Genomic DNA, 64,691 nt, shown 5'->3' on the forward strand with positions numbered 1-64,691 from the left:
TCTTATTTAAAACTGATTACAGGAATCGGTGGGCATTTTTCATTGTTCACCGAATACAAACAATTTGCCCTCTTCTTCTAGTGCCAAAACATAAAATAAGTGATTATATAAAAAGAGAAAATTAAGAAACGGAACTTCGAACAATCCAATGTCAAATAAATATTTGTACGTCAAACCCGATATATGTGTTGTATTTTCAGTGCCTTTTAGATTATTAGAAGATATTTATGCATATGCATTCAACGTAAAATACAGGTCATGTAGTACTATTATACGCTGCACATTATGAACGTCTTTTTGTATTGGGAGTCTTTTCTTTTTTACTTTTTTTATACCAAACGTTATGACATTTAGACAACCTTTAAGCGGAAAATCAATTTGCATACATCAATAATGAGGAGGTATTTCAATTCCTATTACAAGAGATAAACTTGAATTGTTATGTTATAGATTTAATTACTTTCAATAACAATAACATTGATTTTAGATCTGACGCGGGTTGGATTGAACCATGTCGTTTCTGGTTGTAGCTACCTTCATCGCAGTGGCTTGCTTTCATGTAAGTACTTATTGTACAAAGTAAAAGTACTAAACCTCTGTAATATAAATTATTGTGTCCTTCGCAAAAATCTGATCAGGTTTATTTTGTAGAAAGGATTTTTTATCTATACATTCTAGTCTTTCTTGCGATATTATTACAATCATTTTTAGTCTAGAAAACCCAATGTACAGTCTAAATTTAGTTCAAATTGACACTTTTGTTAAGATCATCTAAAGTACTAAATGAAATTTGTGGGGTAATTGAATGATTTTATTATTATTTTATATACTTGCATAAGGGCGTACGCATCCAAAACTATTTATACTTAAAAGCTAACACATATAATATCCCCTTCAATATAATGATACAGAGTACATTTTCTTCCATTTAAAATATATGTACTTGCTTGAAATTTGGAAAATGTATTAGATGACTATACATTGTAAACCATGTATTGAAGGTCTGTCAAAAGTATAGTCGCAATTAATGTGTTGTTATGTATGAAACACCTTTGATTTAATTTCAGTTTCAAATATCACCCAACACATTGAAATGAATTCATGTGTCTTTTAGAATTCAAATTTGTTTTCAGATTGTTCATACAAGACCTGGAGAATACACAAAATATCATCCCTCGACAGTAAAAGGTATGAAACATTCTGTACACAAGTCATACACTGACATAGCTTAAAAATAATGAACTCAGACTCGGTGTAAAATCTCAATTATAGCTAAATGAAGTAGAGTAGGCTACTTGATCAAAATATTTACTTATTGTCGGTAATATAAGTGGCACATGAAGCATATTAAACCGCCTATGAACTAGTACCACTGAATATGCAGAGCATTTACATATTTTTATAGTTGAGTAGCTTTCGAGTGAATATCTTCCGATATTTGTCAAATTCATATGGTTACGTAGGAGAACAATCACAATTTTTATAATATTAGAGTTTTTAATATTTATTTTTATTTTTAGTTTTCTGTATAATTACTAATTTGTATAAAACTTAATTACATTACTCAAATAAAATACAAAGTTACTCTGAATACCTCAAAAAAACAAATCAAAACAAAGAATACATTTAAAAAAATTATAATTTGTGATTAATTTATTAATAATGTATTCTTTATTTTGTTTTTGTTTTATACAATCATGTAGGAAATTCATGTGCAGGTGCTCATTGAAATATTTGCAATAAACCAATGAAGCAATGATTTTAGTTTGTTATTTGTCTATATAAAGTGACCTTATTTAATGTAGGTATAAATTATAATTCAGGATTGAAATATTTTTACGTAATGTTACATAATCAAGTTTCATATATTATGAATATTACACAATAAAGTAAAAGTGAAACTATTTTCTAATGGTGAGACAAGATTGAAGAAAAAAATATGATCTACTTTAATTTTGTTATACATATTTCCGATAACTGGCCAAAGAGGACATTAACTTTTACATATATTTTTACATTACAGTTGTTGTGTATGTTTCCAATAAATTGGGTTTATGTTTCAGACGAAAAACTATCTCAAAGAAAAGACGTAAAGCCAAAACCTCCTGCGGGGGCTTTCATTCCAAGTCCAGAGGAATATGAAAGGTTGATACGTGAAAATGGCTTCATTTTGGCGGTGTTAATGAAAATGTTCGAACTAGTTTGTATCATGTTGTCGGCGCCTTTTCGGTCGGTTTTCAGGGTATTTCAGTTCTTGTTCGTAGTTCTTAAACTGGCAGAAGAAGCTCTTCGCCAAATGAACCATCGAAAAACAAAAATCAGCTGACGAGTGCCTAAAAATTCCATTAACACTAAATAGGTTAGGAAACTGTGCTCTATTTATTTTTGAAGTAATATAGAATTAATATAGTCATTACCAACAGAATAGATTTAAACTTGTTTTATTGTATACGAAGATATTTGTGTATATAAATATTTTAAATCATATCTATAACAACATTCTGTTAATAAAATTAACCCATTAAACAGCCTCACTGAGTGACCGTAGTTGTTTTGTTTATATTTTCTTTTTCACTAGAATCAAGCAAGTTAATCTATTTAACAGAAATATTTCATTGACTAATTACAATAGGCTACATAATGAAATATTTTAAAGTGGTATTTTCGTTCATCTCATTGCTAACTTCATCTTTATGAATGTAACATGTCTTTCCATTGAGTGTGTTCAGTGAATTAAGCGATTGTAACAGGCTTTCATATGGATGTTGCCTGTGACGGAGGTAGGTGATTACTTTTTACATGTAAGAATCAACAACATCTGGAGTACTAATGTTAGCACGCGGGTCTCAGATGGATCAAGAAAGGCAAAGTCAGTTCTCCCTCTAATCTTGTCCCATTGCATTAAAATACGCAGGTAGGATGTAGTTACTTATCCTTCATATTGCTTGAAATGCTCATCATCAATTTCTTAGTTAAAGTTATTCTTAATTATTAATAAAAAGAACTGTCTTAACTATCATGACAATAAATATTACCTCCTCAGTCATGTTGATCAAGACTTATAAACAATACTTTTGCAGTTACCTAACGAAAGACATTTTCTTGCCTCCTCTAATTCTGAGGTATATTCGTCTAACTTAGAACCCTCATTACAGCTACTGAATTCAATATATTGAACTCTGTATACAATGCATTAACAATTACATTCTACTATACCTCTTACGAATAAGGAATGTAACAATTCGTTACTCATTATGCAATGCTAGAAGAAAACTCTTCTGTAAGCATACAATATTTACTTTAGAAAACTAAATATAGTGCTTGAGTGAAAATTACAGAAAACACTGTACAGCAGTAATTCAACTGAGTTTATAGTTTTAAGAAATTAGATTAAGAAGAATGGAAACCTAGAGTGAAAATATGAATTATTGATACATGAGTGTATCAGACTTTAATATGAAGTTGAATATGAAGACAGCCTCCTAAAAGTCTGAAGCAAACTTAGTGGAAGGATAAGTAACTACATCCTACCTGCGTATTTTGATGCAATGGGACAAGATTTGATGAAGAACTGATTTTGCCTTTCTTGATCCATCTGAGACCCGTGTGCTAACATTAGCACTCAAGATGTTGTTGATGCTTTTAAATTTCTTGGGTTAAATTAATGTCGATTTATTTTGTACTGTCTGTAATAACTCCTTATCCAAGAAAGGTGTGAACTCGAGGAATCTTGGTACTTAGTCTTACATAATCTAGCAAAGATCACCACTTTGACTCTGGAGTAAACTGCAATTCACAGTCAGTTTCAATGTATGAATGTTAAGTCAGTTGTAAAAATAGTCCTACATGCAACGAAACATTCTTTGGATATGGGCTTAATGTGTTGCTTCTAGTTACATACGTGTATCTTGTGTCATTTTTGCAACCTATTGTGACTCGTTGCTTAAGACTGGTATAAATTGCAAAGAATAACTTGCACAAATCAATTTAAAAGGCTGTTATGCAGAAATCAACAATAAAAAAGTACGATAGCTTTTCTTAGATCTGTAAATAATTTATTGTAATGATAACCTTAGAAATAATAACGTTAAAATAATAATGAGTGGACTGTAATTAGTAAATGCTCTTGGCCAAAACAAGCCTCGACTAATTATATTCATTTTAATAACATATTAAAATATTAGAAATTAAATACCTGTAGGTAGTAATGATTTTAGTAGTTTTACAATCTAAGTTGATTCCTCTCTTAAAACTCTGCGAGATTTCGAATCGTTCTTATGTCGTTTTAGCGCATGTATATTTCTAGTCCGATATTTATGTACAGTAGGTTTCGGAAACCTACTTCGGTCAAAAAACGTCTGTACCTGACCTTGTAAGAATAATCTATTTTCAGTCTATGATACTTCCAGTGCTATAATCGGATTTACTTGTTGCCTCAAAGAAAACACATATAAATACAGTTAGGCTTGAGAAGAATATGTCGTCCTCCTCCGTAGACTAATGGATAGTCTCGGCTCTCTAACCGAGGGATCACGGGTTCAAATCCCGGGGAGGTCTAATAATGTAATAATAATAAAAACCAGTGCACTTCGAAGCCGGCATAGCTAACTCTGAGGCTTAAATGAGATTTAAAAAAAGAATATGTCGATCTAAAAGCATCTACTTCCGGCGCTTTTAATCTACTTAGGGTTTGACGAGAACAGTAGACAAATCTGTATCACTGCATAATTTATATCTTTGAAAATATAAATGTAAGCAGATGTTTCAGCTTCTTTGGCAAACTGACATTGAAAGTATCAACAGGTGTTTAGTATCATTTTGGATTACGTTTCATGAATATAATCATTTGTTTCCTGCACTAAAAATACTACGGGAAACTTTTTCAAATTTTCAGCTAATCCAACCTAAGCTTAAAACATTAGTTTGTTTTTCAAGTACCATAACTTTTATGTAAGTAATTGAATACACTTAACCTAAGTTGTCTATGCTCGTAGGGCAACTAATTTATTTATTTGTATTTACATTTAGTCTACAATCATTGGTGGTTAGTGCTTGATCAAGTGATACCTATACAATTCCACATAAAATAATTAAAAAATAAAATTATTTTAAACAAACTAGGAACAGTAACTAATTTTAAAGCTAAACTACCAATATTCAGTTGGCAATACAGAAACCAAGGTCAGAGCCATTCTCTTTACAGAATGCAGGCAATGACAAGTTAGACAATTTGGTAGTCAAAGGTATTTTACAACCTGTTAACCGGTGGTGTAAGTATGGGGGATGAGGAGAGCAGAATCTCCCCCAAGACTCGTTATAATAAGAAACCATGTTCGAATAACGTCAATTTAACTTTTTATATTTTTAGAAGTTATATGTTTTACTTTTACCTTTGAAAATATAATGTATTCAAATTTACACTTACTCAGATTTACTTCATAATTTCATAAATGTACTCATAATTATTTATAAATCCCTTCTAACTATAAATAAATATTTCTATTTTGTCGATGACATTTATTGTAACCTACATTTCAAGAAACCGCTTTAAGAAAAGTCAACTCTTCAATTTTCTCTTTCACACAAGGCAACAACAAATATTTTTGATGTGAAATTTCTTTTACATGAAAGACATTTACAACTCTTTTTTGTAAGGATTAAAGTACCTATTTATGTGGTGGTTACAACTATTCAAATGTATTACTTTAAACTAGACTCACATCTTATTGTCAAAACAGATCTGAAGATTTTAAATAAAGTCATGGGCTAAATTTTGGTTGGTATAAAAAAGAGGTAGCATGGTATTTTGACGAGATTTGTATTGTTGGACAAAACTGAACAGAACATAGTTGCGTTCGATTTTTAATATTCTAAGAAATATTTGACTAACGTTAAGACAATAAATTAAGACAACTAACGTTGTTCAAGGAAAATGTAAGCTTCCTTAGCTATAGGACTCGTGCTTATTGAATTTTGCTCCGTTGAAAACTTGAGTGATGTAATAAAAAAATCAAACTGCTGCTAGAAATGCAATAGAGCTTCTCTCATTTTATTTTTTACTATCAACTTCAAAAGATTCATAGCTAACCTAAAATCAATTTGTTTTCCACTTCATGAGTTACTACATAAAAGGTCTTCATGTGAGCGTGTAAGTTGAATAAGGATTATGATCATGCTTCTAATCAAATAAAAGCTTCAATTTCTTCAAATATCACCCTAATAGATTATTACCAAAAGCACCAGTGTTTAGCTACTGCTGGTGCCTGTAATCAGGGGAGATATTATTACTAGAAGGCTCGAAGATTCGTGCTTATTGACACTGACAAATAAAACAGTCAAATTCATAAAACACTTAGTGTTCAATAATTAGAACAGTCCATAAATAATGAAAATTTCGTCACAAAGAAAGCTATGCAAGTACACAAAAGATGTAAAGACATGAAAATCTAAAGCATTTGATTTCACACCGCTCAAGAGGGTAACGAGAAAGGAAGTTTTGCTTAGAGTTTTGTTACACATATTCTATGAAAACACTAAGTGACATGTATCTTGAAGACGGTATTCTTATTTAGTAAAAACGCATTATAATTCCACAGTCTTTAAATGACTCTCTGTTGTCTTCGAAGAGGTATCTCATGTACGTTAGAGGGTTCTTAAGTAAGTACCTTATGGGAGTACAAAACTGATTACTTTCATATTCATAGTTATCAATGTTTTGTTATCTAGAGTTGGATAGTTTCACTCTATCTGGTTTTCATATGATCAAGTTATTGTATAAATTATTGATTGTTAATCTGAATTCAATATGATGATGGTGGTGTTTTACGCGTGATGGGTCCTTCTTTCCATTTTCCAGTTTGTAACTGTTTACCTATACTTGTCTCTTTCCTTCAGATTTTAATTTTTTAAGTGCTGGTCAAGACAAAATTTCCGTTTTTTGAGAAGTAATTTTTGCTCACCTACAACGGTGTTTTGAACAAGGTGATGGAATTTCTGGCAGATGGAGGGTATTTTTCGTTCGCAAACATCAGGTGGATTGGCAATTCTTGGCTGTTTTCTCGGTTTGGGCATTACACAGGTGTAATCAACATCACTGTCTTCATTACGATGACCGTGGATCAAGAATTCGGCATACACGTCTTTAAACTTCATCGAGTCGAGAATATCCTTTTTTCGTGTTCCCAAGGCTCGTTGATCTCTTCTGTACTCGATCCAACCTCCTGCAATTGCAAAATCAAAAAAGTGCATTATCACACGAACTGTCCATTTTCTTGGTCTTACTGAAATTCTATAGTAACTGATCAGTCTGTCTAGAAAGTCTACTCCTCCCATGTATATGTTGTAGCATTTTACAGCAAAAGGCCTGCCAACATCAAGAAATGTCCTTGTTACCCTACACCACCTCCTGCATTTGTCGAGAGGTTCTACACCGTCTTTACTTGAAATTAACAGAACAGCTTTGTTATCAAACCATACTATAACACTAATCTGACCTTACACTTTGATCTATTGTTCCTCTTCCTTCTTTTCTCATTTCCTTGTCTTCTTTCAACTTTGAGAGGGATTCTTTGCTTTTGGAGTGTTCCTGTTCCTGACGCTCCACATTCCGAGTGGAGCAAGTCTAGGAGATCTTCCTAGGTAAAGTATCTGTCCATGTAAACTGAAACACCTTGTGGAAAGGTCCTTAACAAACTTATAACTGCCTTGCCAACAATGTTAAGTCGGCTAAATTTTGGCACTTCAACAATGGGATCACCTTTGCCATTGTAAAAGAAGAAATCAAGTGGTAAGCCATTTGGGGTTGCTGCGACAAAGATTTTAATTCCGCATGGATTTGGCTTGGATTTCATAACCTGCCTAGCAGGGCAATGGCCCCAAAAAGGGACCATTTGTTCATCAACTGCTATAGTTTGAGTTCTTTCATTTAGGAGGCAAACGATTCGGACAGAATTAATAAGAGGATTTACCTTCCAAAATTTAGTAGCGTTTTTTTCAGCTTCTGGTACCTCATTGTCATATACCAACTTTATATTATTTCTAATGGTAAAGTATTGGTATCTTGGTAAAATATATGCTATTGCAGGTACCTTGGTCCTGACATCGTAGTACATCCTCGTTCGAGGAAAACCCATTATTGACATTTTTATGGGGCGCCAACAACCTTTTTGGTTTGCTCTGAATTTATTACAAGGAGACGACCGTTATTTTCAATGAAAGTCCGATTTGTTTTTTCCGTAATAAGATCAAAAATATCTTGAGGAATATATTTAGAAATGTAATCTTGAGCAGGCATAATCCTATGTGTCTCCGCTCTTCATGTTCAGGGGCGGCTGGTAAAGGCTCAAAGCTTACTTTTTTTTCAAAACAACCTTGTTTGGTCTGTTTGATCTCGTGAAGTTTGTGCCGGCTGGATCACTTGTGGGGCTGGAGTCACAATGTTTACTTGAAATCCAAAAAGAGATAAGTGTATTTCTCTGTCTCGGTTAGGCAAGAAACATAGTGGAACTTCACGTTTGTTCTTTCTGAGTATACCCAAGTATGTCAAAGACTTTTCTGTAAAGAGCTAGTTTGCAACTTGGACCGAGGAAAACCAGTTATCAGCAGTTATGTTTCGGTTTGACCCCACTACAGGCTCTACAAGTCGCCTTACAACATCAATGGAAGCATTACTCAGCCTGTACGGTCCTTCAGGTTGAACAGTCAAATATACTTCAAGATTGGATGTATAATTGTTTGCTGAAGTCAGTGCAAATACCTTAATGCCGTATTTTGCAGGTTTTTTGGGCATTTATTGACGAAAAGGACATCTACCCCTAAATGCTACAAGCTGTTCATCTAAAGTTAAATAATTTGAGGGTTTGTAAATTAATGCTCTAATTGGGGCCATTTTGTCAACAGACATTCGATTTTGCCTGTCTCTGATGTCATCAAATCTTAAACATCGTAACAGGAACCTAAAACGGTTTTCACTCATGGTGACATAACAAGCATCAATCCCAGTTCCATATTTTAAGTCCCACATACTTTTAATCTTCCTTCTACTAGCTCGCAATACACCGCACAAGTACAAAATTCCAATAAGAGCTCTTATTTCTATCTCATCAGTGCGTTTTGCATCCCTTTCTCGTAAAAAGTTTTGTTTTATATGATCGATATAGATATTGGCACTGTTTACAATTATTTTAATCATTTCAGTATCTAAAAAGCATTCTAGGGATTTAAGATGTGTGTTAGCATTTTTTGCCTCGCCTACCGGACCAGGCATATGCAGTCTAGGGATTATATTGTGCTGCTGTGTTCTTGTATTTCTTGGCTGCAAAGGATCAAGGCACCATCTAGTGGTTCGGTCTTTTCCAATGTAAAAATGTTTATTATCTACCTGATTTGCTTTACTTATCCCTTCTGGTTCTGTATCTGCTTCTTCTTGATTTAGTTCTGTATCACTAGTGTCACTATTTTTACTTTCTGAGTCATGTCTTTCAATAACGTCTTCTTCTTCTTCATCTTCATCTTCTACACCTAGAACGCTTTCATCGTCACTTTCGGTTTCTCTAAGCCATAGACGTAATTGTTCTCTATCTCTCTCTGACATGTTTCGTTATTAATACTGAACACCACAAAATAATTTTCACAATAAAATGTCGTAACTTAAAAAAAAAATAAATAAAAGGTTAAAAGTGGAACCGAAAACAAAATAGTCACATTAGTACTCGCGTAGACTACAATAGTAGGCCAGGCCATTATAAAAATCCGTAAAAACTAAGTACGCTCACGTTGGCTGCTGCCACTCCACTGAGCATGGTCGGGGGGCGAGGGGGAGAGGTAAACAAAGTATTTTTCAGTAGTTTTGATCTCAACAAATTATTTGCTATTAGTTAAGTAAGAATTTAGTCAATTCAAGAATTACCATAAATCCCCAGTCTTTTAATTTTGTTTAAAAGAATTTTACAAGATAAACTATCAAATTCTCTGATTAGGTCCAAAACATTCCTACTGTTGTTTCCCTTTACCCACATAGTTGATAAATGAATAAATAAAATCAATGCCAACCGTAATAAAAGATCGGTTAGATCTGAAATATGTTGTTCCTTACCATGTAAAAAGTTATTCTCAAGCAATATAATGTACTAATTGTTTGGAAGGGGCTCTTTCATAAATGTTGGAAAAGGTGGGCAGTAGTGATGATGATCTGTAGTTGGAGGGATCCTTTGAAACACCCTTTACGGATAAGGAAATTATTTGTGCTATTTTTATGATCTTATGGAAAATACCACTGATAAAAAATAAATTTAATGAGTTGTTAACTCTCATATTTTATCTCTGGCATACGAATTTCTGTTGAAGAATAGTTCATCAGGTGTTCTACTATAGTTGAACTGCGTGATATGGTCGAATAAGACAGTGTATTGTAGCCTTTTTACATCTTTACTTACATCTGTCATTCGATATTTATTTTTATAATTCTGTTTAATTACTCGGTCAACATATTTATTAGATTTTCTGTGGCGTGCTACGTGAAGATTACAAATACAAATCTTATCTTCACTAAGTTTGAGTGTATGTATATATTACACCAGTACAAAAATAATAGAATATAATGATCCTGTTCATTGTTCACTGAATAATGCATGAGGACAAATTGATTTTCTGTTTAACGTTCTTCGGTATTGTAATATTTAGAACTCAGACACCGAAGACCCAATCTTTTGGCTATGCACTGGCTGAGTAGCATCAGCTGATTACCCTACCAATTTGACATTTTCAGGTCGTTGACTGTTTATATACCAGCGGTACCAGTTCGTAACAGGTGTTTTTATTGATACAGCTAAGACTATTGATACAACGTGACGTTTCATTCAAATGGTTTGTGTTTACTTAGTTCTGTGAAAGTATTTGTGTTTCAGATAAGGAATTAATTATACATTGAGCAACATACATTTGCGTTGCCTGCTTTGTTATTGTTAGGTATGATACATATCCAGTTATAGGAGAATAACTTTTAAAACTTTGCTTGTAGGCCTAGGTCCTATGGTTTCCTCTTGTAGAGTTATAATTTTGTTTTTATTAGGTAGGCCTACTCTACAATTGTTTCTTACGTCAATGATCAATAAAGTTTTCTTCTATAACAAACATTGTATGACACACATTTTATATTGCATTTAAATTTACTGGCTTTAGCTTGTGATGATTTTGTGGAACTGGAACTTACTTAGCCTTTCAGGCTAAACCTGAAATCTCTCCGATCCATTTAAAATGTTTGTCTATTGTTCAAAATGAGGGATGAAGCTCATTTTACAAATTTTCATTTATTACTAAAACTATCTTCTGCAAATAAGCCAAAACGTGTTTTACTTGGGTACTGATTTTCCAACATGTTTAGAGGTGGCTTTAGACTCCTGCAATCTGTGATCCGGCATAGAACACTGAATCAAGAGAAATATTAAACTATACACTATAAGAACTGATTTTACGGCTGGAGTATAATAAGTGACTACCACAATAATCGAACAATAATTATCAAAACATCGATATCCATGAGTATTGAAGGGTAGGGTACGATAAGCGGACTCGGTTTTTTATATCGAAATTGGCAAACGATATTAAATAACCATAAACATCGATACAACCGATCGGTACTGGTTGATTATTTTAAACAATTAACTTAATCTAAATCAACAGCTCTAAACACTGTCAAATAATACACGTAATCGTATTATTATTATATATACGATTACGTGTATATATAACAATAATAATTATCATTATACACACACGTAATTATATATTATTACGTGTGTATAATCAATAATTATGACATAAACAGTTTTCCTGTTTGATCATTCTCGTTTTGGTTGATTTATTATATATGTAATTTCTTCATTATTTATGAGTTTTCCTATATGTCTACATATTTATATTTTAAATTAAAACACATAATTGTTATTTAGGACTATAGATATTTTATATCAATTGATAGTCTAGGATTCGAGATGCGAATATTAGGTATCGTTGATTATATTCTTCGATATAAAAAACCGGGTCCGCTTTTCGTACCCTACCCGTATTGAATCCTTGATATTCATGACTATAAAAAAATACTGAAAACAAAATGTCAAACCAAATTACGTAATGATATCTCAACTATTAATATAGTTCTGTTGTGTTTCAACCGTATAAATTAGTATATTAACGATAATTAAAAACCATCTATTCTATCTATATTTCTAAGATGTTAGACAAAACAATGTAGCTAATATTTACTTACTTTTTACTATTTCCAAGGATAAATGTGTTGACTCCTTGTGACACAAAGAACACATATATGTATCATCATTGTACTTGCCCCCATTAGTCAAATACCAAACACGTGATTTTACTTTGAATTAATTTGGAGCAATAACGTCAAACTGCTTTATATTTTAGGCTTTTAAAACTGTGTTATATTGAAGCTATACTTTTATATGTGAAATGAATGTATTTATTTCAGATTATATAAAATAATAAAACTTTATTTAAACTATGTTTGAGCTGTGTAGTACTAAACTGTTAATTTAGCCAATCTGAAATGGTATTCCTGCAGGCACTGATGTCTTCAAAACTATATTCATTAATTAAATGTCATAGTTTGTTTGATTCCAACTAAAGTAGTACATGATTTTCTATATATATTATAATACTAAATTTAAAATAATAAAGGTTTCTCAACTGCGTTTTTACAACGTTGTGATTGTTTTGACTTCTTGCAGCGCAACACTATTCGATTTCTTCCTTTAATTCTAGTTTTCATCTCTTCACTACAAACTGGACACTTCTCATTTAAAGGAGCAAGGTCATTTATCTTATAACCATTTAAAACATTGTTCAATGTTTAATGAGACAGTAATTGCACGTTCATTGCTATTGTTATTACTGATATCATTAGCCTATTCAGTAATAAATTAAATAAAAACAGCTGGCAATTATTAATTATGAATATCTATCAATCAAATTTTGTATTCAATAATTTTAATATTTCTAATCGATAATCATGCACTTTGATTTTAGTGGCGGCCACTTATTATACTGCAGCCAAATAGTAGGCTATATTTTCATTTTTAGAAAGGATTTGTAGGCTCTCAACAACCTTAGCCTTTATTGCACAAAAATTAATAACATTATTGCACCTTTTTCAATAATTGATTTCATTTGTAGATCTAGTAATAAAAAAAACATACATTTCTGTTATCAATCTACTTTACTGTTGCGCTCTAGAGTGAATTCGGTGTTAACAATTGGCACATTAGTCATATTATCTAACACAATAGAGAATGTACAGAAAAAGATTTTTAAGATTTCTATATTATAAGACATTTGGTCATAATTTAACGTTGTACCATACATTGAGCTATCATAAAGAATGTTCTCTATTTTGTAAAGGACAACAAGTTGCATTACAACGTCTACAATTAGTAAAATTAGCTAGTAGTCTAAGTTAAAATCAACAAGACAGTAAATAAAATTACAATTAATTAAAAACAGCACCATAAAATTCCTGGTGTAGTAGAGACATGTATGTATTAAAATAGTCTTAAGTACTGATTATACTTCTTTAAAGCCAAAGATCTGATACTTTGTGGTTAGGCATGAAACAAATTTATGCCATGGCCACTAAAACTGTTTTGGGTGGTACTGTACATGCATCTGACTGTACTAATGTAATTTTGAACTGGTTTTATGAGAGAGAAGATAAATTGACCAGGAATATCTAGAAAGGTTAAATTTGATGTACACAGTCGCAGTATTCAGTATGTATACGTAAATGACTGTGTGTAAACCAATGTTTTAAAATAAATAAGTTCAGAAAATGTATGCTCCTCAAATAAATGCTTTTGCTAAATCGTTTAATTTGTGCAGATCAAATATGGGGCGTAAGGTGACATTGGCAGTTAGCACTTTGAACCAGTGGGCTTTGGACTTTGAAGGCAACTTGGCACGAATCCTGCAGAGTATACAGGCAGCTAAGGATGCTGGTGCTACATACAGAAGTGGTCCAGAACTGGAAATATGGTGAGTGATTTGAAAATCTAGTCTTGGATTAGTTAAGTGTAAAATAGCCTTTTCCCGATTCAGACGGAGAAATAGCTAGGTTTTGTGACATTTGAAATATTAATAATGTATTTGTTATAGGATCTAGATACTGTAATAAATATCACAAAAGGTTGGTTTGTTACAAAACATTTAGAAAATGTTATAAGCATTTCAGTGCACTTTTTATAAGATTTTATACCAAGTTTAAACTTAATTCAGCAATTCTTATGGCAGTTATAGGTTAGCAAAACGTTTGTTTGGAGTATAAATGTAATAGGTATTTTGATAATCTTTCAAGTACAAAACAGTTGCTTATTATAAAAGGTTTAGGAAATGTTATGAGAATTCTAGAAGACTGTATTTTCTCTAGATCCATAAATAACGGAGTTGTGAATTATCTTCATATTGGAACAAAATGTGGTACTAAGCTGGCCAATTAACTTAGCTACTGAAATAATGATTATAAGATGAATGTTTTTTTTTCAATAGTTTGGTTATAGAGTTCTGTTTCCACAATCCATGTGATGTAGCAGATATGTATATGTCTATTTATTAAACTTTGGAATGGAGGTGGATTTTAAGATCTATGTGTCATGTTCGGTGAAGTTATGTACATATTTTATTTAAGCGGTACAATGAAAACCATTGCAATAGGTCGATTTTGTATACAATCTACCTAAAAACAAGCACACATTTTTGCAGCTGACCTCTTAAAATAGAACAGTAGAAGTTTATAAGTTGGTTTGGGAAATTAGCCATTTCTTATAAAAACAATTATATGCTATGTAAATAATTTTTACAATCAGTTTCACCTTTAAAATTAAAAATATGTTTAACACATGCCCATGCTAGTAGTGAAAGTCCTGCTTTGGTGGTCATTATGAAAAATTATTTAATTACTTTTATTTAGTAATTTGTTGTTTTAAATTGGTATATTACTCATGTATTGCTTATATGAAGGCTAAAACAATTCTATCTCCGCCTTAAAATAAAGTTATTTTTCATTTCACTTAATTTTAATTGCATATATTTTTATTTTCTCACCCAATTGTTTATCATTTGCTAACCAAATACTTCCTTTATGATTCATTTGTAGCATATGAAATCAAAAAAGATTTTTCAATAGAATTTACAAATTATTTTATTGGTTGTATGTATAAATGCTTTTAGTTATGTTAGCAACCACTTTTAATAATTTGATGATCACTGTGTCATACTTTTTGGAAAGTGACACTCTGTTGAATCTTTAGAGCTGCTGTTTAAAATTATCACTATTTTTGTTTTATTTGAGTGGATACAATTGTGAGGCTCACTTCTTGGAAAGTGACAGTTGAATCTTTGGAATTTCTGTTTGAACTCCTCATATTGTTTTTGTTTATATGAGTGGGTAAAATTGTGTGGACTACTTCTTCAAACTATGTTGCTATTATTGGTTCTGTTGAAACCCCTCACCACTGTTTTTTTTTCTTATTTCAGTGGGTACAACTGTGAGGACCACTTTTTAGAAAGTGACACTCTGTTACATTCTTGGGAGTTGCTGTTGGAACTCCTCATCAGTCCCATCTGCAAAGACATTATTGTGGATGTGGGGATGCCAGTGATGCACAAGAATGCTACGTACAACTGCCGAGTTATATTTCTGAACAGGTAAAAAAATTATATAATGATGTATTTAAGATAATTAACTTTTCAATTTCCCTACGTACATTAGTAAGTCCTTTGTTAGTGAATATGTAATGAGGCTTTTTGAACCAATCAGATTTGATGTAACATTTGAAGATTCCACAGAAAAAACTAGTTCTCCAAGAACCGCAATTTGCCACCAGAGCTGTACTTATTCTTTTAAGTTTTTATGTTTACCCTTGGAAACTATTTGATGTGCAAATCTCCTATAACTGAATGGAGTTTTACATTTTTTTTATTAGACACAGTATACCATGGAGCTTTTTCTATCTTACAATTAATTTTTTTAATTTTTGGGATCAATGCGATCCCATCATCAATATGATGGTTTTCTTGGTACTTTTTGGTATCTTTGTGTATTTATTTTGCTTAGTATTATTAAATGCTAGACCCATTTGTAAGAATTTCAGGAAACTGATATGTATAACTAAAAATTTATACAAAAAATAACATTGTATATAATTTTTATACTTAGCAAATTTTTTTTATTGCACATAGAGCAGAGTTTGGAGGTATTAACCACATGTCTTGAGAATAGTGCTTACTTTATCACACCTATTGTACATTTTGCCCATTAATACTATTTTTCGGATATATATATATATGCCTCGTTTTAGAGTAGTTAGGTCTTATGGACCATACTTTTGTTCAAAGGTGAAGACCTCTATATTTTGAACTTCTATTTCTGAAATAATAATTTTTATAGCCTATGGCACAAAACTTGTGCTAGTCTACCAAATCTGGAACTAAAAGGGTTTGTCACCTATTTGCACCATGTCAATATTTTGTCAATTAAATTGTGTTGAATAAGTTATTGTAGCCCATCTGTAATTTTAGTGAACTTTTTTCAGAAAGTTGCTGCTCATTCGACCAAAGTTACTAATGTGTGACACAGCGAGCTACAGAGAAACTCGTTGGTTCAGTGCTTGGAGAAAAGTAAGTTAGTTGTTCATCATTACATTCACTAGTCATTAAAGTGATAATTTTATTATTATCATATTACAAGTTAAAGTTCTTTTTTTGTTGGAAACAATTCATATTTTTGTCCAAGCAGGAATTATGTCCCGACTTAGTAAATATTTTTGAACAATCAAAATTTTGATATTTTTTGTTACTCACTTGGTCATTACGTCAACAATTAAATATTTAGATATTTTTCATTGAGGCAATCAATGTATAATAACTAGATGTTCTTAATAGGTTATTAATCTTAGCCTATTAAACCAGTTAAACAGAAAGATTGAAACCATACCAGATGAAACTACAGGATTATGTCTACAAGTATTGTTCCTGTGTTTACCAGAAGTGCGAAAATTAATACTAGAAGATTCATCTATAAAATAGGACATCATGAAATTTCAATATGTAGCAAAAAGTGGGTATTTTGATATTGCGAAACATTGTTTTTAGAAGCATGTAATATGGATGTGATCATTTGAATAGGCTAGTTATATTTATATATTCGAGGTACCAAAACCTAGTAATAAGCCTATTGTAATTACGTCTTTTCTTTACTATAATAATAACTAATTATTGTAATTAAATTGTTTGCAGTCTCAAACATCCTTAAAGATATGTTTTCTGTTTTTTATACTTATAATAGTTTTAATAGTATCCTATATTATTAAAAGAGTTTCTCTATTTATGTACAGCTATTTTGGTTTCTAAATCTAATATTTTATATTTGGCATCGATAAAATACTAGATTTAGAAACCTAAAATAGCTGTACATATCTAGATTTGATTTTTTGGATTTGAAATACACCTGATTATAGGGCTCTGTCCCACGGGCTTCGGAAGTTCCAATATCAATCAATCATATGAGAGTATTTTTTTTTTAGTTTATCACAGCTGATGTTGTGCTCAATATTAGTTATCAACTAGCCAATTTATTATCAGCTTATTTCTTATGATGGTTTACATTTGTTTCTAATAGATTCTTATGATTTACTTTTTATGACGTAATATAAAAAGATGTATTTGTCAATTTAACATCATATAGCATTGTTTTTATTAAAAAGAAATTTTAGTTAAATAAATAGTTTTCCTAATTAATTATTTATTAAAACTGCTATTAGTCTTTTACTAGTTATTTGTGTACTTAAATATTCTAAAATGGTTTTATTAAGAACCATGAATTTGTAACTAATTAATTTATCACGCACAAGGTGGAGAGGGAGTTGAAATTTTTATTTAAAAAAATCAAAGATATTCATGGTTGTTAGAATAAATTTAGCTTTGTGTAAAAAAGAATTTTAACTACAAATATATACTAGAAAGTATTACTTTAACTGTAGGGTTGCAAAAGTTTTTGAAATTTGAAGAATGAATATCTAAATATTATGTGACGCCTAGCCTAGTATGAAAGCTCTAGTATATGAACCAATCATACAATATTGCAGAAAAATGTATTAAAAGTATGTTGTAATGTGTGTTTTTTGTCTACTAAAAATAGAAGAAATACTTTTTCACATCAATACACATGAGTCATATACTGCAGAAAATGGCCACACGGAGCAGCACAAAGTCTAAATCAAAAAGCACAAATGTGAGCACGAGTTCCATTTCTTGCCAAAACATGGTGTGCTCAAGTGGCATAATTTTAAGTAGTAGATAAAGTATAAGTAAATGACAAATTCTTCCATTTTCTTTATGCTTTCATTTAGGGGTATATTTTCTTTAAAATGAATGATAAATATATACAGGGTGTAAATTAAGTCCTGATACTGGCACAAATAACAGATTTTTGTTCCTGTGCTTTTTCGTAATCGCAGATATATTTTTTTGTAATACAGTTTTCTTTATTTTGTATATTTTCGATTTTTATTTTAGTTTGTTTAACAAATTGCTGTGGAACAATGTTTCCTCAAAACACTTAATATCTCTTTAACTTAGTCGTTTTCATTATTATTTTATTATTCTATAGCTTTTGGTTATAAAGAAATATAATATATTACATGTTGTTCATTTTTATGTAGTTATTATTTGCGTTCAATATATGGTTGCAAAAATCCTTTAAACATGTAACACTACAGATAAATGAAGTCAGGCATAAAATGTGTCAAAAGTCCCTATAAATTACAAAAAATCAGGTGTCTTCATGTATCTCTTAAAAAACTCTTGGAGAGGAAATTTAATATTTTCTGTCAATGGCAATGGTAAAATAGGAGATCGTATCATTATTCAATCCTAAATCTTGTATTTTTTTTGGACTTAGTTCAGGAGTCTTTTGGGATAGTTGACCCTTAATACATTTTGGCTGGCTTAGTATAATCTCTATGTGATGTTCTTGTGCCATTGTATGAAAGAGATTGGCAACTAAATGCAAAGTAATTTAGTTTTCCCTTTTAAAACACAAAGAAAGCCAAAAATTGTATCTGTACATGGCCATGTGTATCCATGCCATTAGTTAATATTACAATTTAACCACATCCAACAATTTTATAAGATACACTCATTATTATGCTTCACTCAGTCATGATCAGTTTATGAGCCCCCCAAAAACTGATCAAATGTTCCACTCATTAACATGAATATTGTCAAGTATCTTGTTACTTTTAACATGTTCCCTAGCAAGGGTAACACAATCTGAGTTTATTGTAGGTCCCAAATATTAGACACCACACAGTTTAGTAGCCAAAATGATGAAGATATATCAGTCGGTTAAAGATCTTGGAAGTAGATCTGTCAACATTTTATTGCACCATCAGACATGCATATCAGTCTCCTTATCAGATAAGATATTTACTCGACAATAATAAACCTGCATATATCTCATAATTACTCTTATAATAGACTGAAATTCAACATACTTTTTAGGCACCTTTGATTTAGTAGGAATGGACATAAAAACACAGTTTCATTAAATTCTGAGACTTCAGCATTTAGTCATTAAAGTCTTCCCTATATAATATATTTCATAATTTTCAGTGTAAATTGTATGAACTTTACCTCTGGTCTTGATCATGTTGCTTCTCATTTGCTACATGTATTTGTATTATATTTGAAAGCCAGTTTATGAAATGTTGAGTATTGAAAATTATTCTTAAACTTGATAATTTAGTTTCAAATAAAATTGTTTGTAACAAACTCCTAACTTTAATTGTATAACGTTACATACATGCACAATATCATGTTCCTTGTTTGAAATGAATGTCTATTACTTTTGCTGCTGTTTCAAAGTATTGGTTGATTTGCTTGAAAAATTGTTTCTTATTTATTTGTTTAGTTGCAAGAGACTGAGGATTACTATTTGCCAAGAATGATCCAGACTTACACAGGCCAGTCTGTAGTTGCTTTCGGAGATGGTGTCATCTCTACCAAAGACACCTGCATTGGCTTTGAAATCTGTGAGGAACTTTGGAACCCTGTCAGGTAAATGTGCTATTATCGTCTTCATTACATTGTCTTTTTGTTAAATTTCACTTTCTTTGCTCACCAAATTTTCTGTTACTGAACTTAAACTTATTTTGCTTAATAATGTAAAACAAAATGCAGATTTGAAAATCTGAATAATATTGCATTCAAATTTAAATGACAAAAATAATCAATAGTACTTTGACCAATACTAATAACCAATTATATATTGTTAAACATAGAGATGTATAGTTAAATAGGAAGTGTACAAAGTGAATTTTGAGGTGTTTAATATAGTGAAAATTGGATAATTCAATCCTGCTGAAATTAGAGGAACTATTCACACATTCAAATTGTATTAGTGTGTTAAAAGATACTGAAAAAAAGTTTTAAATCAATGATATTTTATTTAACAAAAACATTAATCCGATCCATTTGTATATTGCCTCTCTAGTGATATCACTGGTTGTCACCTCCACTCGAATGTCACCGCTCCAGTGACATCATTGGCTATTTTACATAAATATGGGTTTATTATGATATAGTATGCAGTAATTACTATAACTAGTCCATATAGGTATCAAGCAAGCTGTATAACCTTAAAAAAGGCAAAGAATATAGTTTTTCTGGCTGTGAAGTTGTGTTGTTGCTCAACATTTTTGTTACAACGCTATGAGAGTAATGACACTGATGTTTGTTTTTTTGAATTGTGGATGCTATTTTTTCTGTTGGTAATTGTGAAATATACTATTGTGAAATTGTAGAAATGGCGCTAACCATGTTGGCAATGGATGTCATTCTTCAGCCCAGAGAATAATAAACAGATGTTTTAAGCAGATGCCCTTGTTGAGGAAAAAATTCACAACACAATGATGTTACTAACATTTTTTCACACCGAAATTTCCCATATAAAAAGTAGAAGACAATATCCTGTTATTTCGAACTCAATAGAAGTGGGAAAACAGAAACAACAAACCATTTTGTATTGCAAATTTATAATTTTGTTCCTTACTTATTACGCATTATTATTCAATAAATAGTACATGAAATTTAACTGTGAAATATCTAAATTAATGTGATATACAATTTGTCCTACTTTAAACTGATTGGATAGGAAAAGTTAGATTAAAATTATAACTGCAAAAACTGCTAGTGACTAATCGTTTGAAATTGGAGAGATATTTTTAAGTAACTAATCATTAGTCTTTTGACACATTCAGGTTTAAGGGTTTCCAAAGTAACATTTATTTCATTACTATTAGTTTTAAAACATTTCTAGCCAAATTATTATTTAGCCATTACCAGTCTATTTAGAATATTACTGTGTTTGTAATATCACTACAAAATAGTTGTCTTTGCTTCTGATGTTTGCAGTAATGGAAGCTGATCCACAGCAACACGTGTTTACTGTTGTCTGTCTTACCCAGTGTTAGATATGATGGAAAAAATCACTATATCGTGATGAAATATAAGTATTTATTTATGTTCCATATTGTTTTGATTACAACTAACACAGATTTATCATGAACAAATTTTGTTGGATATTTAAAAATTAATTATGGATTGTGGAATACTATTTTAATTATGAACCAAGTACTGTACTTTTTGCATTACTAATAATATAACGAAAAATAAAAGCTATAATAGTTTACAGCAAAATATTTTTTGTTTTCATGATTTTTATAAAATAATTGTAATATAAAATTTTGAAATACATATAAAAAAGTTTAATAATTTTACTCAAGAGAATTATAGTACCTATATTTTTTCTGTAAAGTTTTTAGAGATCAAACTATTTTATAAAAATAAAAAAAATGGTGGCTAGCGGCTAAAAGAGACATTTCTTGACCTTTGTTGATGACATTTTTTGTTTGAAATGATGAGTAGTATCAGCCACAGAAGTTTTTTCACATCCTTTTGTGAACACCCTGTATGTTTTATCCCAAAAATGGGTCTTACTAGGAACTATGGAAATGCATTATTTAGTAAACTAATATACATTTGATACACATTTTTTTAAATCCAGGTTACAGCTTTGTATGTGCAAATCCCTTGGGTTTGAAAAGAGATAATGTTATACTTAATTTAGAAGTTTAAATCAAAGTTAAAATTGGATTAGTCCAATAAGAGACATGTTAATTAAAATTCATTGTAGATAGTCCAGGATCGTTTATATAGATTGAAATGGATTTTTGTATCCTAAAATCAATGCAATTGTTGTAGAAATCTTAAAACATTTAGACTTAGAAATCGATTTTCAATTCAACCCAAAATCAATTAATTAAACAAACAAATAATTATTAATTATTATTATTATTATTTGTTTAATTATTAATATAAACAAATGTCACGAAACTAAAGTTTTGGTAGTTTTAACTAAGTAGGATACAAATATTTGTTTACACATCCCAGTAATTTTTCTTATTAAGAAATGAATGTATGAATTGATGTTTGCAGCTCTCACATCCCATTGTCCCTTGATGGTGTGGAAATTGTAGCCAATGGTTCAGGCTCATATATGGAGTTGAGAAAAGCCTACACCACTGTAGAGCTTGTCAAGTCTGCCACATTCAAGGTAATTACAGTATTCTGATCAGCTGAAAACCCATTGAGGAAGCAATTAACCTAGCCTGTCTAGGACTGACTGTTGGAAATTGATTTTGGAAAAATTAATGTGTGTACTAAAATATTAATAAAATGAGTTTGGATACAGATAAATTAGTAAATAGTTTAGTCTAATTGGTTTCTCTGCAATAGTGTTCGTTGCTTTCTCCAAATAATTTTTTATTTAATTTTTTTCAGTATATATTTACAAATTTTTAGTGAGAAAACAAAAATTAAAAGCAACACTGTCAATATTTTATTATATTTTTATTTATATTTTTCAATAATATTTTTATTTAAAACAGCAGAATTTTTTACATGAAAAACCAGTTTATTTATTATTCCAATAGATTAATTATTAATTATAAAGCATAATAGCAAAACAATCAAAATTCACATTTTTTCACTTATTTATGGTTTTATGACAAGCTTCTGAATTATTTGTCTGAGAGATGAAATAAAACTGTTTGTTACGTTCAATGAAATAAAACTGTTTGTTACATTCAATTGTTATTATTAAAATGATAATTAAAATAAACTATTTACATTACATACACTGGCTATTTATTTACTTTTTATCATCCACTTTATGTCAGTCTTTGAGTATCTTTAAACACGTTCGCTGCGGGCCACTGTCCGGACAGTCCCGTGACCCTCCCCAAAACTGCGAGGCACTGTCCGGACAGTGCCGATATGCACAATGCATTGCTTATTCGTTTCGCTTGCCACGTGCTGCGATCTTGCAGGAATTGTCGGAAACTTTTCAAGCTTGTTCTATATGAAGTATACTTACTTTCTGATACGTCAGTTCGTCCTGGAAATGCGGACCTACTGTCCCGACAGTGCCAGCGAAACAGCTGAAATTTCACATGTTTATTGCTATTATGAACCAGTAGGAAAACAATAAAACACGTGTTCCTAATTTCTTTTCCCTTGTGTTATTGTTTTAGTGAGTAGACGTATCAGCAGCTAGGCTTGTTTACAAATTGGATAGGTTATTACTACTAAATTAAAAGTAAGGTAATCTTTTACCGGTATTGCGATTTTATCTATATGTGTGGTGTCAATACTTTTCTTGTACATAGTATACACATATTTTGCTTTTTTGTATACAGTATGTAGGCTATTGTCTCCTTAGTAAATTCATTCAAACGATACTTTTATTTGTTTTACTGTGCGGACAGCACGCGGCGGCGATCTGCACCGCGGGCTCTGTGGGTGTTTTACGCTATGTGCGGGACTACTGTCCGGACAGTAGCGTTGTCTAGCAACGGAACCTGATGCATATCAAAGTCGATTGAAGTATTCTTGCTACTTTTGGACATCACACAACACATTTGGTTAGTTATAGTTAAATTTTATATAGCCCGTCATATGTTAACATAAATGATGCCATGCCAAAAATGCGGGCCACTGTCCGGACAGTCCCGATGATTACGAACGCATAAGAACGTAATATAATCGAATATCATTATTTTATAGCGCATCAAACCAAAATAACGCCAATTCAACGAAAATCGCAAGTTTGAATTTTGCCGCATATCGGGTACATCATTGGCCGCTCTTGCCGCAGCGAACGTGTTAATATCAATATCACTGTCCAAGTATCTATCTACTTCGCAAACTGTCTTGTGTCGTTGAAGTTGATGATATTTATATAGAGAAACATATAAATAAGAAATAGGTATCTATAATTAAAAAACTGTTTTATCGTTAGGAAAGAGATACGGGGAATTCGTGATGAGTTATATTACGTAAAGTATTGATTCTGTATTATTTACAACCAAATGTGATTTGAATGCTTTTATGTGATGATATTATTTTAACATTTGTCAGGCAGGGGGCTGTTACCTATTCAACAACTTGCGGGGCTGTGATGGTCAAAGAATGTACTTCAACGGGTGTTCCTGTATCGCACTGAATGGGGAGGTCATCGCTCGTAGTCTGCAGTTCTCGCTGCAAGAAGTGGTCAGTTCTCCTCTGTTTTTCTTGTGTGCTACAAGGTAGTACCACTCTTTAATAAAAATTGAGTCCAGATTTAAACTTGTTTACTTTATAATACTTGATAGTAATCAGTACAATAGTAAATGATGATGAAAAGTCTTATTAATTTTTGCAGATGCATTTTTAGAGACTATTTCTAATCTAACAGAATCTATATTTTAGTGTGTAATAAATCCAGTTACTTTTTTTGCAGACCCCCACTTAAAAGTTTCAAATGCAACCACCATATCCTGCCCCCTCGATATTTTGGTGTAGTTTTAGAATGAGAAGAAAACTCTTGGTAAAGTTTGTACCAACTCAAAATTTTGAGCTTTTTAAACTTTTAAGATATTCAAATTCTTGGGATTTTTGTCGACTAAGGCTTTGATTGTATTAGTTACACAGGAGATAAATCATCATACGCATAATGTGCGTTGAGATCCAGGGGACTATTTCAGTGTAGAAGAACTGAATCAAATTATTGACTCACTCAAAAATAAATCTTGTAGCGAGTATGACGGAGTGCCTATGAAATTGATAAAATTTGCTAAAAGCTCTTTAATTAAACCATTAATGCATCTGGTAAATTCTTCTCTCATTACTGGCATATTTCCTAGTAAGTTAAAATTGTCTAAGGTTGTACCTATCTACAAAAAAGGTATTGTAACAGACATTCAAAATTATCGTCCGATTTCAATTTTACCAGCAATTTCAAAAATTTTTGAAAGAACCATGTACAATAGATTGGTCAAACATTTAGAAATAAATAATCTTTATGACAAGGAACAACACGGTTTTAGAAAAAATAAATCTACTATAACTGCATTGATAGAATTCACTGAGTCTGTAATAGAGTCAGTCGACAAAAGTGATAATGTAACAGGAATATTCATGGACCTATCAAAGGCTTTTGATAGCATATCTCATGAAATTTTACTTAACAAATTGCAAAATTTAGGTATCCATAATATTCATTTAAAGTGGTTCGAGTCATATCTATCTAAAAGAGAACAATACGTTGAAATAACTCACATAAAAAATAACAAAATACTAAAATTTCAATCCAACACCCAATTAGTAAAAAATGGAGTACCCCAGGGGTCTATTTTAGGTCCTATATTATTTATATGTTATATAAAGGATATGCCAAACTGCCTTAGTAATCTTGAAAGTTCAAAAAACCAGCTGTGCCTATTTGCAGATGACTCAAATCTCATTATATCTGCAAAAACAGAAGTCGAATTGGAGATATCTGCACATCTGCAACTCTCAAATGTACAACAATTTTTCATTGACAACAAATTAGTTTTAAATACCGATAAAACTAATTTTATTTCTTTTAATACAAAACAAGACAGAAAACGTTTAAATACTAACATATTGATAAACAATTCCAGTTTGGATCAAGTTTCCTACACAACATTTCTCGGTCTAACAATAGACAAAAACCTTAGCTGGAATCTTCATATTGAACAGATAATTAAGCGGATAAATTCTGGGTTATATGCTATCAAAAGACTTTCTTATTTATGCAGTTTGTCAGTACTAAAAATGGTTTTCCATGCACATATTCAATCTCACATTGCATATGGGATAGGAGTGTATGGAGGAACCACAAACCAAAACGTAAATAAAATTCTAATTTTGCAAAAAAAAGCACTACGAATAATGTTGAAAATGAAGAAGGATGAGTCAGTGAAAAATAATTTCACTGAACTAAATATTTTAACAGTGCATAGCCTTTATATTTTAGAATGTGTTATGTATGTTAGGACCTATCAATCTAAATTTAAAATTCATTGTGAAACCCATACTTACAATACTAGGAACAAGAAGGAATTAGTAATACCACGACACAATTTAGAATTTTATACAAAAAAAACTTCTTATGCAGGAATAACATTTTTTAAGTCAATTCCAAAAACAATAACAAGAGTTGAAGATATTAAGAAATTTAAATCAATGTTAAAAGATTATTTAATTAGAAAAGCATTTTATTCATTTGAAGAATTTTATTCAATAACATGATCTACTATAATCATCCAATTATGTAACTTAGTTGTAGTGACACTATTTATTGTACCCATGTACATAATGTAAATAAAGATATTTTGACTTTGACTTTGACTATACTGGCATTCATATTTTAAACCTAAAATCATTTTAATTTCTCAAAATTCATAATATTCTTAAATTGAAAATCATATTAAATTAGGCCATACCATCCACTAATATAAAATAATGTACAATTCTTTTGAACTGTAAAATAAATTAAAACTCTTACACTTATTAAAAGGAAATGAAATAGCACTTCTTACTCATGTGGAAACAGTGAAATTAACTATTAGTACGAGGGTCGTCCATAAAGTAACCGCCGTTTGGGTGTGGCGCGATAAGTAGTGGGGGTAGCGCCGCCATTGTCACATCGGTGTGCGGAACCGTTCAGTACGCTTCTAGCTGTGCAAGGGAGAGCATCATGCGATCGCGCATTCTTTTGTTACAACGTAAAAACAAGAGTGCCGTGATAGAAAATCCTGCCAACTGTGAAGTGCGTGGTGTAATAAGATTTCTGTGGTCGGAAAGTTACACAGCAGCTGAAATTCATCGTGAATTGAGTGCGGTGTATGGCCCAAACATTATGAGCGAAGGTGTAGTCCATCAATGGGTTCGTTTTTTTTTAAATGGACGAACAAACGTTCACAATGAAGACCAGAGTGGTAGGCCATCTCTCGTCAGTGATGACTTGGTAAACAAAGTGGATGAGAAAATTTGCGAGAACCGTCGCTTCACAATCTCGGAACTTTCAGATAATTTTCCTGAAATTTCTCGAAGTTTTGTGCATGAGATAGTGACAAAAAAACTAGGCTATCACAAGTTTTGTGCTTGTTGGATTCCAAAAGTGCTCACCGATGATCACAAAATGAAAAGAATGACTTCTGCCATAGACTTTCTTACTCAGTATGACGTTGAAGGAGAAACATTTTTGAACAGGATCGTTATAGGAGATGAGACTTGGGTAGCCTATGTGAATGCCGAAACAAAACAACAGTCAATGCAATGGGGTCATACCGCTTCGCCAAGCAAGCCAAAGAAAGCTTGCCAATCTTTTTCAGTGAGGAAATTGATGGCTACAGTTTTTTGGGATGCTAATGACATCTTGCTCGTTGAATTTATGGAGCTTGGTATGGCCATTACAGCTGCAGCTTACTGTGAAACCTTAAAACGGCTATGACGAGCGATTCAAAACAAGCGTCGTGGTCTTCTGACATCTGGTGTTGTGTTTGTCCATGACAACGCCCGCCTTCATACAGCTCAAAGAACAACAGAACCTTTGGAAAAGTTCAAATGGGACATTTTTGACCACCCTCCCCTACAGCCCGGACTTGGCTCCCAGTGATTTCCATCTTTTCCCGTACATGAAGCGGTGGCTTGCATCTCAGATGTTTGCGAGTGATGAAGAGCTTCAAAATGCTGTGACAAGTTGGCTACGTTCTCAGGCGGCAGATTTTTTTAAAGACGGAATTTAAAAAACTGTTAAAAGATATGATAAGTGCTTCAATTTGTGTGGTGAATTTTTAGAAATGTAGAGAAAAGCTGTAGTTGTAACATTTATATAATAAACTTTTTGTATCTCAACTGGTTTATTTTTTATTTCAAAACGGAGGTTTCTTTGTGGATGACCCTCGTAGAAAAGTTCTAGTGTGAAAAGTTTTGTTCAGATTAACACACTAAAATAGTGCAACAAAGTTATTTACTTGAAATAAATAAAAGATTCCTATTTATTTTCTTTACAGAACTAACATTTTTCAAGTAAAGCTACATTTATAAACTGCTAGAGTCTGATAAATGAAATGGTAGTTTACTTACAATTACTGGCAGTTAGCATGGAACGGATTTCTTGGATACTCGAACAAACAATAATTATAAAATATTTTTAAAGTCACATTCACAGTTATTATACCTTTCACTGCGGTAGTGTTAGCTAGTGGATGTTCATTGTTAGACTACTTAAGATCACTCAGTATAGAGCTGCAGTGAAGATATTAGATGAATATTGCTTTTAGAAAAAACACTTTATATGTAAATAATGCTTTTATAAAAATGCATTCTTGCTAAATTTTTAAACTTTTTATTCCTGTGAACGTCTTAATAATTTAAAACTAAACTGTTTCACTTCTCTAATCATATTTACAAGTTAAAGAATTTTTATTTATATTTGTAGGATAGAATATTTGAGTTGTATAACTTATGAACTCATCACTGGAGTTAATGAATACCTTTTTCCACTAAGATGTTTGTAATTAATGTAACTGGTTTGAGATTAAAATTAAAGCAAATAAATATAGACTCACATATTTATTAAAATTTAAAATTATATCAGATGTTCTCATTGCTCCAGCCCAATAATAAAAAAATTTAGCATTTTTCAATGGAGATTTGGCGGAGATTTGGCTGAGGCTGACTTCTCCGATCCAATAGAGAATAAAGTTGTCAAGATTGTATAATTGTGTTTTATTAGTTGGTAAACAATTGCCTTGTCTGATACGCAAGTGATACACTCAGTTGTCTGTACTGCTGACAGATAAGAGTTGTGGTAGTGCTGATGCTAGTGTTTAGGTCAGTACCATGACACACAGATGGCCAAGCAGCTGTGTTTGTTCCCTGCCATGTGTTTGTGTTATAACACAGCTTGTCAATGATGTCATAGTAGGGTGACTTGTAGCTCACTGTTTACTGATGGTGATATACAAAGCATTATTTTAGATTGCCTCTTTTTTCATTCATTGCTGTTACTATATATTGTTTAAAAATATTTTTTGCATTTATTTTAGTAAACATTCCGTTGTGTAACTGCTTAGTAATAAGTTTTACATCAAAACTGTAAATGTGTAACTTATTGTAAATTTTGTACCAATTTCAAAAATATATAGCTATCCTAAGTTTTAACCTGAAAACTTATTTGTAATATGGTTTTGTATGAAAAGCGTGTACATTTACTATAATTTGAAAATAGATTAATCCCTGAAGAAATAATATCTTTCATGGATAAGTATGTTATGACTGCATGTATACGTATACAAGTGTAATAGTTAAAACTGAAATAAAATGAAATACTAAATTTGAATCCTACCTTATTTACATATGTACAATCTATACAATGTTTCATCTTTCACTAGAAGTCGTTGGATTCCACCCTGTGTTTGTGACCTTCCTGTGAAATTGGTCTGGTATAGTGTTTTAGCAGATGTTAGGACTTCTTCTTCTTCTATGGGGTGGTCTATTGTCATGCACTTAATCATCAAGGGCCTTTTGCGCACCTCAGAAGCACGAGACCGACCTGTTTCTCATTAAATTCAAACTATCTGGATATGAAATTTAACCCTCCAAGCGTCCACTGTAACACCTCTTGGCGTCATAGCCATTTTCTACCATTTGTAAGGTTTTTTTTTAAAAATATAAGAGCTGTCATATTTACTAACAAAACCATGCATTGTTATATATCATTTTATTTAAAAATGAATAGAGATTATATAAAAAATAAATGTAATGTCCTTACCTTGAATTTTATAAACTTTTTTGCCTTGAAAATGTAATTTTTTTTTTTTTTTTTTTTTTTTTAACTTTGCGCCCCCCCTAGAAAACACACAACCAAAAAGTTAAAAAATCCAAAATAGCCATTTTGTCCACAATTTAGTCTTCTGTTAGAAAATATAAACACTTAGATCATTATATATAGTTTTAGAATAATTACAACTAAAAAACGAAACTATGTACAATCTTGGAAAAGGCTGATATTGCTCAGTCAGAGGAACTGCTACTGCTCTCCCGTCGCCTTCTCTTTTTTCCACCCCTCATGGGCCGCCAAAAGTGTTTTTGTAAATGGTAGCACTTGGGATGCACACCACAGTTGCATCCTGGACACCAGAAGGTGGATCTTCCTTTATTGCAAACAACACACTTCCTCATTTGGACCCCAGGAAGACGCTCCAGTCGATGAGGATCAGGTCCAGCGTCACCAGCAGGTCCTACAACCACAGGCTCTTCACTGGCAGCAAGAGTGTCCACGATGCTTACAATGAAATTTCTCCTGTCCATGGGCTTGTCAGTGTTTAGGGAGTATAGAACATAAGCGTTGAAAAGAGCCAAATCAAACAGATTGAAAAATATTTTCTTCCAGTACTTAGTTGTCTGGCGGTTGCAAGTAGTGTGAAACACACACTTATCGCTTACATCCACACCTCCCATGTCCTGATTATACTTATGAATGAGAAGAGGTTTCATCCCTTCCAGACCTTTTTTGCTTCTTATCAGCTGATCCTCTGCATGACATGCAGTTGTCAGAGCAAACACAGGCTTTTTACCAGCTCTCTGCTTGAACTTGACAAGCAGTAAATCTCCTTTCCTAAAATATATGGTTTCTCTGGGCTCCAGGTCTGCATTCTTGACAGCTTTGGGTAAAAATTTAGAGTTTTTATTTATGGTACCTGTTAAAAAGGTTTTTCTGTACAACAGACTATTTGCTAGTGGAATTTTTGTATAGAACTGGTCTGTAAACAAATGGTAGCCCTTGTCCAAGAGTCCACATTTATCCATAATATTCATCACAACTCTTTCGGTGAACAAGACTGGTTCATTTATATCATTGCGGTGAACTGCTAGATAGTCAGTTCCACTATAAAGTTCAACACGCAATACATAGTTTGTTGAGCTATCGCAAGCCTCAAATTTTTTGATCCCATATTGTTTATGTTTTTTGTTAGGAAGATACTGGATGAAGGTGCACCTATTCTTCATCCCAATTAGGCTTTCATCAATACAAACACTTTGGAAAGGTACAAAGTGCCTAGCAAAAGCTAAATTTAGATGGTCAAGAAAGTATCTTACTTTTTGCCAGGGATCATAACCGGGCTGACCTATCTCAATGTTCACTGCTGATGACAGATGCAAAAAACCACTAATTAGAAAATATCTGCTTGATTTCATAACCATGGAATAAAATGGTGTACCCTGAGAGGTCCTAACATCCCAGTAGTGCTTCACATTTTTTTTTATAACAATCCCCATATTTATGGTCAATGCCATAAATTTTTTCATCTCAGCTACTGTGACTGGTGACCATTTTTTCCACCTTGAATTTCTCGATAGGGTTCCCTCATTTCGTTTTTTAGCTATTGCTCTGTCAGCATATGCATTAGTTTCTCTAGTTAGTAACTGCCAAAAAGCTGCAGTTAGAAACAAATTCAAATACTCAATGGGCCTACTATTACGAGGAGGGCAATTTTTTATACCAGGATTTCTGACTTGGAACTGAGACCTAATGTCCTTTTCTGGCTCTGGGGGATAAATTCTGAGCCATGGATTCAAACGGCCTGCAGGCCTATCACCGACAACACTACCATTATCAGAAACATCATCTTCATTACCTGGAGTTTCTTTGTCAGATGTTTCCAAGTCTTCATAATCGGGAACGTATTCCTCACTGCTGCCCGATGAAAAATCTGTTAGTGAATGGTCAGATGGAATATTTCCCACATCAATGTCGCTTCCATTGCTCTCATCTTCACTAGAAATCACTTCGTCTAATATATTCCGTATAGGACTAGATTGAGAACGTAAATTGTCACTCATTTTCAAAAGATAACCAACTAATCACGAACTGACCACGACAAAACAACGCTACGGCAACCTGTTGTGCAAGAACAGCTGTCAGTAACACGTCGTTGTTTTTCTACAAGCCGTACAGCTCACCAAACATTATAACTGTCTTGAGACAGTACACGGCAGAAAGCTTGTAATCTGCTCTTTACAACGATATACGATACTTGACGTTTGTTGCGATAGAAACGCATCTAGCGGCGTCTTTGTAAACTACTGTCTACCCGTCGATTATTCGACGACTGACGCTCCAGCGGTGTACTTCGACATCGAATAATCGACTTCTAACGCTGGGAGGGTTAAGATTCTATCTAAATAAAAATTTTTCAATCTGCTCATTCTCAATTATTAATTTGTATTGTGGTTACTGCAATGGGGTTGATGTCAAAACCAATGTTTTCCAGTCCTGTTATGATGCAGCTGAGACAAGCTTGTTAGTGAAGTCAATGTATTCAATACTGCCTTGAGATTAGCTGATAAGAGTTTCTAAGAATCCAAATTTATTTTCAGTGTTGATATGATGATGCCGTATGAAAAAGTAGCTGATGAAGGCAACTAATGTTTCTTTAGTTTTACTTTGGAACTGGTGAGTTAGAGTTGGGTTCAATCCCAACAACGCTACATATAAGAATGGCTAGAATGGCTTTTTGGAAAGGCTCAGTATGTCTAACAATGCTTTGATGCTGACAAGAAGAGTGAACCACTAAAGAAACATTTTGGCTGAAGTAGGAGAGTTGAACTACCTTTTAGGAATATTTTTTGCTGTTGTATAAAAATGGCAGGTCAATTATGCCAGTTTTGTGGTATCATTTATTCTTTCTGCAATTGATCAGAAATAAGTCTCTAAATACACTGTATAAACAATATTAGGCCTATTTCTTTGAACAAATTTCCGGCCTATATGCCAAAATATGATCATTGGGTTGTCATGATTTAGTATTGTAACTTAAATTTAATATTTTATAATTTTTTTAATTCAATTTCTTTTATGCATGGATTGTACTATTTATCATCTACAACCTCTTTTATGTTATAAATATGTAAGCTTAATCATACTCGCTATAGTAGTTTCAAGACAAGATTTAAGTAAAATAAGTTTTGTTTGTAATAACCAAGTAATCTGATCATGAAATGTATATATTGAGACTGGTTTGTTGGGACTTGTGTTAAAATATATGGTATAGTACCACCCTGTGACTGTACACCAAACAGACTGGCATAAAATCAAGTTAATGACATGCAAATCAATTAAAATATTTGGATATAATTCTGTTTAAATTGAATTTGTGTGATTTTTATCTTCTTGTTTTTGGATATTTAATTTTTTTGCATATTTAACCTTATGCTATAGTATATCGCACCTAAAGAAGAGAACAGATTTCAGTCCTCTAACTGCTGTGCTTCTGTTGTAACAACAATGGCTTAACTCATTTGCTGTGGCAAAAAGCATAATTACGATTAATGAATACAAAAATTGTGTAGTATTGCGTACAGTGTTGCATGATAGCCCCATATTGATTGAAGCCGTCCGTATCGTTTGTGCACGTCTGCTGACATCTATTGAGGCCGGCCGCATTGAATGTTATATATAATACATTGGTTTAAACAAAATAACTGATAAATTGATGTGGCTTGTACAGGAAGTAGTGGTAGCCACCATAGACTTGGAGGATATTCGCTCCTACAGGAATCAAGTCCGATCACGCTGTACACTTAGTGGCTCCCATAAGGCATACCCTCGGATTAATGTGGACTTCTCTCTGTCGGAAACTGGGCCATGGGGATCAGTGGCACCCTCCTACAACCCCATCACATGGATATACCATCCTCCTGAAGAAGAGATAGCGATGGGTCCAGCTTGCTGGCTGTGGGACTACCTCAGGTCTGGTGTTTGGATCTTATTAGTTTATTTATTGTTCCACTAAATTTGTCAGTTGTAACCTTTGATTATTTAATATTATTTTTTTCTAGTGCCCAATCACTCAACCGAGGGCGTCATTTAGTTGAGGACAATCTATTCCTCTCAGTAGTAACCATAAACACTTAAGTTAGCGGAGAAAGATAAAGATGGAGAGAGATCAGTATTGTCGATACTATTACTCCAAGTATGTTTACAATTTTTACAGTGGTTTTGAATTCTATGACTCTTTGATGTATATTTCTATTGTATTGTTTCTTCCCTACTTGCTATACTCCATTTGAGTAGTGGCAACAAAATAATTAGATTTGATTGTTTTTGAATGAAAGTAACTTGTTTTGATTTATTGTTCTTTTTTTAGAGAATAGTTTTTTGCTCAACAAAATACTTTGTTGGTGTAAACGATGAAATAAATCATAAAACTGTGTATATTTGTATACATTTTTCCTTTAATTCCCATTTTGTTGTTAAATAATTTATTACAACTTTCAATTTCTTTATTAAAAAATAAAATATGATTAACACCTTCACTGCGGCTCTATACTGAGAGCTTTTAACCATCCAGTACACACTAGGGCGTCTGTCGTAGTTAACGTGAGTTTGATCTAAATATTTGATTTAGTTCATTGAGTTCACGAATGACTATTTACTCCTATTTACTAGAAGTGTTTGTATACAAGGAATTTGGACAAATTGAACCTAAAGGAACCAGAAAAAAGTTCAGACTATCCACAAATTTCAATTACTCTTAATCACATCATGTAATCCAGAAACTTTTGATATGATCTAGCATGGCTGCTTCTCTACTACTGCCAGTAACTGCCTACAATCACTTCATGTAATCCAGAAACTTTAGACATGATTTAGCAGGGCTGTTTCTCTCCTACTGCCAGTAACTAACCATAATCTCTTCATGTAATCCAGAATCACAGTTTTATCTCATACTTGCACTTAAATTTAATTTTTGTGCTACTCATGCATTAAACATGTTATTATTAAACATTGCTATGGTATCCTCTAATGAAACTTGGGCATTGATATGAAAATAAATAATACTTGTGTTTTAGGCGGTCAGGACAAGGAGGTTACTTCCTGCCCCTGAGTGGAGGAGTCGACTCGTCCGCTGTCGCTTGTATCGTTCATTCCATGTGCCGGATGGTGGTGTCTGCGTGTGCGGCTGGGGGTAAGTGAATCTTCTAGTAACAAAATCATTTTGATACATCAAATGTATCCAGAAAGAACAGCGAGTGAGCACCAAATTTTTCTCCAAACTTGGATAATCTGAAGTGAAACATTTCAAATATTACAACAAATGTATATTTTCATCACAAACACAAATGTTTGAGTGGTTTAAACGATTTAAAGATTGCTGCAAAGGCACAAGTAATGACACACATTCTGATAGACCATTGTCAACAAAAAGTGATACCAACGTTGAAAAAAATCGGTAGCCTTATTTGACAAGATCGCTGTTTATCTATCAGAGCAATGGATGAGTTGATAAAAATTGACAAGGAATTGTTAGGCAGATTCTCTATGAAAGTTACAGCAACAAAAAAGTGTGTTCAAAAATGGTTCTAAAGTTTCTCACACCTGAACAGAAGGAATACCGAAGATTGATGTTTTGATATCCATGGAAACATACAATACGATCCTATGTCCTTACAAATCGTTATTACTTGTGATGAATCGTTGTTTTACTTATGATCTTGAAACAAAAAATCAATCGATACATTGGAAATTTTCTGTTTCTGCAAGGCAGAAAAAAGCGCATTTGGCACAATCAAAATTCAAGGCAATTATGATTGTATTTTTTATATCAAAGAGATTGTGCATATTGATTGGGTACCAACTGGGCAAACAGTGAATCAGCATTACTACAATAGCGTCTATGGAGAAAACGGAACGATTTGTGGAGAAACAAATCATGGATCCTTCACCAGGACAATGCTCCCACTCAAATATCTGAAATTCTGTTATCCTTTCAAATCATCCATTGTCAATCATAAATGTAAAACAAAACACTGAGAAACAATAATCATTGAAGTTTTGACTTACATTCTTAAAACACTTAAATCTGTTACTGTTTACAACTAGTGTACTGTATAGTATAAAGTACTGAACAAAGATTAGAACTTCAAAAACTTTTCATAACGTTAATCTGATAAAAATCTGCAGTCTTAGGAACTGGACATGTTTCATTGAATTCCTTAGATTCAAAGAATACTGAGACAACCACAACTGTATTTGTTTGCATATTTTCTTTTTAATATTAGGTAGACTGCCTTTATCTCCCTGGTTCTGCTGTTGAGTATTGTCACTGAGAGAAATGTGTACATGTCCAGACACGCAGGTGCTGGCAGATGTCCGCAAGATGGTGTGTGACGCAGAGTATGTGCCCAGACAGCCGCAGGAGCTGTGTGGCCGTCTGCTCTTCACCTGCTACATGGGCACCCAGAACTCCTCTGTGGAGACCAGACAACGTGCCAAGACTCTGGCTGCGCAGATTGGCAGGTATATCTGTATGAAACCCACTACCTTGTCCCTTCTAACTAGGCTGGTAAACTGTGTAAAACTACATGTAATATATGAGTTGGATAATGTCTTATGCTGTTTATATTTTGTGGATATTGTTTATATACACATTACTTATTTAACCCTTCCCACACTGTAGACAGATATTTTAGAATGGCAGACTTTGACCAAAACGCCAAATACAGTTATGTCCGATATTATATCTCTTGCAGAGTTTTTTACTTCACAAAAGACCTTCGAAATGCCCGGTGTACGCTCAGTGCTTATCGCGGGTGCCAAGGAAGTATTTATAAACGACCTTCAATCAGCGGCAGAAGGATGGAAGCACCCTTTGTCTAACTCCGACCGCCTGCTCGTCAGTTCTGCGTCGTCTACAGAGCCATAATCAAACATATCCATGGCGTATAGTACTGCTTTCTCAGTTGTTAGGAGTGTGCGTCCTACTATATAGTTACAATGAAATTGAAATTTATTTTAAATAAACAGTACCTACTTTTTAAATTTCTATCAATAAATAGGCTAATTTTAAGAAAATGCCCTGTTTTATACTTTTTTGCTTTTACCTTTTAGAAGTTAAGCTGTAATAAAAATTAGCTTTGAACTGAAAAAAAAAATCCTTTTACTTGTTTTCGTGTTATAGGAAAGTTAGTGGATTTTTTAGTGACGTGTGAAGGGCTAACAATAAAAATAAATCAATAAAATAACAGTATTATGCAATCAATTATCCTCTTGTCCTATCCACTTGTCAGTGACACTGCACAGAGTGGAAATAGTAGAACAAAGAAATAGGATATAAGAGCTTGTTCTTTCACTTGGCTATTTACCTGCTACTATAGGTAGAAATGAGAAATTAAATTAAGCTACTTCGTTTGTTATTAATAATTTTTCACTGATTACTTTACAGTATTTTCCTGTAACTACAATTTATAGAATAGCAGAATACTAAAAATTTATATAAATACTTCGGAGAACTTATATAAATTGAAGCAACAGCTATAATGTTATTGAATCAAGATATGTCTCTTTAGTCTCTTTGAAAATGTCTGTTGAGTTTCCTAATTGAAATAACAGTACATTGATTTTGAATTAAGACTTGCCTCTTCAGTCTCTTTGAAAATGTCTGATAACTGTCCTAATTAACATTATTAACTATTCTAAAAATGTCATTGGCTTTTAATTTTGAATGACTTCAACATACAACTTGCCTCCAAAGAACAATGAATGATTTGTATTTTATTGTCATTACATTTTCTTTGTGTGTTTACTAATGAGATTATTTATGGATTAGAAGATTTGTAAGTCCATCAGCACATTATTTTTTCCTTGATAGTGAGTGTTTCATACTGTCTCATATTGTTTATAAGATTTATGTTGCAGTTACCACACAGACATCAGTATAGACGGAGCAGTGTCTGCCTGTCTGTCCATCTTCTCCCTGGTGACAGGAATGAAGCCTCAGTTTGCAGTCCATGGAGGTTCGGCTCGGGAGTCCTTGGCCATGCAGAACATACAGGTGTCGTTTTCAAATTTATTTTATTGTTTTTGTTGTTCGGTTTTGGATTGTTGTTGTGATTAAATTGGGTTTTGGAATTAGGTACTCCAAACCATATTGTATGTTCATGAAGATCGCACTTCTTTTGGAAATGAATTTAGTAAAACTCCGTTATGACATTTCATGCATAAAGTTTTCCAACTTACATGTCTGTAAAAGATTTGCCTTTTTGTGCAAAAAGTACCTTAAGGTTTTCTGCTTTCTGCCCATTAATTTTTTTCTTTGCAAATCCCTGTTTACGGTTATTTTTGTTTGGCACACTAGACACAATGGTTGCAATGTGGGCAGTCTGACATAAGTGAGATCCAACCAATAGATCATATTTAAAATGCTTAAAACAGTAATTTTGGAGGGGGGGGGGAAATCATGAAAAACCTAAGTTTGCTCTGAAACTTTTCCACTTGTAACGTCAATATGGGTCAATCAGGAAAACATTATAATGGGATTTCAAAGTACTTAAAAGTTTAAAGTGAATGTAGTTAAAAGTGTAATGCACTGCCATCCTGAATTGGAATTGAATATGCCAAACTTTGCTGTAATACAACTTAAAGTGTTTTTGTTTAGGAATCAAACACCTCTAATTGTACAATTTGATCATACAGAGAGCCCTTGTTTTGGAATTGAATTTTCCAAACTGTACAGTTTTATCATACAGAGTGACCTTGTTTTGGAATCCAATACTCCAAATTTTACTGTATTACCATTTAGAATGCATTGTTTGAAATTCATTATTCCAAACTCTTAACTGGCACCCTTACCATACACTGGGCGCACTTGGTGTGGACGGAAACTCTTAACAGTAATGTTAAGTTCTATTACAGAAGAATAGGCCTTTATATGAATACAACGTGCATAATTCTCTTTGAAATCTAATTAAATGTAGGGATAAATAATTGATAGAATAGTAAAGGCTTGATAGTAAGTACTCAATAAATTTTCAACAATTTTACAAACCCATCAATTATGAATTTTTTGCAGGCGAGATTACGCATGGTGCTGTCGTACCTGTTCGCCCAGCTGATGTTATGGGCCAAGAGCCGTTCAGGAGGGCTCTTGGTGCTCGGCTCAGCCAATGTGGATGAAGCGTTGCGAGGCTACATGACCAAATATGACTGTTCCTCCGCTGACGTCAACCCGATTGGTGGCATTTCCAAGACTGATCTTAAGAAGTTTCTAGTTTACGCCAAAGATAAGTGAGTCCATTTTTTTTATTGTTGCTTTATAGTGTTAACACCCTAAGTTAACACCCTAGTTATTTTTATTTTCACACTTATTAATTCCTGATCCCCTTCCTTTTATAACTTCAAATTATCTTGTTACATCATAATTAAATCTGTTCAGTTCTAAAATGTAGGAATTATCTATTAATAGTTTTTGCAAAAAAAGGGCAGTTGAAATTTTATTTACAAATTTACATGGTTTTTTTATTTTATTTTTAGAAAAATAAAGTGAAATATATATGAAATGGCATTTCAAGGAAGTTAAAGTAAATAATTTTATTTTACTCACATTAACATACAGGATTTACACCAGAAACACTGACAGTGACTCAACAGTGGGTCTAAATGAGACAGTACCTTTCAAAATGTATTTTGGGTTATTTTTGTTAAATCGTTTTATTGGACATTAGGGACTATACAAACATATGATTAAAATTAATAACAAAACACTTAGATAACTATTTTTTACATATATTTTTTGCACTACTGCTGGTACATAATATTTTTGGTTTGATTGGAATCAAGTACAAATAAGTTATTACCGATATCTATAACCGCTGTACAGAGTTAAAATCTTGTATTAATGGTTTCCCTGTGTCTCACCCACAACGAGCCCGTGATTCTCGTAACCAATATACTATTTTCGACTTGTAACTTTCACCAACATACGACAAACGACACCCTCTTCTTCGCTTTTCGAAATGCAACCAGCAACGCTTACATGTGACTAGCATTTGGGCTCTGACATGTAACTTGTGTCTCCCTCCTCGCCTAATATGTAATTTACTTTTTCTCTTTAACCATCACTCTTTCGTAGGATTTTCTTCCTTGTCTCCCACTGTCAAATCATTATGGGTTGGTTAAATGGAACTGTCCTGACATCAGACATTCCTTTCACTTCCGCTTTCTTACGATTTTCAGGCCCCTCATGACTTCATGAACTAAGCTGTTTATTATTTGTTTAAAGTTTGTTATTGACAATGGAAGGTTTAAAAGGATAATAGGGTTTTGGACATTTGCCATCGTTATATTTTACAAAAGTATGATACTAAGTTTCAAGGATTGGTGTAAAAGGTGTAAAAAGACCTTAACACATTAAAAAATCAAAAATGTAGCAACGGAGTGTCACTTAAAGTTAAAATAATTGAGTAGTACCTGGTGAACTGCGTGAAGACCTGGAGAGAATGAAACCAAGCTATGGCACTGCACAGGAGCCGAGAGCACAAACATGTCACACCTGAACTAACGAAGGTGAAACAATGACCGGGAACTTAATGTTGGCATTTCCTGTGATATCGCGGCATGTCATCTGAAACAAAGAGAACAAGAAGGCGATGGTCAGGAGGGTGAGAGGTAAACGGCAGACACCTCCATCCTTATGTTTTTGCCCTTGACCTCAATGTCATGGTGTGTGTAAGAATTTTATTGGTTCAGGTTTATTTGATTGATAAAATATGTTTAGGTTTCGTAGTTAATTAATTTTTTTAGTATTGGTAACATATAGTGAAAGTTTAACACTTTTTTGTAAAATATAACGATGACAAGAAGTGTCAGACATCCTAAGCTTTTTACTTATGGGAATGTAAATGTGTTGATATCAGTGATAATCTCTGTCCAGGTTCAATCTGCCAGTGCTGGAGGATATCATGGCTGCAGCCCCGACAGCTGAACTAGAACCACTGACAGATGGTCGCATCACACAGACAGATGAGCAGGACATGGGCATGACGTACGCGGAGCTGAGTACTTACGGCCGCCTACGCAAGATACACCGGTGTGGTCCCTACTCTATGTTCTGTAAACTGGTCTCCACGTGGGGTGATCAGTGCACTCCTGCCGAGGTGACCTTGTAATATGTTATTGCAAGTTAGAGCATAAAACTTGTTTAATTTCCTGCTTCAGTTCTGTTTAAACGACTGTTAACAGACTTGTGGTGATGCATGAAGATAGATACAGAAAAATTGTATACACAAACTAATCATTTGTTGATTAAGGTAGATATCTGCGGGTTTTCATAGACAAAGTACAGCAAATTCACGTTTTCTTGATCATTAATTTGCTTAATGACGCTCAGCTGTTGTCTGCGATTAAACTCAGCAGATTTGCGATGCTGCACATACGTAAATATAGGTAATATTTGTATTAATAGCAAGCAAAATATTTTGTACGTACAACAGTTGATCAGTAGGTTATGTATATACGTGTTTTGAATAACCTTTTAGTGATCATTAATATAAAAATGATTACATTATCAAATAATTCATAGCGCAGTGCATCTCTGTAGATTGGATTTTAAAGTAATTAATGATGCAGCGGACCTCTGTTGATTAGAATTTCAAATATCCGTCAAATTTCCTTTCCGTCAACCTTTTCTACTCTCACACTTGATTATGTAAAAGTGAAAATATTTTTGTATTTAAATAATATTATAAGGGATAGCTACTATAATGATTTTGAAGTACAGTGTAACTTTATTAATAGTATATATGGGATTAGTGAAAATTTGTGATCTTGATAACATTGAGACAGTGACATTTGTAGTTCCGAGAATAAGAGCAAACCTACTTAAAATTTATGCAGTTAATGATTTGTGACCATATTTTTAAGCGTGTTTTAGCTGTGCCATGTCATTTCGGTTTATTGAGGTTAGTTGCTATGAAAGATTTGTTTTTATAAGGTTTAGTTTACAATTCGTATATACTTTCAAGTTAAAAATTCAAATAATTTATCTCGCTGACATGGTTATAACCACAATGTGTTTGTTGTGTTGGAAAGGCATTTTATTTTTGTATTACAATATGTTTTTGGTGATAACAATATTTCTGAAATTACTACTATGAAGGATCAAGTTTCTGAGGCGTCACTATAAATAAGTCTGAAATAATATTTTCAGTAGCTGAATATATGGTAAACAACGTTACGTAAATTCAGTTGTTTTATTTTTTTGTACTGCCTTATTTGTCTTGTTGGTAATTAATAACATTTTCAAACAACAACTTTACTATTCTAATATGGGAATGTGTTATAAAGGTAGCAGAGAAGGTGAAACACTTCTTCCGGTGCTATGCAATCAACAGGCACAAGATGACTGTGCTGACTCCATCCATCCATACAGAAGACTACAGTCCAGATGACAACCGGCATGATCACAGGCCCTTGCTATACAATGTGTCCTGGAACTGGCAGTTCCGGTGCATCAGTGAACAGGTATGGAAGAAGATCCTTGTACTCTCAATATATTAATGTTCAGTATCATACACAAAATTAACATGACAGGTACATGTTATTCATACTTATATACAATGTTTCCTGGAACTGGCAGTTCCGGTGCATCAGTGAACAGGTACGGAAGAAGATTGTTGTACTCTCAATATATATTGGTTCAGTATCATATACAAAATTAACATGACAGGTACATGTTATTCATACTTATGTACAATGTTTCCTGGAACTGGCAGTTCCGGTGCATCAGTGAACAGGTATGGAAGAAGATCCTTGTACTCTCAATATATTGATGTTCAGTATCATACACAAAATTAACATGACAGGTACATGTTATTCATACTTATATACAATGTTTCCTGGAACTGGCAGTTCCGGTGCATCAGTGAACAGGTACGGAAGAAGATTGTTGTACTCTCAATATATATTGGTTCAGTATCATATACAAAATTAACATGACAGGTACATGTTATTCATACTTATGTACAATGTTTCCTGGAACTGGCAGTTCCGGTGCATCAGTGAACAGGTACGGAAGAAGATCGTTGTACTCTCAATATATATTGGTTCAGTATCATATACAAAATTAACATGACAGGTACATGTTATTCATACTTATGTACAATGTGTCCTGGAACTGGCAGTTCCGGTGCATCAGTAAACAGGTACGGAAGAAGATCCTTGTACTCTCAATATATTGATGTTCAGTATCATACACAAAATTAACATGACAGGTACATGTTATTCATACTTATGTACAATGTTTCCTGGAACTGGCAGTTCCGGTGCATCAGTGAACAGGTACGGAAGAAGATCGTTGTACTCTCAATATATATTGGTTCAGTATCATATACAAAATTAACATGACAGTGAGGCACATGTTATTCATACTTATATACAATGTTTCCTGGAACTGGCAGTTCCGGTGCATCAGTGAACAGGTACGGAAGAAGATTGTTGTACTCTCAATATATATTGGTTCAGTATCATATACAAAATTAACATGACAGTGAGGCACATGTTATTCATACTTAACTTATATACAATGTTTCCTGGAACTGGCAGTTCCGGTGCATCAGTGAACAGGTACGGAAGAAGATTGTTGTACTCTCAATATATATTGGTTCAGTATCATATACAAAATTAACATGACAGTGAGGCACATGTTATTCATACTTATATACAATGTTTCCTGGAACTGGCAGTTCCGGTGCATCAGTGAACAGGTACGGAAGAAGATTGTTGTACTCTCAATATATATTGGTTCAGTATCATATACAAAATTAACATGACAGTGAGGCACATGTTATTCACACTTTGTACACAATGTTTTCTCACCAGATTCCATTAGGAGAGTTATAGAAGGATGAATCTTCAGACTCAATTCAGTTATGTATCCCAGTTGATCATACTTTTTTCAAAATACGCCATTTACTTCTGCTATAAACGTAGTTATAAATTTATAAACGTTGCCCATGTTTATTAAGCCAAGTTTGTTAATGAAATCTAAAAGTGGCATTCTCCATTGTTTACACCTTGAATAGTAATTGTTTCAATAGACTATTAATTCTTCTTATTACTATTAGTTAACCCTTCGACTGATAATAAGCACCTTCCAGAATGATACACTGGTTTTTGTCTTTGGGCAGTATATTTTTCAGGTATTTTTTAAAAATATGTGCTAAAAGTTAAGTAATAAGTGTGCTATAAATATTTTTTTTTTTTTTGTTAGAAACCAGAGAAAATTTAAAGTAATACAAATATGCACTTTCTAGAGTATTGTTTTTTTTATTTGTATATATTGAAAATGTGTATTGCAAATTTTTTGTTTTCTAAGTTTCACTCCATGTAACTTTCACATGACTTGAGATAGTAGGATACTGTAAATGTACAAAATATACACAGTTTTGTAGTGAAAGAAAGATTATAACATATATACACTTATTTACAACACGAAAAAAGCTTTTTGATAAAAATGTAAAGTATGCACAACTTATTTGGCATTGCTTATCCATATTAGTGTTTGATGAATTTTTTGGGTAAGTGGAATATTAGGTAATGTAATGATGAATTGTTTTCACTGTCACTATCAATTTTCATAACCCAACTCACATTCCAGCGGTTTATAACCATCCAGACTACCCAAAACAAATCTGACAAAGAAATATGATGTAGTTTATTTGCCGATATGTCACTTTCATCATCAGAACTGATATTTTTCATCATCCAATTGTTCACGTATATAATTTGAACAACGAGCATTGCCTATTTTATAATATAACAATCAATTATAAACAACTAGCCTACATAATAACCTAGCAACAGTAGCAACAAAGACATCAAGGCCGTGCAGCGCGTCACCAGCTGTATAGTCCGTCAGCTGTATGCTGTGTGGCATTTGGATCGATATCAGCTGACAACAAGTGATATTACAAATATAAAACCATATCAAAAGAATTGGTATTTATGAGTAGAGGATTCGACTGGTGCAAGTTATGTCTTTACAACTTAAACGGTTTTTGTGTAATAACAGCAGAAAATTGGCTGGCCGTCTTTATCATTTCACAAGCAGTATTGATGAACGTCTGTGCCATCAGTCATCAGTTGGAGATTTAATCTTGAAATCATGATCACAAATATTTACAAAAATATTGGGTTTAAATTGGCTCATTCGTAACATTTATGTTATTGGGATAAAAGTTTTGGTGACAGTTTAGTTTTAATAGTTTAGAGCAGTGGTTCTCAACCTTTTCAACGCTGCGACCCCCTTTTTAGGTTGAGAATTTTGGCGACCCCCTTCTTGTAACATCGTAAAGTAAGGCTTTGTATGCAAAAAGACAGCAATAATTAGTTTTAAAAAACATAAAAAACACTATTCAAAACTATATAAAAACGTTAGTGAGCACTAATTTCGTAATAATTAATAAATGATCCGGTAATAAATGTAACGAAAGTAATTTTAATCGTTTTCAATTCTTCAATATCAAAGCAGGCAAAGACTGTGCGCAGTGTATTTACAGAACTGACGCGTGGTGTATTTAAAGCCGCGGAGACAGCCTGACATGGAGCTGCGCGCGCAGCCATCGCAATTCGTCCTCCGACAAGCCACTGTGCCAGTGTGCCAGTCGACTGCCTGACGTCTTGAGAAATAGTGCGTACTTTGATCTTCAAATTGAACACTCAAGTTTTAGTATTGATAATGGATAAGTTTTTAAAAAGAGAAGCTTCATGTAGCAAAAGTAGTTCCGAAGTCTCAAAACCAAAATGCCGAAAGTATGATAATGCATATCTACAGTTTGGTTTTACTGAACTTGAAAACAAACCTCAGTGTGTTATTTGTAGTGAAGTTATATCAGTTGAAAGCATGAAACCTTCAAAAATGAAGCGTCATCTTGAACCTAAGCATTCTGCGCTGAAAAACAAACCAGTCGAGTTTTTCCAGAGAAAACTGCTGTCCCTTCGCAGTCAACAGGTAAATATTAAAAGTCATACTGATGTTAGCAAAAATGCCCTCAAAGCTTCGTACGAGGTAGCGCTAAAGATTGCTAAAGTGGGGAAGCCACATACCAATGCTGAGGAATTAATTAATCCTGCCGCAATCGATATGGTTTCAAATATGATTAATCCTCAAGAAGCTGACAAGCTAAAAAAATCCCACTATCAAATGACACTGTGTCACGACGAATATCAGACATGGTGAAAGATGTTCAGAACCAGCTAAAGATGCAAATAAAAGAACGCACGTTTTTTTCGATTCAATGCGACGAATCAACTGACATTGCTAACTGTGCTCAGTTTTTGTGTTTTATTAGGTATGATTGCGGTCACTCTATTAAGGAAAATGTATTATTTTGCAAATCTTTGCCAGACCATGCCACAGGTGAAAGTCTTTTTAAAGTGTTCAATGAGGCAACTGAACCATTTGAAATTGATTGGAACAAATGTGTTTCAATTTGTAGTGATGGTGCAAGAGCCCTTTCGGGTAAAAACAGCGGATTGATTGCCAGGTTGAAAACGTTAATGCCAAATGCAAACTGGGTGCATTGTTTTTTACATAGACAAGCTTTGGCAGCTAAAGGAATGCCGGATGACTTGCGTCAAGTTTTGGCTGAGGCTATCAAAGTTGTTAACTACGTCAAGAGTCGACCATTGCAGAGTAAATTACTTGAAAACTTGTGTGAAGAGGTAGGAGCCCTGCACAAACATTTGCTATTCCACACCGAAGTGAGATGGCTGTCCCGGGGTAACGTGTTGAGTAGGCTGTTTTCATTGAGATCAGAAATGTTGCTTTTTTAATGGACAGTAAACATGAACTTTCCCATTTTTTCAGCGATGAAAAATGGTTAATAAAGCTTGCTTACTTAGCTGATATTTTTTCTCATCTCAACATTTTTAACTCATCCCCACAAAGACCAGAAACAACTATTTTGTATGCTCAAGACCGAGTAAATGCATTTGTAAGAAAACTTACTCTTTGGAATACAAGAATAAAAGATGAAGACTTTGAAAATTTCTAACTTACTCAAGAATTCAAGGAGTATGTCTCAAGTATTGGTGAGACATCCATTGACACATCATCTCTCTCATTACTCATATCATCACAACTTGAAGCCTTGATAAAGCAGTTGAATGATTATATTCCTGTTAAAGATACAAGTGGATCTGTGTGGATAACAAAACCATTTTCCGAAAAAGGTGTTCAAAAAGCTGAATTGAATTGCTGGCCTCCACGATGAACTGATAGATATATCAAGTGATCAGTCATTGAAACTAACTTTTGACGATGTTTGTCCCGACAAGTTTTGGCTAAGTATAAAGAAGGAACACCCAGAATTGACAAAAGTAGCATTGAAGATTTTTACACCTTTTTCTACTTCTTACAATTGTGAAAAAGGATTTTCCACAATGGTGAATTTAAAAACCAAATCAAGAAATCGTTTGGCACTGGAAAATGATATTATTTTCTGTTTGACAAAAATCAACCCAGACATTCTACAGCTAGTTAATACAAAGCAAGCTCAAGTTTCTCATTAAGTCATTCTGCTGGACTTTTAAAAAATGTATTTTTTGCAATGTATTTTGTGTAGTGTGCCTTTTTTAGAATAAACAAATTTTGTCTTACAACAATAAGGCCTACGTTACGATACAAGCGGCACGGCAGGCACCATCATTTTTAGCAGCGATGTTGAGTCATTTATACCTCCATTTGTTCCTTTTTGTTAATTATAGTTGTATTTTAAAATACTATTGATTAATTGTAAATTGATTAAATATACTTATTGTATTTAACAAGCGGACTCAACTCAGTTTCTAAATGAGTACATGGTCGCTTCATTTAATATTCGCCGCTCATATGGTATATATGGCCTGAGTTTTTTTTAGTTTTTTTTTCGTTTATCACTTATCTCGCGACCCCCCCAGACCCGTCCCGCGACCCCCCAGGGGGGTCGCGACCCACCGGTTGAGAACCCCTGGTTTAGAGAAATGATTGCACTGTTTCGGTATTGTGTGGTTAAGTGGCGACTGAGTGGTTGTGTTGTGTTGTAGCTCCAGCAGTTGTCTGCAACAACAGATCTGTTAGACAAGACACCTAAGACAACTCCAGCCAAGGCTCGGCTCAGCAAACTCATGGACCGTAAGTGCTGCTCTTCTCTCCCCCTACCCCCTCCTCCTTCTCCTGCACAAGTACTTTGCTTCGTGAAGGTATTAGAAAAAGTAGTACTCTTAATTCATCATAACATGTGTAAATGATATGTATTAACAAGATTAGGATTTTATTTTATTTCAGGAAGATAGTGTAGTTTAGTTTGAGAAAAAAACGTTATTTTTGAAAATTAACCCAACTGTAGCCGAGGATAGGTTACATACTTCTTACTAACATGAATTACTAGTATGACTCAGTTTATTACATCAAGAAAAGAAATGTCTAAGATAACACTTTCTATCAGTTAGAAATAGTTGTTTCGTCTCATTTAAACAGTAATCAATGTTGTATTTCCAATTTTTTGACGTATCATTATCATTAAAATTTATTCTTTGTGGACAACAATTTTGGCATTATTTTTTGACAGTACCAATAGTTTATATTGCTTCATAAACAGGGCTATGCAAAAATAACCATTGCACAAAAAATAACAATTTTTCAGCCATTGAGGAGTTAATTCGTACTGATATTAAAATTATTCATGATATTATGTTTGTTGTTTAAAAATTTTTATACATAAACATAGTTTATAAGCAATAGTAATAGTCTCAAAATTGAACTTTATTATTATACTCCTGTATGTTAATTTTTAATGAATCAACTCTTAGTTTGACAAATTTTAGTATAAAAACACTACATAATTAAAATTTTATAATAATTAACTAAAACAGAAAGATGCTCTCAAATGAGATACAATTATGCCTTGTGTTTTTCTTAGTTCTTGTAGTTACTTTTAGCTAGATAAGCTATTACAAGTATACACTGAACCCACTTTTTAATAACAAAACACCAAATACTCATCAAAATTGTTTGTACTTATGGTATTTTTTTAAATAAATTCCATGCCAACTTCTGAACATTGAATTACAAATAAAATCAAAAGAGCTAATGTCAAGTTATAGTGTTAGAAATCTAAACAGAATGGAAGTCCCCACTCCCTATCGAGAAATTTGTTAGTTACCTAGCCACTTAATTCGATTCTATTCAAACTGTTTATTCAAAATTATACATATCCGGAAATGATGTTATAACAATATATTTAATAAGTAAAATTTCCAGTTAAAATGTAAGTTAAAATACAAATATTAAGTCATTCTAGTCAATATTTTTTAGTTCTTCTAATCAATCCAGAGTTTATTGATAAAGAAGTTCTTCAGATTTTATCATGAATTCCGATGGATAAGGTACAACTCTAATATCTTTTTAGAGTTTGTTATACAGGTTTTAGCTGATATATTTTGGTGGAGTAAGTGAATGCTGTTACATCAAGAAGCAAAGGTGATTGTTGAACACAATCGAGCACTTTGTCCAGGTCCAATAGATTCTTTTTGTATTGCCCGAATTATTGAAGCATAAAATACCAGTACACCATTTGGATTGTAAAAATCCCAGCACACCATTTGGATTGTAAAAATCCCAGCAAATTTCAATATCGAACTGACTCTTGCGAATCTTACGAATTAGCCCAGCCATGTTTACTACTGAACCAACTAACAATAAAAGCATTGTTACAGAGAGGAACAGTACAAAAGTGGTCTCCTTATAGTTGAACAACCGTAATAGTTTAGAATATTGCTGCTAGAGTGCACCACTTGTCAAAGAAGATAGTAGAGCAGTCCAAGTCGATTTAAGTTTTGCTTGTGGGAGAGAGGGTTAATGATTCAACAGCTGATTTCTGCCTTCTGTCGCCTATTATGTTAAAATGCTCAGGACTACTAGAAAAAGTGATAGTGATAATTCACATTTAAACCAAGTTCAGTTTAGATTCACAGATCTACCATAAATCATCCACTGTCAACATTTTACAGATTTTGTCACGTTTAGGGCTCACCGTGTCAACTTTACGTAGATTCAAGTCGTAACAGCAACATGAAAGATTTAATTACCCTTAAAATCTCTGGAAACAGAAAAAGTCCAACATAGGTGTGAATAGAACAAGTAATTTTAACCCTTTAAGCGTCATGAAAAATTGGACCTGATCTTTGATTAAGTTACAATTATTTTAAATTTCCAATGTGTAAAGTTAAATTTATTTTCGTTTCTTTATGTCAAAATGGAGTTATTTAACGGTAAATAAAATTTGTTTAGCCCTTTTTGGATTTCCTAGGCTAATTTTTAACTTTTGAGAATATTGTAGAATAGCCGTGTAGTTGTCACTAATTTTTTTATAATTTATTCAGTAAGTAGGGGAATGAAACACAGTTTTACAGATAAACATATACTTTATTATTAACTAATAAAATTAGAAAGATACAAAAGTAGACAAAGAGTGTTTATTTGGTGGCGGGCTGTCAAAACTGGCATTCCGCGTGTCTCCCGTAAGCCACTGTTATCGCGTGGACTTTGAACCTTCTTATCGCTCGGCAACTTGTAGGACGGCCTTGCGGGGCTTGAATTATACGTTTTTTGCTTTCTGAGAACATCCTTATGACCGTAGTAAAATATGAAAAAGTTTGGAGTTGACCAAGTAATTGCTCAGAATTACCAATTCTTCAAATTCCGAATCGTCTGGATTCGCCATTGCACACAAATAATGGTAAAAAACACTAAATAAACTGGACTCTGCTGTATATCATATGATTAATTTACTTTAAAAAGAATAGGACACAACAGAAAATTAGAACACAACAGATAACCGAAATACGTGTGCGTGTACCGGACGCTTCTCACTAACTAACTGACTAGATGCCTTGAAGGGAGCTCCCGTCAATGACTTTGTGAATGGCGCGGGGCCACGCCCGCTAGAAAGTGCTTGGCCAATTAGAAGCCACTGCCACTCCCATTGTAATAGAATTCGAGGCAGGGCAACCCGTCTGTATGTCGCTTGACTACTAGAACCATCTAGCAGCAAAATATTTAACTAACATAGCAGTAAGCAAATAAAGAATGCAAAAACGCGGATCCATGGCAATAACGTTTTGAGCTTGTAGTGGCCCTCCGCGGATCCGCGTCTATAACGCTGGAAAGGTTAAAATACTTTTACTGTATCTTTATAAAATCTTGATTAATCTTTAATTATTCTGTTGCAGCCAATGGAAAGACAGGAGTAGTAGTGTAGCCAACGAGACAACTATTGTCTGCGGAACTTCGACTTGCCCATCTTTTCGTTTTAGTTTAGTTGTTTAATAAAGAGACAATAAGTATTATTGAAGCTAGTAGTATCCATTTGTTTATATTTTGTGTAAACGCTGAATTAAAATTTCACTAATCAGTTAAACACACCACTTTAAGCACATTGGATACCTACATGTTCCAGTGATGAACTAAAGCCAAATATATTAGTTATGATTTAAACATTTTTATTTCTTATATTTTAATATTTTGCTGTAAGTTTAAGTTTTTCAGTAACTAGTTAGTTAATATTAGGTGTAATAAAGTTGATAGTGCGATATTGATTATTTAGTTGTCAGATACATCAATAAAACTTTCAGAATAGTACAGTATAGAACAGAATAGTAAAGTTTAGTACAGAATTACAGTATAGTTCACATGCAGTACTATGTAAATTACTAGTAGAAACTGAACTGAATTATGGTATCACTAATATTACTTTCCAACCTGATTTTTTTTAGTTTAGATTACTACACTGCACAGCTGCAAAGAATAGGTTGTTGAAAATATATGTTCCTTAATTATTTTAAGATTGAAATCACTTGATTGATGTAAGTTTGAACCACTATACTTCCTGTTGAAGTGAAAATATTTATGAACAACATGTAAAATAAACTAATGTAGATAACAATAAAGATCAATATTTTATTTTTTTAATATGTAAAACCTGATTGGTAACAGGTTATTTATTTTTTATAGTGGACAGAAGTTACAGTTTAAGATCTAATGTTTTTTTAACTCTCTAATGTTTTAATATGCTTCCCTAATATTATTTCGTGTTGTTAAAGATTTTAAATTCCTTTAAATATTTAAGTATTATAAATTTTATCTAAAAGTTACTCATTTTATGTATTAAATGTTGTTCCTTATGTAAGCTTTTGTTGGAGAAATTTATGGATTTTCTACATTTATATTTTAAAAGTTAATTTCATATTTGTTTATGCAATAAAAAATAGTAAAACAAACTCAATTTTAAATAACTATTTTCTTTGAGAAAATCCTTTTTAAATTAGCAACATCATATTTATAACGATTAAATGAAATCTGATAAAATATTGAACATTTACATCTAATAGATATAAGTTTTAATTTGCAATAAGTTAGTTTCCAAAAATTTTATACAACTGTGGTGTAATTTTATTTACTTATGTTCTATGACATCCTAAGATTACTGACATAGTTTATAAGTAAAACACCTAATTATGAATACAGTCTCAGGCTAAATGAATTAATTCTGTGTACAACACAGGTTCTGTTTAATAACTAATAACATATCATAATGTACAGTTTAGATTAATGTCCATGACATTTTATTTAAAATAAAAGTCTTCATTGTTACTTGAATGGATATAATTTGACATTTTCCCACTTCACTATAAACAGTTATAAAGAAGATGCTTACTGTTCTGTATAATGATATAAATTTTTAGTCGATTAACCCTAGAAGTGGCAATGCTAAACTTCCACAGTGGCAAGCTCTTTTTGGCCACTTTCCAGAGTATTTTTTAAAAATTCACAAAAAATATATTTTTTACTATAACCTAGTCATGTTGCATACTGAATTCTTCAGAAAGAGTTGAATTTTCATATTGTGACAAAATAAAATGATTTCTTGAAAGCTTAATTGGACTTATCATGTGAAAAACCAAAAATTTTTGATTGACCAAACTAAAATTGTAACTTTGACACTTTGTAAAAAAAAAAACACATACTTACAGAAAATCCATTATATACAAAAGGTAGAAACAATAATTACCTACAAATAACAAAGGAAAAAGTTTGAAAATTATAAAAAGATAAATTTAAAAAATTAAAAATTTTTTGCAAAATAGCAAAAAAAGTAATTTTGTTGAAACTGGTAAAAAAACAACCTAAATGCTGTAGAATCTTTGCATACTATATTTTACTTTGAAGAGAAAGAGTTTTTCTACAGATCTACCAGATCAGTTTATTACAGTAAATTATTATTTTTAATTTTTTGTTTGTGATCAAACTTGAAAATGAAATTTGGTACCAGGAAACAGTGAATAAACAAACTAACACAAGATCGTAAAAACAATGCCAAATTTATTACAAACCAAAAAGATAGACAATGTTATAATAATAAAGAAAATATATAGCTATATGTACAAGCCAAGAGAAACGAAACAGTCACGTAGGCCTACTCAGCTAGTTTTGCCACAGACCGCGGGAGAAAACTTAGGATTATTTCAGTTAGTACCATTGATTATTTCATCGTGATGTTGATGATACTATATGAAATGTATTTGAAATTTAGTAGTGAATGCAACTGTGCAAACTAGGCGTAAAAATAATTATCGGTTGCCTAGCAATAAGCGGCAATGTGAAGCGACTTCTAAGACGTCGCTTGCCACATCACGGCGGCGTAAATAGAACGTCTCAGACGTCGCTTGCCACTTAGAGGGTTAATTTTAATTATTATAAAACATAATGAAAGATACAACCGTGAAAGTATATGCAAACACGGATAAATTCTGTATGTAAAAAGGTAATAATAATAAAGGAAGCTTATAAAAAGAAACATAATAAAAGTAGTTACATTTAAAAATATCATACTTTTTAAAGCGATATTCCACAGCTATTAGTGTGTGTCATTTACTCTTTCATTGTTTTCAACTCGGTTAAAGAATTATACAGAGTTTAGTAAATTAAGTAAAAGCTGGTACAGCAATAATAATGGTAATGACCTTGATTTCCGACCAAAGTGCAGAAAAGTTAGTGCCAAAATATCAAAGCACGAGGCAGGAATGAACTAGAAAGATTACACTGTGGAGGGAGACAAGATTCAAACACAGCTGCATTCCGAGTTATAGGGCGTGACTAGACTAGGTGAAATATTACATTGTGGATCGTACGTAATTGATTACAGGCTTTCTGTCAATACAATTCAATGTATAAGATTGCAATATTATGATGCCTTATTTTAAAGGACCGTAGAAGTCTAATATATTAAGGTTGGGATTGACGTTGAGATTGTGTTTGGAATTTTTCCTTACAAAATATTCCCTGGGGTATCTTTTGAAAATATGTTATTTGGTTTGATTTTTAACATTTGGGGTTTTAAAATGAAGAGGATCAGTCCTATTTTTGGTTCTTTAAAACAGGTTTCTTATTTAACAATAATTTGGTTAAATTTCTGATTCTAGTCTGTAACGTTAAAAGGATTTTACCATCCATGCGTGTTTTGGATAATTTCAAGAAACTATGAAATGAAATGAAATGAAAAATGACTTTATTGAATACAACGTAAAACATATTCAATTGGCGAGGTTAGGACTATTAAGTCCTCTCTTACACCTAACCATAAATTAATAAACTCTACTATTTACTGTAAAATAAGAGCCACAATACAGTTTTACATTATTATTTTACAATCGAAAATTATAATATCTATTTATATAAAGTAATAAAATGAAACAAAGGTTTTCTATGAAACTAAAAATAAATACATAGAATAAAACTTACAAGGAATTTAACAGACATTCATCCATCACCATTCATACAAAGCCATCGTCCCATACCCTATGCCACGATATCGTCAACCCGAAGAGGCCCAAAACAGATGGTCCCTAAGCACCCCCCGAAACCGTTCCCGACTACGAATACCTCTAATATGATCCGGGAGATTATTCCAAAGTCGACAAGCAGAGACTGTGAATGATTTACTGTAAATAGAGGATCTATGAACAGGAATAGATAACAGAGAGGGCTCCACGTCGAGTATTCCAATTGCTTGTTTCAGAAATGAAAGAAAAGCGTTCAGACAGATAGGAAGGGGAATGATCGTTATACAAAATAGAATGTAACATGCTGAGAATGTGGAACTGACGGAGTAGATTCAACTTTAACAGATGTAACTGATTGATGAAGGGTGTTATATGGTCATATCGTCTGAGGTTGAAGATAAAGCGAACACAATAATTTTGAGCACGTTGTAATCTGTCCCGAAAGCTCAACCGTCATGTCATTTATAACTTCGCTACAGTAATTGAAATGGCAGAAAATCAGGGTCTTCACTAGCATTACTTTCAAATTCAAAGGTAAATAAATAGCAAATTGCTTAAGACTATGAATACCAGCAAACACCCCTGCCACAAGTCTCAGTAACATTATTGGCCCAACTAAGAGTTTTTGTAATAGTCAGTCCAAGATTTTTGACCTTGTCACTGTATGAAAGAGGATGACCGTTCAAAATGAGTGTAGGAGTGTTGTTCAAGTCGATACCGCTCAGAAGTCTGGAAGTTCCAATAAGAAAAGTTTTTGAGTCTTGCTTTCGTTAAGTTTCAGTCCGTGTTTGAAGGCCCACGTTGCAATAGCGTCAATGTCAGTGTTCATGTCAGCAACAATGTTTTAGATAGTTCGAAATGGAAAAAGTGTGTTGTAAATTTGTAAATCGTCGGCATACAGGTGAAAAAATGAGTGTTTGATCATAGCAGTCAAATCGTCGATGTAAATTGAAAAAAGAAGAGGGCCAAGGACAGAGCCCTGTGGCACCCCTCGATTCACAGGTTTCAGTAGGAGTCTTTGTCGTTAGACCTAACACACTGCTGACGATCTGACAGATACGACCCAAACCACTCCACACAGCCATCAGAGAATCCGATTTTAGACAATTTCAAAAGAAGCAATGGGTGGTAAAACGCAGTCAAAAGCCTTAGAAAAATCAAAAAGCGTTAAAATAGTAACAAGCCTTTTGTCCATTGCCGAACGTATATCTTCAGTGATTTTTAAAAGAGCACTCGTTGTACTGTGATTAGTACGAAATCCTGATTGAAAGTTGGACAAAAGTTTATTGGATTCCGAGAAAGAAACATACTTGTTGATGCACCACTCTCTCAAGGCATTTAGATAAAGCTGATAGAATGCTAATAGGTCTGAAGTCTGAGGGGTCAGCAGGGCATGAACATTTTTGAAGTGGGCGAACAATAGCGAGTTTCCAAACAGACGGAAATATTGAAGAAGAAAGAGATCTGTTAAAAATATTTGTAATAATAGGAACTACTACGGGAAGAATATATCTCAACAATTTCATAGGTATTTTATCGGCTCCAACTGCGTTACTAGAAATTCTCAAGATCGCACTCATAACGTCAGTCCTCATCACACTAGCAAAAGAGAACTGATGCCCGAGCACGATTAAGTGGAACAACACTCAACTCATTGGTATAATCACGGGGCCCCGGATAGATCAATAGGGATATCCACAAAGTAGTTATTGATTATATTTAGATCAATTGAGATAGGCTTAAATCAGAGTTAACTTTACCTATGCCAAGCTCTTTCACTTTTTTTCCATAACGATTTTGTTGATTTGTTGAACAGAAAATTGTAGATAGTAAAAATCTTATTTTGGCATTGCGAAATTGTTGCTTGACCTCTGTTCCTTAGTCTTTTATATATTTAGCCAATCAGAAGGTGACTTAGTACGTTTTTGCTTTACGAAATGCAGAATCTCTTTGAGCCTGCAAATTACGTATATCATCTGTGATCCAGGGAGCTGGCCGCCTAGTAAACCCTCCTTGTCACCAGTGGAGCGTGCTGCTGGTCACAAAGTGAAGAAACAAAAGAGCTAAATTTATTGACCATAAGATCAACAGTAGGGGCTAGAATTACCTCATTCCAAGGTAAAAGCCCACGCATCATTGAGAAGAGCATCTGAATCAATATATTTGTAATTTCTGAAGGATACGAATTTGGGGCACGCCTTAGGAATGGATAGTCTGTAAACACAGAAGACGAGGTCATGTCGAGAAAGGCCAGGGGCAGGGTATTGTCCATGATGCACAACGCGATCCGGGTCAGCAACTGCTATAACGTCCAGCAATGTGTCGGCAGTAGCTGTGTGGTGAGTGGCGTTTAGTGGAAGAATAATTAAATTACAAGAAAGGAAGAGGTTAGTCAAGTTGGTCTTGTCGTAGTTATCAGGTCCCAGTAGATTGCAGTTAAAGTCCCCCATCACAATGACATGTCGATAAGGAGCCATAAAATTGATATAAGTGAGTGTTCGAATTCCACATGAAAATCCAGGCCAGGTGCCCTGTAGCACACAGCCACTAGAACGTGTATCCCATTACAACTAATATCGATAATCATGTACTCAGGACACCCTAACCTGGAGTTATCGAAGAGTAAAGGACAGATACAGGAAGATGAGATTTTACATAAGCGGCCACTCCACCGCCTCCCTTCGAAGTGCGATCGTTTCTATAAATATTGTACCCGTGAAGCTCAACGCTCTTGTCAGTTATATGGGATTTAAGCCAAGTTTCAGAGACTAAAATGATATCAAATTGAATGGAATCGAAAATAGTGCGGAATTCATCTATGTGGCAGAAGAGGACTGAGCGTTGACGTGAGCCAATTTAAGAAAAGAACGGAAAGATGACAGTGATTGGCGAAGAGCATGGTGGAGAGGAGGTGAGGCAGAGGCACCGACAGCGCGTCGAGCACGGGCGGGTGCGTCAGGACTCCGCACGGCTAGCCGTGACAAGACCACGACGAGGCGGAGCGACACGCGACACAGGCACAAGACTCGGCTACACACTCAAACCACACACACTCATACGGTTTTTAATAAAAAAAGACATATTCTGACAGTAAAAATCGATAATATTTTTTTATTATTTAAACATTCACGCAATGAAAAACGTGGGTACTGACATAGTTTTCATTTACTCACTTGGTCCAGCTCCCAATAATGTAAATAATTTTAAATAGTGGCAAAAAGTAAATTTGGGGGGGATCTTAAAACTGTTCTAACGACTTGGACTAAAAATTAAGGCGATTAGCTCATAAAACAAATATGTAATAAATAATTTTTAATTTAGTAATGAATTAATATGTCCGAGCAAATATTTTGTTTCATATAGCAATAATCTCTAATACAGTAGGTTCATAAATTATAAATATTTGAATTAAGTATGCTATATATAGTATACATACATATATACGACACGCATATGCTTATTAAGACAAAATAATAGGTATTACGAATGTAGTTAATTTCAAATCAAGTATAAATATCATTAGGCTAGTAACTAATAGTATGGCTGTATTCCAACTTTGAGGTAAGAGACTCTGAACTAAAATATGTAGTTCGCTGAAGGGTAATACATTACATATTCACATACATACATACAATGCACGCATACACACACACCCAAACACAATATACACAACTTAGGGCGAATAAAAAATAAATAAAAAGGTTCACTTCTATTCTATACGTAAGACAAAAGTATTTTAAATAATAGTAAAACATATTTTAGCAATATAAAACAATTTCAAAATAATTGTGAATATTAGAAGTAAAAGGAGGTTCTTAGCTGATAGGTATAGGTGTAGGCGTAGGTGCAGCCAGTCCAATCTTTCGCCACAGAAGGTCCGCCAGTCCTCGTCGCCACACACCCGAGCGCCCTGATGGTCGACCCACATCACGCGTCCATCATGGGTCCAAGTGCTCCTGGCCCCGAAACGCGCCGTCGCCTGTCGCAAACACCTCCGTCCGCCGGGCCGTCAGATCTTCTCTGATTGTGACGCCAGATCCCTTAAGTCGTTTCTTGGAATCAAAAACCTTCCGCCGCCGGTCCCTGTAGCTGCAGAATTGAACAATAATGGCACGACTCCTCTTACGGCCGTCAGGTGCTGGTCCAGGCTGAGATCTCCCGACGCGGTGGCTGCGACTCAACTGCTCTCGGGGTCATCTCCAGGCCTAGTCGGTCACGGCAGAGATCGATCACAAGCTGGTCTGTGTCTTCAGCGGTCTTCTCCTCTACGCCGAATATCCGGATGTTGTTTCTGCGCTGGTATTGCTCCAGCTCATCTGACCTCTCTCCCAGCCTCTCATCAAGCTCACCCACACGCCTTGTTAGGAATGATTACCTCATCCTGCAACTTCTTAAACCTCTTTTTTGCATGTTGGCGAGGGCATTCGTCACTGCAGACTCGACGGCAGACTTGACTTCTTCGGTGAGCTTGGCGAAGAGCGCTCTCAGTCCCTCACCGCCTGACAGGTAGTTGTTGACACACTTCTCTACGAAGGCAGCGTCAAGTGTGTTGGAGGGCTTGTTATCAGCTGGCATTATCGATTTAGTAGGACTTGAAGCAGAAGAAGCGGAGAGCGAGCGCTGGAGTACGGGCTTATCAGTTGAAGATAAGAGAACCGGTTTACCCTTTGAACCTGATCTTAGATGAGGCGGAGAACGGAACATGAAATAATGATCGTTTTATCGTAAGAATAGAAACAAAAAGATTAAGAATTGGAAAAATATTACTTGCAATGTGTTTAGAAAAAAATATAATGAATACAATTGTGTAAGATTTTGCGTAAGAAAATTAACGAGTTTAACCACCAAAAATTAACTAAAATACGGAGCCGAACTGTACCACGTCTTACTCAAGACAAGTCATCCCCACTCCTGTCATTACATAATAGATCAAACTATGTAATGTAACAATAATTTTAGGAAGCATCAAATATGCAATTATAAAATTCAAGCATTAAAATTTAAAAATAAAGTTAAATTTTGGAGAAAAAAAGTTTGGTTTGGTCAGAGTTGGGGACTTCTCCTTACCAAGATAATAATAACAGCTAATGGTCAATTTCATTTCAAGAATTTTCCATAAGTTAGGGTCCGTAGGTATCCTTTGGGTAGATTTCCTGAAATTCGTTTTATTTACCCTAGAAATTATACAAAATCTTATACTGACTGCTCTTTCACTAATATGTGCTATGTTTATTTCTAGGCACCCAACACCAATAAACATAACCAGGATTTTTTCAATGCCAATGACAAGTGATAAAATTCAAAATCAGGTGCAAAATTGTGTATGCGTATTATACAGTAGTACCTAATGACAAGAGTTCTGTGTGACTTCTAATTATAGATACAACAAATACAAAGCTATAAATGATAGTTAATGTAGTGAAACGTAAGATAAGAAGATAAGAAGTTTGAACTGTCATAGCTATCGCATATTTTGTGAACATTAAAATTCACATGTCACTGACTATAATTTTAGCAGTGTGGTTTACATTGAAAAATAATAGATCAAACTTGATTGTAGAATACATTTCAGTGACTGTACCTGCCAGTGTGGTTTACGTTAAAAGATAATAGATCAACCACTTGACTGTAAAATGCATTTCAGTAAATGTACCAACCCACACTGGTATACATTAAAAAATAATAATAGATCGACTACTTGACTGTAAAATACATTTCAGTGACTGTACCTACCAGTGTGGTTTACATTAAAAGATAATAGATCAACCACTTGACTGTAAAATGCATTTCAGTAAATGTACCAACCCACACTGGTATACATTAAAAAATAATAATAGATCGACTACTTGACTGTAAAATACATTTCAGTGACTGTACCTACCAGTGTGGTTTACATTAAAAGATAATAGATCAACCACTTGACTGTAAAATGCATTTCAGTAAATGTACCAACCCACACTGGTATACATTAAAAAATAATAATAGATCGACTACTTGACTGTAAAATACATTTCAGTGACTGTACCTACCAGTGTGGTTTACATTAAAAGATAATAGATCAACCACTTGACTGTAAAATGCATTTCAGTAAATGTACCAACCCACACTGGTATACATTAAAAAATAATAATAGATCGACTACTTGACTGTAAAATACATTTCAGTGACTGTACCTACCAGTGTGGTTTACATTAAAAGATAATAGATCAACCACTTGACTGTAAAATGCATTTTAGTGACTGTACCTACTGTTTGAGTGCCATCGATTCCATTACTTGACATGTTCAAATTCGCCAGAAACATTTTGCAAAGTCAGTTGAATTGCTGTTGTTTTAAAGACAATAATAAGTCAAGAATAAAATCTTTTTATTTGGTTTTTAATTAACCAGGGCACAAACTTCACAAAAAATAAACTAAATGTAATTCACCAGAAGAGAAAGAAACCTACTAAATCTACTTAAACATTTTTTACTACAAGTGTTAAAGAGTGAAATAAAGATGTTGAAAATATGCACTTTTAATTTTCTCTGAGTAGATAATATTTTAGTCACATTTTACTTGTTTCATTTATTTAATACAAATAAAATATATTTATATTATTTAAAACAATGAGATAAAGCTCCTGTAATCTTCAGAACATTATCAATAATCCTTTCTTTATTTACAACTTCAATATTATTGATCCTTATCAACGATCTTCTTGTTTTGTTAGAATAATGTTAAGTGATCTTTAACAGTAAGACGAAGCACAATTCAATAAATATTGATAAAATCCACCCAACTCATGAAAAACGTAAGGCTCAAAACAGCTGATGTGGTTGTCAGTGAGTGCATGAACAATGTGATCATAGTTTTGATGGTAATCTAATCATGGCACTATACTCTGTTATGATTTAAAAGTAGAAAACTTACTATTTCCTTATGAACAAACTTGTATGAAGCTAAAGGTGAAATATGCATTTAAAGACTTCTTTCTGCTATCAGATGAGCAGTGTAACTGGTAGTAGGCACTAATTGCATATTTCCAAACAGATGAAGCCAAATGTTTGCTTTTTTTCACATGCTTTTTAATGTCCAGTAAAACCGGACTGAGCATTTAAAGAGATGGGAGTGTTACAAAAAAAGTGATCATTTCAGTGTAAGAATAGTTTATAAGGCGCAAGTTGGTAATTTGTTTATTAATCTCCTACATCAACAGCTACGGAAGAGTTTCTCCACCACCGCTTCTGAAGGAAATATCATTAAGTTTATAATGCAAGGCATCCTCTGCTTAAAGTCTTTATACAACAAAGTTTTACCCAAAAGAAAATGTAAAAGAATGAATGTATTGTAAATGAAATCTTTGCCTACCATTTTAATGTAAATATTAATTTTGACATAAAATCAGGATTTAAGGATCACATTTAAAAACTATTATTGATAAAGGTGACAATAGTTAAAAAGACTTGGTACTATTAAAAGACAAATTGGACTTTAAAAAGTGTTTAGTGCATCATGAAAAGCTTGATATTATCATCAGGAAAGGAACAACTCCATTACTAGCCCATTATGCAATTATCCTTTGTTTGAAGTTTTATTTCTGATTATGGAAGGATTGTGAAGGAGACAGGATTATTTGGGACATTTGCAATCGTTCAGTGTTACAATAATATAAGTAACACTAGGTTTCAAGATCTGCAATCTAATATCTTCTTCAGGTAAATGACTAAACTAGTTGGTTGGTTACACTCAGTTCTGTTTGGTTGACTGGTGAGTGCAGACGTACTGTGACTTGTATTCTGTAGTTCAGTTTTAATAATTAGTGTTTTGTTTTTATTAAGTGCATGTTTTAGAGTTAGTGTGCATGGAATAGACACACAACATGGCTGTTGTGGTTCCTGATTTAAGCGTGCCACAACGCTCTGGCATGTTATGTTTATTTTAACCTAGGTTGTAGTCGTGCAGCAGTTTAGTTATTTACCGGAAGAAGAGATCAGATTGCAGATCTCAAAACGTTGTGTTACTGATTATATTGTATCACTAAATGATTGAAAATGTCTGGAAAATTCCTGTTTCCCTTATACAATTATCATTAAAAGTTTTGAGAACTTACGGGCATGATAGTCAACTGTCAGCCATGTTTCTGAGGCTCCACTTTTAACATGGGACTAAAGTTTAAAACTACGTTATAAATAATAACTTGTCTCAAATCCATAAATGTTTCACTTTACAGACATTTTAGTGTTTCAGTGACAACGAATTGTTAAAAATACAATTATCTGTTAGTAATGATGGTTTGTGTTCAATGTAGAGTTTCTTATGGGAAAATCTATACTGAATGTAAATTATAAACAATTAGTATTAACAAATAACTATTTTTTGACAGTCTATTAGCAACAAGACACTAAAATGGAAGTTTCTATAGTGAAACGTTTGTGGATTTCAGACAATTTCATACTATTACACAATTTTGAACTTTGCTCCATGTTAAAAGCAGAGCCTCAGATGTGTTGCCAATAGCTAACTACTGTACCTTAAGGCAAATTGGAAGTTTTCAGTCCTCATTTTTTCTTGCGAGGACCAACAAAAAGTGTCGACAGTGTATGTAATAATCAAGGATAACCAAACTGTCAATAGTTGTGTGCGTGTGAGTCATAGTGTGTGATCAAGGATCTTTAAATAGTTTTTCAGTAAAATTTACGTGACTATAAAAAATATTTTTTTTGTTGACACAAAGGAAATCATTTATAATATTCTACATTTTTATTAATATTTTAAGGAACAATCTTTTGAACTGGCAAAATCAAAATTTGTGGTGGTGTTACTCAGTCTTAACACAGTGCAACTGTTTCAATCAGACCAAAATCAGAAAGGAAGCATAGTGTAGTGACCAAGTTGATATAAAAACTTTGAATGTTTGTCTAAAGAGAGAAGATAACTATAAAGCTTGCCACTCAGGTGTTATACTTGTATGTTGCAGAAGAAGAAACTTTACTTAGAGCATACAAAAATACATAAAATCTATTTAGCATTTTTTGAAGGGAACATAAATAGTATTTGTAATGCCTTGAATTGTAAAATGTTTAGTTCCATCCTAGAAGTGGTATGCAAACCAGCATACCACTTAGCAAAGTATTTTTCAAAAACTTAGTTTAACCATAACTAATGCAACAAGTGTAACACATTTAACATCACTAATATTCATAAAAAACCTAACAAATTATTTTTAATACCTGTACAATAGTTAATGCTACTTAACTTAAACGCTATTTAATTTTAGCGTTTAAATTTAATTTTTAAACATATATATGTTTAAAAGTATATAGGAATAAAAAAAACGAAAATAATAAAAAACATTCAGGTATTTCATATTTTATCCAATATTCCATTGCAGACCATGCAGAAAGGTCTTCAGTATTGTATAAAATTAAATACTTAGTAATTACTTAATTTTTTAAACAATGTTTTAATTTTCATCTGATGGAAATATAATTTGATATAGATAATTCTGGTACATTCACGTGGAAAAATAAAAAAAATTTTTTACACATTAAAATATTACAGTGTAGTCAAT

General features: G+C 33.2%; 1 protein-coding gene across 3 annotated transcripts; it reads left to right on the forward strand.

The window, feature by feature from the left end:
• The first annotated feature begins 10,745 nt into the window (after positions 1-10,745).
• On the forward strand, positions 10,746-52,949 carry LOC124361835 (glutamine-dependent NAD(+) synthetase). 3 transcript variants are annotated; one of them, XM_046815834.1, is made up of 16 exons: positions 10,746-10,863; positions 13,894-14,046; positions 15,544-15,714; positions 16,602-16,686; positions 19,979-20,124; positions 22,564-22,681; positions 24,547-24,678; positions 33,990-34,231; positions 35,335-35,450; positions 36,613-36,781; positions 38,180-38,315; positions 39,333-39,547; positions 41,193-41,415; positions 42,605-42,781; positions 48,344-48,499; positions 51,530-52,949. In XM_046815834.1, exons 2-16 carry the CDS (start codon positions 13,901-13,903, stop codon positions 51,548-51,550), a joined length of 2,253 nt encoding a protein of 750 aa, XP_046671790.1. In that variant the 5' UTR covers positions 10,746-10,863; positions 13,894-13,900; the 3' UTR covers positions 51,551-52,949. The 3 variants fall into 3 exon arrangements, with proteins under 3 accessions (XP_046671790.1, XP_046671789.1, XP_046671791.1); XM_046815833.1 differs by having other exon boundaries at positions 10,784-10,965; XM_046815835.1 differs by having other exon boundaries at positions 10,786-10,965; positions 48,344-48,431.
• The last annotated feature ends 11,742 nt before the right edge of the window (positions 52,950-64,691 follow it).

This window comes from Homalodisca vitripennis, chromosome 5 (genome assembly GCF_021130785.1).
Source record: "Homalodisca vitripennis isolate AUS2020 chromosome 5, UT_GWSS_2.1, whole genome shotgun sequence".
In the NCBI taxonomy this organism is placed as follows: Eukaryota; Metazoa; Arthropoda; class Insecta; order Hemiptera; family Cicadellidae; genus Homalodisca; species Homalodisca vitripennis.

Excerpts from the sequence above, each read along its gene's own strand:
- LOC124361835 (XM_046815834.1), top strand. The coding sequence starts at position 13,901 with ATGGGGCGTAAGGTGACATTGGCAGTTAGCACTTTGAACCAGTGGGCT. Across the intron at positions 15,715-16,601 it reads CGAGTTATATTTCTGAACAG|AAAGTTGCTGCTCATTCGAC; the intron begins GTAAAAAAATTA and ends AACTTTTTTCAG. Across the intron at positions 38,316-39,332 it reads TGGCCATGCAGAACATACAG|GCGAGATTACGCATGGTGCT; the intron begins GTGTCGTTTTCA and ends AATTTTTTGCAG.